The sequence below is a fragment of the Molothrus aeneus genome, chromosome 5 (genome assembly GCF_037042795.1).
Source record: "Molothrus aeneus isolate 106 chromosome 5, BPBGC_Maene_1.0, whole genome shotgun sequence".
Taxonomy (NCBI): Eukaryota; Metazoa; Chordata; class Aves; order Passeriformes; family Icteridae; genus Molothrus; species Molothrus aeneus.
In genome coordinates this window covers 7,703,137-7,775,014 of record NC_089650.1, presented here as the reverse complement: position 1 = coordinate 7,775,014, position 71,878 = coordinate 7,703,137, and the positions used below count along the sequence as shown (strand labels likewise).

The 71,878-nt window shown below is 41.1% G+C and overlaps 2 protein-coding genes and 1 long non-coding RNA gene across 7 annotated transcripts; 1 reads left to right on the top strand and 2 right to left on the bottom strand.

The window, feature by feature from the left end:
* The first annotated feature begins 3,564 nt into the window (after positions 1-3,564).
* CDPF1 (cysteine rich DPF motif domain containing 1) lies at positions 3,565-11,420 on the top strand. The gene is made up of 3 exons (XM_066549770.1): positions 3,565-3,677; positions 5,748-5,859; positions 11,295-11,420. Exons 1-3 carry the CDS (start codon positions 3,565-3,567, stop codon positions 11,418-11,420), a joined length of 351 nt encoding a protein of 116 aa, XP_066405867.1.
* A 2,950-nt stretch (positions 11,421-14,370) lies between these two features.
* PPARA (peroxisome proliferator activated receptor alpha) lies at positions 14,371-47,519 on the bottom strand. Of its 2 annotated transcripts, XM_066549542.1 has the most exons (9): positions 47,192-47,519; positions 44,778-44,900; positions 43,187-43,242; positions 30,739-30,983; positions 28,740-28,900; positions 27,646-27,784; positions 25,040-25,242; positions 21,769-22,216; positions 14,371-21,592 (listed from the first exon to the last, which is right to left on the bottom strand). In XM_066549542.1, the coding sequence occupies exons 4-9, from the start codon at positions 30,944-30,946 to the stop codon at positions 21,345-21,347; spliced, it is 1,407 nt and encodes a 468-aa protein (XP_066405639.1). In that variant the 5' UTR covers positions 30,947-30,983; positions 43,187-43,242; positions 44,778-44,900; positions 47,192-47,519; the 3' UTR covers positions 14,371-21,344. The 2 variants fall into 2 exon arrangements, with proteins under 2 accessions (XP_066405639.1, XP_066405638.1); XM_066549541.1 differs by lacking the exon at positions 43,187-43,242.
* A 906-nt stretch (positions 47,520-48,425) lies between these two features.
* Positions 48,426-70,341, bottom strand: LOC136556371 (uncharacterized). Of its 4 annotated transcripts, none has more exons than XR_010783672.1 (4): positions 70,138-70,341; positions 55,151-55,392; positions 50,853-54,735; positions 48,426-48,508 (listed from the first exon to the last, which is right to left on the bottom strand). It is a non-coding gene; the product is annotated as an uncharacterized lncRNA (long non-coding RNA). The 4 variants fall into 4 exon arrangements; XR_010783670.1 differs by lacking the exon at positions 48,426-48,508 and having other exon boundaries at positions 49,960-51,049; positions 53,893-54,735; XR_010783671.1 differs by lacking the exon at positions 48,426-48,508 and having other exon boundaries at positions 49,960-53,990; positions 54,569-54,735.
* Positions 70,342-71,878: the final 1,537 nt, after the last annotated feature.

Here is a 71,878-nt window from a genome sequence, read left to right as displayed (position 1 = left end):
GAGAGCACTCCTACCTGTAGAAAATCGAGTTGTGGACATTTTAATAGATTATTGTCACCGGCAGTGAATACTGCAGGAAAATCTTGGCATGTAAAAGAAACAAGGGTTTTGTAGAAGAGGATTAAGGGTGTGTCAATGTTGGTTTTATCTGACAGCCTTTCAAATCAAAGTCTGCATCTGTTTATAGGTACTTTGTTTCTTGAATGGTTTCTCTAGTTTATCAGTGACTCAGAAATACAGGAGTCTCCTGTGGAGTATTAAGAAGGGCTTAACGTATGCATTATAAATACTTATGCTAATGAGGTTTGAAGGAAAGAAAATCAGATTACTTATCTGTGCTACTTCTTTGCCACTGACCCTGACAATTTAAGGGTGATTTATGATTTCTGGCATGCCTTCCAGGCCTCTTAGCAGAGTGTTCCAATCAGAATTGCCCTTAAGCCTTTAGGAGTCTCCAGAGAACTGGACTGAGAGCCATTTCCCCATGTCTATATCAGGTATCAGTTGCAGACAGCACAGAGAAACACTCTTTCAGCACTACCTAACCTGTGCCTTTCTTTTACTGCAGTTATTTCCTTACCATGGCACTGAAATCTGTGTGCTTCACCTTTTGCCAGGATATGTGAGCCAACCTCACAGACGTCCTGCAGCACTGTAGGCTTGACCTAGCAAGCTTCTGTGGAGCGTGTTAGTTCAGTGGTTACCCAAGCATGTGGATATCTGTGTTCTTTCCAGAAGAGCTGGGCATGTGTGTCAGGTAAAGATGTGTTAAAATACCTTGTGGCTTCCAGTCAGAGTGGAAAATGCTCAGGCAGAATTCAGTTCTAGACAAGCTGTTGTCAAAGACCTGTTCAGCATGTGTCAGCCAGACAGACTTGTGGTGTGTTACTGGGAAATGGTGCTGCTTCAGAACATTCCAAGGTAAAAAAAACCCATAGTGGTAGCACCTGGTGATGGTTTGGGCTGCTTGTGGCCACAAATTTGTCTGTCATTATTAAGAAGGGATCAGTGCCCCAGACATTCTCCTCAAGAAGTCCTTTATCCTGCTGCTGGTTTGCTAGAGAGAAATGAGTTCTCACTCTGCTTCATGTGTCTGGAGGGCAGACAAACACCTGGCACACTGTGACATCCTGCTAGGATGGCGTGGAGCTGACCAATGTGATAAAGCTTTGGCTCAGCTGGGTTTATGGCATAAAGCCATGGTTATTCAAAGCAAATGAACTTTTTGGAAGCCACTCTTTGTGAGAAAGTGCATCTCAGGACTTGTCTGCTTGGCAATTTAGACTAAAGGTGCGAAGCACATTCATAAACTTGACATTAAATATCTTTCTTCAGGAGGAAATGGCTTTACTTTGTTGTACAGCAAACTTTACTTCTGAATGGAAGCATTCAACTCTGAAATCTGTGCATTCATTGACCTCACACCTTTAGTTAGGAACCTTAACTTTCCCAAGTGCTGATGCATAGACAAGCTCTCAGGACAAATGATGTTCCCAGTGAAATAAAACTTGGTACAGCTGCTACCAGTGACTTGTAAGCTGGGAGTAAGATGGAAAGCATCATAAATTCATCTGTGCCTTGCAGGCAGGATCATATGCTTTTCAACTGGCATAGCCAAAAATGTGTTTGTACATAGATATCATTCCTTCCCAGTGGTAGGCATTGAACAGATTCTGTTCTACATGCCATGGTCTGTGAGAGAGCAGGTGTTTCTATATCTAATGTACTTCAGCTCTGAACCCAGGGCTGTTATTTTAACTTGGGATCAGGACACATTCATTCCAAAGTCTATGACCCTCACTGCCATAAATACTTCTTTTTTGTTGTTGTGGTTCTTGGTGTTTTGCGCTATTTTAAAGAAGAAGTCAGCATTAGTCCTCTCAGTTTGATTCAAGTGACTTTCCATACTCTACTTCTTCAGGGTTAATGATTTCTCCTTTTTAAGGAAGACTGATAACAAAAATACAGGGTTCAAAAAGTAGACTTCTTAGCTGAGTTAGCTCATAGTGTGAAGAATCTGAATTACAATATACAGGGAGAAAGGGGTAGCATGTACATGCCATACAACTAACTGGCAAATCTGAAAGCACTTGAGTTAATTAAATGCTCTCAATCATCCCTGTGAGGTAGGGAAAACACATCATATCCAAGGGTCAAATAATTTGTGAAAAAATATCTTCCTAAGGTGTTCTCAAGGTGAATTTATTTATAAATCCAGTGCCCAGCCCCATCTGTGTTACATCTGAAGAACTCTGTGCTACTGAAATGCCAGGAATGGCTGTGGAAAGGCTGGTGGTAAAGGAATGATGAGGTAAGGCAGATTATTTCCAAAATTAGGTTTCAGGCTTTAACAGGCTAGGGCTTTCTGAATTGGATGACTGTCATGAGGAGGTTCCTCTGAGGATCTCCCTGTTCTTCTGGAACTTTAGATGAAAGTAGTCCCAGCTCTGCTTCACCTTGCCCCTAGTTCACCTTGTCAGCAGATGTCTCTGAGGATTCAGTTTCACTCTGTCGGGCAAGCAGAAATAGCAGCCCACTGTCACCAAAAGAGGGATGTACAGGTCCCTCATCTCAGCCCTGCCTTTCTGCTGGTGCTGCAGTTCTGCCTCTCACCTTGTGCTACTGTTAGCAGCTGTTGGATTCCTCTGCAAGCCTATTTAGTTCATTAAAAGCAATAAGGAAAAAAATATTGGAAGAAGAAAATGAAAAAGTTTGGATTTTTTTTTTTTATTACTGCATTAGTAACTAGTGTAATTTAGTAATACAGAAACCATGGACCGAGGCGTTGGATACCAGAAATATATGGGTCTTCTCCAGGAGGATAAAGGAGAGTCTTCTCCTTCTGCCTATTTTCATCAAAGTTATGGTATCTAAACTTTTTTAAAGGTGACTGCTCCTTTGTCCCATGTGGCTGGAATGGGCCAACACTTTATCAAGTTATAGGATGATTCCATTGGCCTCATTCCCATAGAAAGCCAGATGAGAACAGGGAGTCAGGGGTGAGCTTCCAAAACTCTATTCCAAGGTGAACCAGAAGCAAAGAAAAAGACACAGTCTTTTCTTTGCAAACACCTTCCTGGTACCTGCCTCCTGAGTGAGGTCCCAAACCCTTTCCTGGCCCCCAGTTTGAGGGAGGAGATGGGCATTGCAGAGCTGGGCTGGAATTCTACATAGCAGCAGATAGGGAACAGTGTCCTGGGAAGCACTTAGGGAGTACAGACCTCAGCTGAGCAGAGGGTTTTTGAGATCACAGCCATGTGCTTTGTCACCTGAGTAATTTCCATGATCTTCCAAATTAATAGGTGAATTTTATAGTTAGGCTCCCAGTCTGCAGTTTATAGATCTGTCTAAGGAATTTGAAAATTTAACTGGGACATGGGAACCAACTTGATTTGGGAGAAAATATTTACTAATCAAGGTCTGCAATTGTCAGTTTTCCTTTGGGCTTCAATTTGCAAAGCCAGATGTCTCAGGTCACTTTAATCTTCTTGCAGATATGTTCCCAGCATTGCATTTTGAGGCTAAAAGATTTTTTTGTGTGTGTTTCTTGCAGGTAGCTTACAAATGGATGCTCCTAAAGAAGTTCAGACAGCAGGAGAGTTCAGATGTGAGCTGTGTGAGTTATCAGCCCTGTGCACATATTATGGGCAGATGTCACCAAACTCTCACTCGATTGTGTAAGTGCCCTCTGAGATCACAGACTTCATTGCTGCTATGAGCATTGGAATCCTTGCAGTGTGCACTGCATGAGCCCAGTAACGTGCTCTACTGACCCTGAACTTGGTGCTTAAAGTGATCTCCTTTTTTCCAAGGAGAAGGAATGTTAAAAATTGTCAGTGCTGGTAGGAAAAACAACAATAAGTTTTTGTGCCCTGCTTCAATACCATGCCAAAATCTGTATTTAACCTATTTCCTAGCTCCACTGACAATCTACTGTATCAATATTTTCTTGGTAGAACACTGCTCACTGCCAGCCTGGTATTTCAGGGAATAGCCCTTCCCTCACTGTAGCCTCCCTCAGCTGAGCAACACATACACACAGCATGAATGAAATATCTATGGCAAAACCACTTCTTAGAGCTCTCTGGCATGATGTGGAGTTTTGAACAGCAGTGCTTTTTGTGTGCATTGGACAATCCTTTGTCAGACCATGCAACATCAGGGTGCTCACTATGTATTTATATTTTCAGGAACCAAAGCCTTTTCTCTCTCTGCTAAGTAGGGACAGTTTGACCAGAAATTATGCAGTTACAGCTTTTTCTGCAGACATTAAACTCCCCATAAAATAAAGACTTTGCTTTAAAATGCAAGAGTAGCCTGGAGGAGGCCATCATGGTCAATGAATTCATCAGGCAGACATGTTCAGGAACTCTCTGGAGCTGGAAGTCAGGCATGTACTCAGCATTTCACCCCAATAAGACTGCTCAGTTTCTTAAAGAATGGAAACAGCTGTTAATCACCACCTGCTGGGGCTGTTGTCCTTGGGCAGCTGTCTTTTTATCATTCCAAACCCCACAGTGCTACTGGTTTTCCCTCTTCCACTCAGCAGAGCAATTACTCACCTTTGATCAGGTCCATTCCTGAAGAGTCTGAATGTGAATCTTAATTTAGGTTATCCAATCTCAGAGTTTACACACCAGCTTTATTTGGATTGCTCAGGTGCCAAAGGCAAAAGAATAATGCTGAAGCATCACACTTCTATTGTTGCTGTTAAGAAACATCTTCACACCCCATCTTTCTTGGCTTGCTCACATCCCAAATGCAGTGCTGCAGGAAATGTGCTGGACAGGGGCCCTTGTCAAATCCTGCAAGGGGAGCTTTGCAAACACAATTTTGTCTCTGTATCCCAGGGACTTGTTGACAGGGTGATCTGCCATGGTAAGATGCCTGATCTTTCCTAACAGTGGAAGGCTCTGGCCAAATCATTTTCTGTTTGAGTGGACAGAAAAAGGAGAGAGGAACACAGTGCTGGACACACTCCTGCAAACACTTTTGTGTGTGTGAAGGCAAGGAGAAGGCAGTACTAGTTGACAGAATACCTTTTATCCATATTATTCCCATAATCCAATTTTACTTAAGCCCAGGAGGAAGCCAGGTGCCCTTGCTGTGTGCCCTATGCAGACAAGTGCTCAACTGGCTTCTGTATTATTTTGCCTGGAGCTCCCAGAAAAAACAAAGCTTTAGTTTTCCCCAAGCAGGTTGCCAAATTATTATTAAATGCACTCCCTCAACACCCTGGAGCAAGCAGTACAGTCTGTGCCATAAAGTAAGTACACTGGAGGTGACTGCAAGGCTCTCTGCTGGTAGCTCCTGCTTTCAAGAGCTGAGGACCTCAGCTTTACAGCAGCAACATAACCAAGAGCAGTAAAACCTTTGTATTTCATACTCACATGCACACAGCTTTGGAAGAGAACTTCTAATTAAAAGCTGTGCAATTGAAATGGTGACTTGACAGGGTACAGGAGCTGGCCATGCTAAGGAATGCCTGTTATAAAAAATGGAAGACAGTTAAGGTAGAGCATTGAGAAAAACTTAGCAAGATGGCACTGAGAGACTCACCAGTTGCTCTACTTTTGGAAGAGAGATAGAAAGCACAGTATAGGACTGAAGGCAGCTGCAGAGTTGAAGGTTTTGAAGAGAAAAGGAGCTGGAGAGCTGCTGCATTGCCTCGTGCACAACAGCAAGAGGAGCAAATCAAGTACAAGTGTGAAGTATACACCTAAAAGCCTGAAATTATTCTTTTGCAGGCTTTTGGAAGAAGCCTATGTCATGAAGGATCCTTTCACCCCTGACAAGGACAAGTTCCTCATCATTAGGTCTCATTGCAGTTTGTGTAGCAGAGCAGTGTGTGTTGGTACAGTAAGTAACAAGCAAAACAAGCTGCTTCAATAATTTCTTTTGGTTCCAGTCCTGGTGACCTATCAGAGACATATCAAGCAGCAAAATCCCAAACAATCCATTTTTAAAGCAAACTGCTCCCCCTTGTCCTGCTAATATATGCATGTTAATTGTACATAATTGTATGTTCTTGTGGATTCCACCAGATGAAGCTCTCAGTATTAAATTAAAATGATCAGCATCTGTGAGTGTTCTATTTACAGATAAGCACAGTCCAGCCTCTCAAGCACAAGGAGTGCTCTTTTCTACTTTCTTAGCACCAGGAAATGCAAGGGCAGTATAGATCACACACAATAGTAGATCAGGGGTTTTTTTCCATAAAGAGAATATAAATGTCCATGGATTGTTCGGTGTGCATTCACAGGACAGGGCTGTCATCCTATTTGCAAAAGTTAATATTTAAAGTGAGCAGGGAAGAGAGGTGTTCCATGCCATGCTTGCTCTCTGAGGAAGAATGAATTTAAGTAGCAGCTGGAAGGAAACCTTAAACTATGAAATCTAAATACAGTCCAGAAAGGGGGTGTAAAATTACTTGTCTTAATTCCTTGTTCTCAGTGCAGAACTGGCCCCTTTGTTTGCTGTGAGTCTCAGATTTTGGGAGTTGGGCAGACACAGCCAGAAGGATACTGGCACATTTGGCTCAGTTTAGTTGCTATTCTGACTTGTGGCAGCCAGCACCAAGGATGGGCTGAGAGGAGCATGCAGTAACACCTTTCTCCTGATTGGGTTTATTTCCTTGTTAAAGAAACTTCTTACCCAGGTTTGTCAGGTCCAATTTCAGGAAAAAAGCTTTAATAATTGAATTGTGCAGCAGCAGGAACAGCTCAGGCTGCTTCCTCTGGGAGGGGCCCTGAACAAAGGAACCCCTGGGCTTTTATACCCCTACAGTCTGTGCACCTGTTCCCATGGGGAATTTTGGGTCTGGGGTCTTCCTGCTGTTCACTGGCTCCTGCAGAGTCTCAGGGTGAGCAGTCCTCTCCCAGACTGTGATGCAGGGCCCTGAGCCCTTTGTTAGGGAAGGGATCTGTGCCCATTCCTGGCTTGTTGCTGGGGGCTCCAGGTGTTTCCTGCCATCCATGGCACAGTGTGCAGCTGGCATGGGAGCTTGCACACCCAGCTACCTGCACTGGGAGTATTTCTCAGCATCCTATCTCTGAAGTCTCTTCTGACATTTAAATGACTGAAAGTCACCAAAAGTGATTGCAGCTCAGAGAGTTTGGTTTGGTTTGTTTTCTATTCTGAAGCTACAAGTAGGCTGTGACTAGGTGAAGTGCCAGCACTTTCTGGTTCTGGCTGTGGTGGCTGAGCTCAAGTTTCCAGAGCCAGGTTGCTCAGGGCAGTTGTGTGGAGGCAAAGCTGCCATGAGCAGGATCTTCCCTGCTGTCCCTGCTGTGGCAGGGGCTGACTCCCTCCCACACAGCCCAACGAGGAGCCAAGAGCAGCTACTCAGAGAGTTTGGGCTTAGGGGCTTGATTCCTGCCCTGACATGCCAGGGCATTATCCTTCCTTTTTAACAGCAGATTGGCAACACAGACACATTTGGGACAAACTTGAGCACATTTAACTATTTTCATTCCCAAATCAAGTGTCTTGAATTTAGGAAGGATTCAGCAGATATTTCCAAGTGTGGCATTTGAGCTGTCAGAAATAGAGTGTTTCAGCCTCTCAGGGTCTTTGCACACACTGTGCTTTTCTGAATGAAGGTGGGGATTTTTGTTTGAAAAGATGAGTTTGTTTCAGTTAACCTAAGCCTTGGCAATGAATAGAAGATACTTGCAGTGAGCTAATGGAAGCTTCTAATCTTTTTGAAAGTCCTGCTTATTTTGCCTATTGTGGAAATCTGTCAGTCATTTACTGCTTGTTATCTGAGTTTTCAAGATTCCCCTGATGGTATCACTCAAAGTAAAAACATTGATTGTAAATGATTGAGAATAAATTTCTAACCAAACTGGCCAGGCCAGATAGTGAATCACACATATGACTATGGTTTCAAAATGAATTTAGCAATACTGCTTAGGTAACATTGAAAGAGATCTGCAGAAATGATAATTAGTGCTTTAAACACCCACACCACAAAGTAAGTAAACACATACTATTCCTCTTCATGTAAGGAAAATAAAGTCCAGAGAAGTAAAAACTTATCCAAGGCAATAAAGAGAGACAAAGGTAGAATAATAATATCTCTGTATTGGCTGTGGTTCCTGCTTGTGATGACCCAAGTACATCAATTCACTGCTGAGCTAAATGTTAAAACACAGGAATTGAAGCTGAAGAAAATCATAATTTCTTGGGCCTCTTTGCAAAGAAGCTGGACCAATCAGAAAGGTTTTAGTGGCAGGCTGCTTTTTAAATTGTGGTAACTCAGAATAGAATTAGGCTAATGTGTGGCAAAATTAAGACTTTTCTAACCTTGGATTTGGCAAAGGGATTTTAGCTAGCTTTTGTACCTAAGGGGACTTGAGAGACAGATCAGATTTTAGGGTTTTCATGAGACAACCCATGCTAGCTGAAGTGTATTTTCTTTTATTGTGCCAATAAAAGTCATGACTTAGAGCTGTTCTGTATAGTGTTCATAAACTTAAATATCTCCAAATATCCTCTGAAATTTTTACTCAGTTAATTTACTTCAATCATTTTGTACCCTGTATCACCCTGCTTTTATCAGAGTGCCTTGGTAAGTGCCATTAGTTCTGATGCAACTGGGAATAATTCCAATGATTATCTGTAATGTGTTAAAACATGCCAAAACCACACAAAAAGGAAGATAATAGAAATGCTTTTAAAAGTCTTTGGGCAGGTTGAGTGCCCTTCTTCCTATTACCCTTTCAGAAAAGGGGAGAGGAAATGATAGAATCTGTTCCACATTAGTAACTCTAAATAGTTACTTCTCTTTTATTGCAAAACTTTCTAAAGACATGGAAAAAAGGTGGCTTTTGGAGAAGGGGGAAAGGGAGCAAGTTTCATCCCTTATTGCTCACCTCAGCAGAAGGTGACTGAGCACATGATTGTAGGCATTAAGTGATGAATGTAATACTACAGCTGCTTCCCACTCAGCTTCCAGTCATGTGGGGTCAGTCCTGGGTAGGGACAGGCAGAGCCTTTCCTTTACGTATTGTGGTAGATACCATCCCTATATATATATTACTTTCAGCCATGATTCATGTCAAAACAGAAATAAACTATGGCAGCATGCTCTGGCAGCTGTTTTGCCTGAATTGGACTATTAAATTTGGAATTGAAATGGTCCCCTCCCACCTTGGTCATGGAAGGGAGAAAACACGTTAAAGAATCATCTGATTAAATACAGAACTGTATCAGGATAAGGGTTTAAAAGTAGGGCTCAACTCTAGTTGTTTAATTCTTCTAGTTGTTTAATTAAACTTCTAGTAAGTTTAACTCACAGGGCATTGAAAGAAAAATTAGGCTCAAAATCCCAGGACAGAGAGAGCAGCACTATGGTTACATGCTCAGGGGTGCAGTGGTTCATAGTGATGATTTCCCCAGTTCCTGTTGGCCAAAATCTGCACTAGCAACTCATTTCAGCCACAATAATGCAAGATGAGCACCTGTTTTACCTGTGAGGAGCTGCATCTTGACAGTGGGGATCCCACCTGCAGGAACAGCCTCTCCCCTCCTTTGCCATGGCCCAGTGGCCACCTTTGGGAGCTGGGGGCTGTGTGCCATTTGGCAATGCAAGCAACAATAGCCAGGCCAGCTGAAACTCTGATCTCCCCTTTTAAACTGGCAGCTTAACATATTAAGGATACCAAGAGACAAAAAACAATAGGCTCTGGAGGTTGTGCAACTGAAATCCACTTTCAGGGCTTTTCAGAGACTGAGGCCTCACACTCATTCCTGAGGATGAAAGGGCCTGGCAGTCAATGCAGAAAAGGACAATAGATGAAGACAAGTTGTTCCCCAAGTTTCCAAGTCACATGGAAGCAGGCTGATTGTGATTTTGATATAATTATCATCTGAATCCACTGCTAAAGCCCAGATAGTGACATAAGGAACGAAAACAAGGAGAGGAACACAGGAATAGCCAAGCCTAGCTCCCAGAGAAAGGCCAGCTGCAAATGACCATGGCAAGGGGAAAATTTTACTATTTAGGTAAGACCCAGGGAATCCATTTGTCCAGTTCTATCTAAACTGATGTCTTTATTCATTCTTAAATCCCCAAGAATAATCCATCAGCAACACCAATTCCAGCTTACCCATGAAATCCTATTTGGAATTTGGTGATCAGCACATCATGAGAACCAGGGATGTCAAGTCTTGCTGCAGAGCAAAGGAATAATACATTAATTAGTTTCTCTTTCAGTTGTTGAAACTCTAATATTGCAAATACATTAAAATGTTCCATCAGTTTTGCTTCTTTCTATTCAATTACTAATATCTGGTTACAGCTCCTGGGGAAAAAAAAAATATTGGGTCTCTATGAGCTGTGAACAGAACAGGGACAGCAAAAATACTTTCTTTGTGCACAACAGCTTTTATACATTGCCATCAAGAGTTCAGAGGAGCCATTAGCTCAAGCTTTAGTACCAGGCGTGGTTCTAGGTTTTAACCAGCGGGCACATTTATTGAGGTTAAGGGATGAAATCTCACTTGAATTGTCTCAGATGAATGGAGTTCATTTAACTCCTCCGGTTATTGGACACCTCTGTGATATTGATACAACAGTGATACTTTTTAGTAGTCTCCTAGGACAATACAAGTGCATGGATTAATGGAAGAATAGTTTTTTGGGGAGTTATGGAAAAGATGGTCTGTTGTGAGAGCCTCCAGTACCTGGTGCTTGTGTGGGCCTTTAGGCCATTTTTGTGGAGATTGGTGAGGAAGAGTGTGGTGAGACTCCAAGTCTCACACGCCATTGCAGGAATTTGGAAGATCCTCTCAGGAGGTAGAAATCTTCATCAAGCAAGACTTAGAGGAAAACTCTGCTGTTTCAGTAAAACCCATGGAATCTCTTACACCTTTATTCACTCTCCAGGTATAATCCATCAGCAACACCAGCTGCAGCTTAGCCATGAAATCCTACTTGGAATTCAGTGTGCAGGCCAGGAAACCCGTGCATGGTGCTGGAAGGAGAAGGCAGCTGAAGGAGGGGTGTTGCTATTCCCTGTAGCAGGGAGCTGGTGAAGGTCACTTTAATAGGAGCAGTGGGACAGTAGATTTGGGGGTTTTATTTTTCACCCATCTGGCTCTAACCAGATGTTAGAATTATTGAGTAAGAAAAAGTTAAATTGCTGGAATATTTCAGCCTAGAAGAAGAATAATTAATTTTAGAAGAATTCTAAATATAAATGCAGTTTAATGAGACTGGAATGTAAGCATTTCCATTTTGTGTAGTAATGCTAGCTATTTTCTTTACAGAACTGTTATTTTCTTCACAGAACTGTAGTCTGTTCTACTCCAAAAGTTTCTGCCTCCCCTGTGTGAAGGAAAACCTAAAGGCCTTTCCTTTGGAAATACAAGAAGACATGGATAAAAGGAAGCCCCGGCAGAAATCCTGCAAATAAACAGATACTAAGCATAAATCTTGAAGGTCCAAGAGCGACAGTTCTTTGGCTGGGGCTTCTCCTCTCTGCTTGGAGACTATCATGTTGCTCCTTTTAAAGAAGTGACCTTCATCAGCTCACTACTACCGGAGAGAGCAGCACATTTCCTTGCCCTTGGCCCGGGTTCAGACATCCCCGTGCAGCGCCCGCCACGCCAGGGAGCAGCTCCGAGGAGCCAGAGAGGAGGCAGATGAGCCTCCTGTCACCATGAGGAATGCTTGCAGTAAGAAACCAAACAGCACAGACACAGGAACCGTGTCCAGGTTTCCACATTTGCTATTTTAGTGCCTGGTGTTGTTCTTGACGCTCCCTACGGTGTTACGAAATTCCGAAACAGATTGATCTGGCTTAATTCAGCATATACCCAAGCAAGTCTGTGTACACCAATTGTTAATCTGGCAGTGCTGTCCTGTAAGATTACATAAGGCAGGGAATGCAAAGCTTTATGTCTAAAATAAAAGTGCTGTGAGGAAATAAGTATAAATAGAATACCTACATTTCTCAATATGGTAATCTTAATGCTATCACAGCATTGAGACTTGAGACTTTGAAGGTTGGTGCTTCTGCAATCAATAAAAGTATTTAGCATTCCCTTGCACATGCAGTCACTTTTCACTTAACCTTCCAGTCCATGTCAACACAGCAACTGGAGAAGACCCTGAATACATTTGGCTTATGCTTTACAATAAAGGTGACTTCTTTTTCACTTTCAAAGCAGTTAATCTGGAAATAGAAAAGTTCCATTAATGCACTCAATTCTTTCCTGAACCGGAAAAATAAACTGCAGCTGTAATAGGGATGTCAGAAATACAGTTTTAAGTAAAAAAACTTAAGTAAAAAAGGTAAAAAGTTCAATGGAAACAGCAGTTTGTTTAGCTCAAAAATTAGCTTCTTCAGTTCTCTCTTTTGACTGTCTTAAGATTTAGGTGGCTTTTATGTAAAACACAAGTCACATGCCTTAAGGGTATGTCTAGAATGCTCCCTAATCACAAAATCACCGTTTTTGACTTGAGTTACTGCTGGTCATTGCTTCAGAACTTGTTAGTGCTTTGGTGAACATCTCTTTTTCCCAACACTTCCATCCATATAATCCATCAAAAATCCTTCATTTTAGTAGAATGAACCTGTGTTTGTTAAAAGAAATCAACATAATTTCAATGAGTTGTTTAGGACATTGAAGTATCCTAAAATCTTTCTTTTTTCTGAACTTACTATATTGGTGCCCTCTGATCAGGACTGAAATTTCTTGCAGTGACTGAAGGAGCAATAATGGACCTATTAGTAGCCTTTTCAAGCCCTAAGTGCTTTAATAAATAAAATATATGCATGTCTCTAAATGCAGAAAAAAAGATCCACGTTATGATGCAACATTTCAGATTCCTTTTCACAGTTACAAAAGATTACACTTTCAGGGAAAGTGATACTAAACTTATGTAAGATGGGTGGCATTATATTTCAGTATCACTTTAGGAACACTGTTTAAAAGCTGTGGTGTGTCTGTATATGTTCTGTATAAACACCAGAGGCATGTCCTGTGCTAAACCCACAACTGAATTTCCCACCTTGGAATTGTAGTCTTATATTCAAGCTGCCAAAGCAACATGGTTATGTGAGACCACAGGATATGTTTACACCAGCAAACATACCTTGAAATATGTTTTTTTCCTGGATTTCCCATTGTTCATGACAGATTGTACTCTTAAAAGCAGGTTTTAAAAGCCTGCCTAGTGCAGTTCCAATATCAGTGAGATTGGGATCTCATCTCTGACATGTTTTCCCTCCTGCTCTGCTCTCTCTGTGCCCTTTTAAGACACAAGCAGTTATCTCATTTATTCATAACCATTACATTTGCCTTTACAGTATGACTGAGGAGTCATTTAAAGCCCTCAGAAATTTCCATGCCTTAAAGTACTTGTTATGTTGAACTGAAGGGGGAAAATACTCAGTGTTAAAAGAGAGCAGAACCTCAGAGCAAAATTACATAATATTTAATTTGGCTCAGTACAGCTCAGTTATTTATTGTGCAGCAGGAAAAACCAAGTCAGGAATGCCTCTACTTCACAGTTACCTGGCAGTGAAGAGCTGGTAGGTGCAGAAAAGCCAGCAGGTACCACAGAGGGACAGCAGATGTGTTCTGGCATCTCTGGTTTATGCTTTGGGGAAAGGAGACTGCCATACATGCCACTTGATATTTCCTGGAATGACAATGGATTATTATCTGTGCCCAGCTGTTAGAACTCAGTTATTCCACATTCTTGTATTCCCACTGAACATGAGCATTATGGTCTCAGTATCATCATATTTTGGTATATATGTGATTTCACAGCCTGAATGATACCTTGCCCAACCTTTCCTGCTCTTCATGGATGCACAACCTTTACAGGTTGTTTTCATTGGGGTCTTCAAGTACTTTCTGCTGCTCAACATCAGGTCTTCCATGCTCCTGAGCACAGATGATGAAGAAACCAGAGTCTTTTTCCCCTGTTGTAATTTTCACTTCAGCACTCTCTGTTACTAGCTTAAAATATCCCCAGATTCTGGAAGGAAAACAGCTACCTGTGACATACTTCTCTGATTTGATTGAAGATGTGCTCATTGAATTAGTCAGTGCTGCATTTCACACAGAAGTGCACTCGTTGAATTCCATGGATGTCTCAAACCAGCCATACAACCCATGAGAATATGAAAGGTCACAGCTGGATGATGGGTGAACACCAAACATAGGTAATGTATATAAATAAATGTATATGCAATGTCTCTGGGTATGTTACACAACCACTCCTGCTTCAAAAGGCATCTAACAGTACGCAGGGACGCATCACTTGAAGATGCTTCAAATAGGCTGCCTTTTGAATGTCACATTGCAGTGAGTTCCTTTCCTGGAGATAAAAGATCATCACATGTCATTAAATTCACTTTTAAAAATATTTTATTTTTTTAAAACGATTAAGGCAAAACTGTGTTTCAAATTAAGTTGGTTTACATTCAGTCTGAAAGGATTAAAGCACATAGGTTCCTACAGTCTCTATACAAACACTGTGAATTCAACCTCTTGTTTTTAAAGAAGGCAGAAAAAATCAGAATGTAAAAAAAGAAAAAAAATGTTTAGTTCAAGTTTTTTCATCCTAGATCAGTAGGCTGGTAACATTTGAGAATGCATCATCGTGTGTAGCTAGATGTGACTTCAACATTCACAAGTGCAAGATATGCTGTCCTTCCTAAAAATCCCTGCGAGACCAGGGCATCCATTCATCCTTGGAAGTGTCATTTGCATTGTTCTAACAGAGAGAAACTTGGGAACTGGGCTTGAATTAGTGGTTTTTACTGGGAAACAAGCATTCCATGAGAATTAGGTTTGACTACTCCTTGCAGGAAATGTGCTCCTTCTACATTCTGTATTCACTGAAGTCAAATGTACCCAAAACAGCTGACTGGAAACAATAAGCTATTTTGCTTTCTCTTTAATATTGATATCTTGATTTAATGAAACACTTGTTGGCTCTATTGATTAGGCTTTGGCAACATTAACAACACTGCTTTTTTTGTGTCCTACCAGATAACAGAACATTTAAGAGGTGAGGAAGGGCTCCAGCATCCCGGGGCACTTAAGCTGTGGTGCTGCATTCCTAAAGAAAATTCTGAGCAACTGTTTGTAAGAGCTGTGGAACAGCAGGAGCTGCTCAGGAGGCAGGTCCCCCGAGAAGCTGCTAAGCCAGATTTTGTCAAACCACTCAGAGGAGGTTCTGGAGCACACTGATAGCACTGAAACGTTGGTTAGGTTTGTTACTACTAAAGAAGTAACAGAACCATGCAGGTTTCTGCTCTGCCCAAGGGCCAGGGCACTGTGATTCCATAGAGAGAGCTGCTGCGTGTGTGGGGATGAGCCACGTGAGCCCGGCATGGCCGGGGTGAGCAGGGGTGGCTGTGAGTCACCTGCAGGAGGTGGTGACCTGCTCCCAGCTCTGCAGCACGTCCCACACAGGCTGCCTGGTGACACTGCACTCCCACACACCCGGAGTACAACACAGGACTGCTGTGCCACCAGGATTGCAGTGGCTCAGGACTTCCCCATCCTGCCAATCTTTTTTCTTTCAAGCGGAAAGAATGCCACGAAACTCCTGGCGTTGAGCATAAGGCTGGTGTCTTTACCACAACAGGGATCACCTGCATACCCAAGGTGAGAAAATACACCAAAATATTACTACTACTTCAAGTACCTCATGCTTGATCTTGCAGTCCTTATTTAAGGTCCAGCCTGTAATGAGATCAGTCTCTTGTGCCCGCTGCCTATCCCCTGGCAGAGGCAGCTCATCTGGAATTGAGGTCCTTGTAACAGGAATTCAGTTTCGAAACATCCGCAGCAATGGAATCTGACAAGACTGATGCAACAAAGGAGCTCAAGAAAAAAACACACCCCAGCTTCAGAAGCAGAAAAATATTTAAAAAACCTGTGAGCACAATAGAAAAAAGAAAGGAGGAAACAGCCTTCCTTAGGGTGGGCTCAGTTACACAGTGGGTTTGTGTCATATGAGGTGACAGGGTAAAGGAAGTGGCTGCAGGTCAGCACAGGGAAGTCCAGCAGAGCTTTTGCAAACATGACACAAACACCTTAGGAGACAACATACCTGTGTGGTGACACTGATGGAGTGAAAATGCCAAGTTGCAGCAATTTGAGGAAATAAAGTGTTACATGTTACAAATAAAAAGCAAGTAAATACAAATGATAGCTAGAACATTTGTAATAGATTGTGCTTGTGGTACCTACTGTGTCTGGTGGTTCACACAGCAAAATAAAAGGCTGATACCTTTGAAAGGTACCTTTTTTCCTATATCAGATTTCCTTAGAAGGATGCTGTAGGCACAGACTGTCACACCTGCATGCACCAGACACAGAATCCCTACAAGCAGACTGAATTCTATTTCAAATCCCTCCTGCAGAGAAGCCAAAATTGCCATTTCAACGTTTTGTTTTGTGCTGCCAAATCATGTTTGAAATACATCTATAAAAGCAGCAGGTTGCCCTCAGGGCAGATGGCAGGGAATAATCCTGAGTACATATTGTTATTCCCAGTGAGCCACAAGTCAGCTCCACAGAAAACACCAGCACTGGTGCACAAACCAAATGTAGCTTCTTTTTAGCTCTTTTCAAAGGAAAATGAGCTACCATGCTGCAAAACAAAGATGAACTCAGTTCTACACACTATTTTCCTATTGGTGAACTTGAGTTAAAAACTCGATTTTGGGATTGCAGCTATTCCTCAACTAGACTTGCTTTTATTAAAATTGAATAAAAGAAAGTCTGTGTTCTATGTGAAAATATATTTTAAAGTTTTGTTATAATGGTCAACACCAAACACTGATAACTTTGAAGAATTTGTGATAGTTCTTCACAAATGACACAGCAATAAAGACCAGACAGAATAAATAGCAAATTGTCTTTGACATCATCCTCTTCATCCCTAGCCCATAAAAGGAAATACTTCCTCACTGTACAAAGGGTTCACAAGATAAAGTATGTAACAAATATTTAAATTAAATAATTTACACATTTTTCTTTAAGCACCTCTGCAATTAATTTAGTGAAAGTTTATACCTTGCATTTATATTCTTGTATTTTATAAATTGAAACATGAAGAAATGGTATTACATTAAATTAAAAAAATCCCACGACAAATAACAATATCAATAATCTTAGCTCAAACCCACATATTATTTAAATCTCCAGTAAAAGAAGGATAATAAAGCTGATTAAACCTAAATACAAAAAATTATAGGCAACTGATTATCAGGAAAGCACTTGGGACATAAGCAAGCCCAGATACCACGCTCCACCTTACGTTCCAACACTTCCTAAAGGACGAGGGGTTTCTGAGAGGGACCATTATTTGCAGACCTTATGCTTAAGCAGTACCATGACAGCTGCAAATGCATTTGTCAAATGCAGTTGCAGATTTTCAGTGAAGTCACAGGGAGCTTTTTAGGAGAGACTGAAACTGTTCCTCTGCAGCCACAGCAGGATATCCCCCAGCTGCTCTGCCTCAGATGGGGCCCAACTTTGTCCAGGCTTTCCGTCAGGAATGAGGAAATTCAAACTCAATCGTATGTGACCCAGCTCTCATGATGAATAAATCTCCCCAGGTTTCAGCAGTTTGAATAAACAAACAAATGTTTAGATGCTTATTATAAGCTCTTTGATGTGCAGCCTTGTGCCAGCTCTCTCATGAGAACAGGCTTAGTGCAACTGCTGGTATTTCCGAGATCTGCACGGGGCAGGAATAATGCAAAACTCTGCTGGCTGGCAGCACTTCAGCTCTGCAGCAGCTGCTGGAACCAGAGCACAAAGGCACATGGAAATGGCAGCTAACACAAAATGTGGTTTCTTTAAATGCAATGGAAGATGTTGTTTCTGTAAATGGAAACTTTCCTATCAGGTGTCAGTTTGTGTTTAAAGCAAAAGTGGGATCGGAAATTTTGAAAGGTACAAAGTAACTATTTTTTTTTAAACAGCGTATTTAAAGGGAATATTTAAGGAGGAGAAAAGAATGAACCTCAGATTTCCCTAATACTTGGCACAAAACCTTCCTTTTGTTCCCCCCTTCCCCTTTGACAAAATGTACCTAGGGCACCAGAATAAATAAATAAATATTTTCCCCCCAAACAATGCTCAAAAATGAGTAATCTGTAGGTTTGCTGAAAACTTAAGTCATACCATTATTTCCCAGGATATTTCTCTATCCATCTGCTGTCTCTCACCTTGAGCTGTTTGTGGGGTCTGGTTGCTAACCAGAGTTCTTCCATGCTATGACAGTAAAATGAGTTATGTTGGCAAGAATCAGATCCCAACTGTACCTGATGAGCCAGTAAATCTTTAATACCATTTTAATCCTAAAATCTGATCACTTTGCTTCCCTCCATAGATGGGGTATTTTAAAGTATTAGTTTATCTGCACATAGGGGAGATGCTAAAGTAATTGATCAGAAATAGATCTGAGACTAGTTTGGATTCCAAATTAAAAAAAAAAAAAATGGACATAAACTGAATAACTTTAAAATCTCCTTGGCCAAAACCTGCTGTAGTCATCTCCTGAAGGAGCAAATGTAATTCCTTAAAAGCATAATGTAGAAATGAGAAATTCTTTTGCCCATTAATTCTTGGGAAGGGAATTGTGTGCCCCATGCCACTCTTTGAGGTGACTGTGGGAATGTCCACAGGACAGCAGTGTGGGCAGTGGAATCCATCCAGACATCCAGAATTTTAGGCTGTGTTAACATCTTGTTCATATTTCTGTAATTCAGAGATGTGTTCTCTTTTTTTTTTCTTTTTTTTTTTTCATTAAGGGTCTGCAACTTAATTTAAAACAGAAATCAAACCTTTAATGTTCAAGGAAATAGTCAAAAATTTCTCACTGGCTTTCAAATAACAAAAAAAATTATTCACTTTTCTCATACTAATAACAGGACTCTTACAAGTAGGTGCTAAAACAGCTAAATATTATGTCTTTCACTGAGTTACTCTATTTGCCCTTCTTTATAGCTTTGCTGAGAATTTAAGTATTTATTATTAATTTTCCATGTTTTAAAGTGTTACTAAAGCATTTTAGCCACTTTTGATAACAAGAGCTGCAAAAATAGTTATGCGCACTGACTGTGTCTGATTTTTTCTGAGAACCTACAGTACACTTAGAATATGGGATACAACTTTGAAATTTGCCCTTAGCAAAAAATCTGACTTTGGGGGAAAAATATTTCAAGTTATCCTTTTTTTTAGAGGACAAACTAACAGTTGGCTCCTACAGTTTCTGAACAGCATCCCAGAATGGCTGATATTTTGACAACTTCTTGCATCAGCAATATCTCAGATCAATTATTTCCATGGCCCAAACCCACAGCTCCCCAGTGAAACAGGGTTGGCTGGAAGAATAAAGCAGCAGCATTCCTAAAATCCTCTGTTTCTGAGGGCACACTGTGTGCTGCTCTGGGACACAAAAGGCAGCCCATTTCTCATCTGAGGGTTCCTGGCAAGACCAACATTCCTCTCTGAGTGTTTGAGTGTTCTTCCTGCTGGCAACAGGGAAGGGGAGGAAGTTTTGTGCACATGCATTTACTATTTCTATCCTGCCCTAGATGCTCACCAAATTTGAGGCCTGTGCTTCAATATATCACACTAAATGTATCTGTAATTATCTATAACTTCTGCCACAATCATTGCCCAGATAAACCCCAAGTTGCCTTTAAACCTGTAATTTTTCCAGTGTCCAGCTGTGCCTGTGGGCCTGGTCAGAAACAAGCATTGCCACTGAAATAGGAATGACAAGGTGATGTTCTCACTTCATCACTCAATCCTTGCAGTGAAGATTCTGGTGCCTACAATAAAACAAGTACAAAGTGTCCTCCTGTGCCACTGAAAGGTTAACTGTAGTGAAAATGCCGGGATTGCTTCTGAGACCTCGTTGTTGTGAAACAGAAAGTAAAATTATGTGGTAATAATGCGAGGTTACTGTATCAAAGAAACGAAAGAGAAATAGCAGAGTGCCTTGCATGCAGCTGGCACTTCTGGGCAGCTCTCTGAGAAAAGAGCCCGTGAAGTGGCAAAGTCAGGAAGCCATTTCATTGTGGCTTCTTTTGCAGCAGGAGTACAGCAAAAAAACAGCTTTCTCCTAGGAACACAATAAACTTACTCTCAGCTGTGCTGCCTTCCATCCTATGACACTGTCTAACACCTACAAACACTGCTCTTGGTATTACTGTCACCTTATCCACAAGGACAAAATCTGGTGAAAACAAGTACCAAATACTTCTATCCATGAGGCCAAAGAAGGAATAGAAATATATCCAAGTGGGTAAAAAATGAAGCAGTGCATTCCTCAGAGAAGCAAACAGGTCCAAACAATTATATTGCCAAGACACTTAGAGGAAGCCGGTGCCCTTCCTATCCAATTATTCCTTTGGAGTCATCTATCACTGCAGTAGAGTGCAGTATCAGTGCTGGAAAGTTTAAATTCTTTTTTTTTCCTAGGGTAGGATCAGATTTTTCAGTCTCTCCAAAACTCTTGCTAATTCAAAATAGTATTTTTATGTCAAAACTGCATCCTGAGCTATTACAAGTTCTACCAAAATACAGGGTATACAATATCTTTTTATATTTTCACATCTCCTTAACAGACTTTTGAAACAAAAAGGTCCCATCAGTTTATCTTCAAGACACACCTGTTGGAGCATCTCTGCTGTCTTTTAGATAACTCTTTGGATTTTGTTTAATTTCATAAGAGAACTGTCTTTTAAACCTGCTAATCCTAAGTATGCCAACATAACACTAGATAAAGATGTACATAATTTCATGGAATTAAAGCAACAATGGATGAAAAATCTTTCCAAATTTTTAGAAGTGTATGGACAGTAATATCCAGCCATTTGCTACACCTAGACTGAATGCTTTAAGAAAAAGTGTTAGCTGGTTCTCAGTAGTTACCATTAGGCAAAAGTGCATTGTCTTTCTGATTGTGCAGATACCTGGAAGGAAGGTGCTGAATTTGTTATATTAATACTAAAATGACTAAGCCAAGAGGAAATACAATTTTGTTCATTCCTGTTACTTAACATTCTGATTTATTATACAAATATGTATTCCTTACCAATCTTCAAATTTCCAAATAAAAGAACCATTGTAAGACACTTCATTGAGCACTCTGACCAGTATTTTTCTGCAGCACTTTTTCAAACGAAGACAAAAGATCCCAAACCAAAAGAAGTGTAACACTCCAGTTCCCCAGTTTTAGATTTTTCCTGCTCTGGGCTGAGTGAACAGCCCATAACTGTACAAGTAGTTTTGCTCCCATCTGTATTTCTCTGTCTTTAAATATTGTGGAAAAAAAATACTAAAAGTCCTTAATACATATCCCTGTAGATTTCCTGTAGTAAAGGGTGTAAATGTGCATCAGATTCAGTCTTCTTGATTATCTGAACAAGCTGAGCATGCTCTGTGACCAGCTGTCGGAGGTCAGCCATTTTTTGGAGAAGTTTTGGGAAGAGGAAGGTGTCATCAGGATGGTTGTTTTGCAAGTGAAGTTTCAGTACATGCACAATGCTCTCCTGCATTTTTTCAATGTGTCCTACATTTACAAGACCAGGACGATCTGTTCTCAAAACAAGCAAAAGAATACATGTCATAATTTTATAATGATTCCTCAAAGTGTAGTTAGTGGTAGAACTGAATCTTCCAGAGGATAGAAGCTTTTCCATTAAAATTTTTAATTCACGAGAGGGAAGTATTAAAATTTACTACCTTAGAGAACAAATGGGTCATGCTTACCTCCACAGCAAATAATGGCAGCAACAAAAAGGGATATATCGCTATCATCCAAATCCAGTGCATTGAATTTCATTGCAAAATCAAATTTTGGCTCCATTATATCACAGAATGGCTTTCTCAGGCTTTTCAGGAACTCCCGGGTTATAAATCCATTCCCATAAGCCACCAGCATCCCGTCCTTGTTCATCACAGAGGCCAACATGGCAAATATGGCTTCATATACCCCATACTTCAACAGTGTCACCTGATCGTTCAGGTCCAGGTTGGAGAAGCCAGGGATGGATTTGGCAAATTCTGTGAGTTCTGTGACAGTCTCCACAGACGTGCACTGGCAGCAGTGGAAGATTCGAACCTCTGCTTCCTTGTTCTGAATCCCATTGGCCACCAGTTTTGCCACCAGGGTCTTCTCTGCCATGCATAAGGTATCCATATCATGTATAACAAATGGCTACAGAGAAAAAACCCACTGGTTCAGTCACTAAATAATGGTTATTAATCGTTCTCTTCCTAAAAAATAAGAATTTTGCTCAACTTTAACTTCCATGCTAATCAGTCCGCAACTATCAATAAACCCTGAGTTATTTTGTACTTCCCATCAAGACAGTGTATGACAAACTGCAATACCTAACAAGTCTGCTCTGCAAACAGCAATGCAAATAGTCAAATGTAAAGATGTATGGCATATCTTTAATTTAGTTTTATCTAATAGTTACAGCGAAGCTCAAGCACTCCTGTGCTTGGGATGCACAAATCCATCTCAGAGCCAGTCTCAGAGGGTTCACAAAAGACTTGGATTACCTTCCCCAGAAGTCCAGCTTATTCTGCCTACACTCCTAATTGATTCCTAAACTAACTACATTTGATGCATATCATGTTGCTTTCCTGAAGTACCCTAAGGGGAATACAGACAGTAATTTCAATACAGGGCAGCATATTTGCATAAGAACGTGAACCCTGCACTTCTCTTGTGTTTTATTATCAGTTTCTCATAGACAATGTCCCAATTGTCCCAACTTTCTAGCTGCAGTTGGTGCTGAGTCATCTCTAAACAGAGAATCCCACTAGAATGCCAAGCACAAAATCCCATAATCCCATTTGTTTTGAAAGGTACATCCTTTACAAACAGATGACCCACTCTGAAAACATCATTATGAAAAGCAGCATTCAGACTTTCTTATGAACAATCAGAACTCAAAAATATTTTGATACGCAGGGCAACAACCAAAATGAAGTACAATCCACTAAAAAAAAAAAAAACAACAAACCCCAGTGCTTCCCAACCTAGCAAACTCACAGCAACTGACCTTGAACAGAAACTCAGTTCCATACACACCAAGCACCTTCCTTGTACTGCTTTGCTCAGCTCAGATTAAACAGCACGGGGAACACATGAGTTCTGTCAGGAACTCATAGAATTCACTTGTTTCCTTCAGAAGACTGTCCAACAGGTCAGGTTCCTATGGTTTTCCATTTTAAAATGTTTACGGCTACTGCACATTCCATCTCACTCCAGCACAGTTACACAGAGCAGAACTTTCAATCGGAAGGTGGATATGAGTGGAAAGTGGCAAAGCAGGAAACACAACACATCTCTAAACCTTTAAAAGATGTACACTATCTTATATACTTAAAAAAAAAATTAACATCACTTCAGGATGTTGAAAAGAGGCATGGCTAAGGACTTGGGAGATAAATTAAAAAATGACAGCCTGTCATCATGAAAAATGCTCATTCATTCTGAAATTAATTGTAGTGGTGCCAAAAATTAGGATTCACTGAAATTAGCTGTTAATACACAGTTCTGAAACAGGTGGGCTGCTAATTACAGTCAAATAACCCCTTCTTTTAAAATTTGCTTTTCTGCTGAAAAGTCAAAAGAAAATGAAAATGTTTCTTTTCTTAAGAGATGGCGAAATAGCCTAAAACCCCTTTGCTCTTCCCTGCATATGGAAAAAATTGATAGCAGCCTGTTTGAAACATCCTAGGGCTGATTCTTCATTGATTTTTCTGTGCATATTCACCCAGGCACACATGTGGTGGTCGCTGTTGGCTGGTCAGTCCCTTGGCTGTGGGACACATTCAAATACAGGAACTGGGATTAGGTGCTCTAGGATCCATCCCTGCACGTGTGACACAAACTGTGGCTTATGGTTCTGACACAGGGTAACAAGCACAAAATTGATTTTCTGCAGAAGCCCATTCACTGAGAAGCTAAAGGTGGTATTTACTGTGGGCTCGTGTCAGCCTGTACCCCTAAAATGTTTAAGCCTGTGCCTCATTTTACACACCTCTCAGTGCAATGAAAAAGACTGGGATAATTCATGTGTCTCTCTTCTAAAGCTGTAGGCTAGACTAGACTAGACTATTATATGTGAAATTCCATAATGCAGAAGACAGCTTGCTTACCATTTTGATAGCACTCATCCCCACATTTACATGGTTTTCATTATGGCATATGTAAAGTTTCTTACCTGCAAATTTTTACTGAAACTGAAGTTGCTGATAAAATAAGATACTTATCTTCTACATAAAAGTAACAAAAATCACAGTGGAGCTTAAATAAATATGCATAAAGTGAAACAAGCGAGTCCTTACATCAATTATACTCTCCCATGTGCTACTAAAAAAAAGCAGTTGATCAAATTAGGTATACCTTGGCTAAATTACCCTGAAAGAAAAATAACTTCTACAGCAAATGTGTCTTCACAACCTTGCTTGCTTCTGCTTTTCAAAGGAATCATACAGAAAAGACCAGGAAGACAGGGTGAGGAAATGGCCAGCACATTTTTGTAAACAAAAAATTACAAACTCAAGTTTTCTTTCCCCTCCTGCTATAAATATTATTCTGATTAAAGGAAAAGTCATGCAGAGCACCTGTACACCCTGCAAGCTAATAGTACTTATCCTGGCATTTGTGACAGAAAAACATATTTTTTTTCCACTGTCATAATAGGAAAATAATTTTGAACCGTTCTCCCCATATCAAGATGTATTCACATTTAGATATCACTTCATTTTTTTATTAAGAACAATAATTTAGGGTTATGAGTTTCCATTTACAAGGTATTTACCTGATTTTCCTAAAGCTTCTTACTATTCTGATAGTGGTTAAAAGCAACCATATTTACTGCAGATATTTGCTTTGAATAGTTCATGTTTGTATTACCATAATATTTATTTTCTAAAAGATTTGCTAAGGCATCTACCAAATTACTACAATCACCTTACATACCTGTCAGTTTTATTTTAAAGTAACAGAAAAAATACTTACTGGATTGTTATTTGTTTTCCCTGCAAGGATGATTCTGGCTTTAACCTTGTTCATATTGAAGTTTTTCAGGTAGGCATCATGAATTCTTCTGGCAAGAGATTTGAGATCTGCCATTTCTGAATCTTCTACATAATTTTCACCTGTCAGAATTTCTGCTTTGAGCTTGGCCTTCTCAGACCTCGGCATTCGTCCAAAACGTATTGCTGATGGGAAGACAGAATTGTAAAACAAACACAAATTGTACAAGAACTTAAGCCTTTTACCATTGCTGATCAGAGCAGTAAGATTTTTTTGTCTAGAAAAACTGAGGTAGAGGTGAAGACATCGCCCCCTTCCCAACACAGTCAGTGACTAATATGCTAAACTGAAGGAAATCAGGTGTTTCGGAACACAAAGTGCTATCTGCAGTGGGCTAGAACACATTCCTTTTCCCTTCTGCATTACCTAAATATACTTGTATTTTGTTTTCTCCTTACTGAGTTCTACAGCTCCCAATGTGAAACTCAAAGTCCACCTTGGGAGCTTTTAAAACACTAAGTAAACTCGTGACAAGAGCTTGGCAGAAGGCACATACATGAGCTGGAGAGCTGCAATGGAGCCTGAAATCCCACTGCTGGCTCAGAACCTGCAGGGGCATCCAGTTCTTCATTCAACACATCTGTACTGCCAGTGGGAACCCCAAAGACCTGCATTTACAGATCAAAGGCAAAAAAATCTCCTCTACCCTCAGCACTCCATACTGCTTTCTCAACAGACTAATCCTTCAGAACTGGAGAGGAGAACAGTCTGAATACCCAATCTAGTCATTGGGATATTCTTCTGAGAGGCAGAAGATGCAAGTCTGAAACACCTCTGGGTATGAGGTCTCCTGTTTTTTGGGCAAGTGTTCTTGCTATTCATGGGCACGTCCACATCCTTCTTCAGTTTCAGTTTCAAGCTGAGCCAGCCCCATTTTACCCTTGGGAGGTATGCAAGGGTTTGAGATGGCTCATACAGGGAGTTGCTTGTACTGCATTTCAGCATCCAACCAGTGAGGACAGGACCTCACTGCCTACACTGAGCAATTCAAGGCATGAGCACCATCAGCCCTTCAACGTGCCCAGGGGGTCTTCTCATGACATAAGGAGGTGACTCTAGGCATGATCTGAAATTCAGCTGTGGACTTCAGGGGAAGTCCAACAAGGAAAGCCTGTTTGGAACCTGGCTTAGGTGCTTCCTTCCCCTTAAGGGTGGGTGGTCTCACCAACCAGTTGAAAAAATGGAAGAATAACTGCTCTAAACTAAAACTTACAGTTTAAGATCACGGGTGTAAATTTAGTTGTAGTGCTTTTCCTGAGAAGTGTTGCCAGCAGGTCAGCAGTCACCCCTTTCCCCTGCTGCTTCCCACATGTTTGCTGCAATAAAACTGTGGCTATTCCCTTCAACTGGAGCACAGGGAGCCACAGTGTTTTTAGTAGAATGAAACAGCTTCACATGGATGTCAGCTCCTGCCAACCAGCACGGCTCCCTGCTCAGCTCCCAATCTGAGTTGTCACTCTGCTGTCCAGCACACTTTTTGAGGATGGTTATCCCCAGTCTTGCAGAGACTACCAACCCTCTCCCAATGCACCTCAATCTCAGTCAAGGCTCACTGCAAGAGAGCCAGGCTTCTGCAGAACTCTCACAATGCCTCCAGCTGGGACTCTAGACTACAATGTCACAAGCAGCTTCCCTAGTCATGTTCCCATCCCACCTGCATAGTTTCCTTAGGAAATTTGTCTCCTAACCCACAGCTTTTCACTTACCCAGCATTTTTACCTACTTTCACATTGCACCTGCCCCCAGGTTCAGCCTGGACAATATCAGAGCCAAGCAAGGAAAATTACTGTCATCTGGCCAGGTGAGATGTGCTTTCTCATGGCTTGGCCTCTCCCTCTTCACTGGTGCTGCTCAGCAAGCTATGTCCTGCACAGAGAGCTGCCTCGTGGGCTGAAATTGGTCTGCAAGCCACAAGCTTGCCACTCTTATCTTAAATCACTAGCACAAACAGCAACATAACTTTTAAACTGGATATCTAAATGCTCTGAATTTCAAACCATTCTGTTTAACAAACAACCTACCAGATTCCTGTTGCACAGTCAGCATAGACCTTTGCCCTCCCTCCCCACTTTCTGATCATCTGCTCAAGAGCTGTTGCACTGTAACCTGAAAAATAGTGAAGGCTGCTTTCCTACAGATTTCTATCCTACATCACTCCCCCTCACAATGAAAGCAGTTGTTCTCCTCCTACTCTTCTACAAAACCCTCGGACAGAATCCTTCCAGTATTGAAATTTGTTTCAATGGGAGTACTGGTGCCAAAGTTCTGGGATGAAGAAAGCAAATAAATGAACATTCATATGGACAAAGTGAGACGTAGCACAACTGTGTAAAGCTCATAACAGCACATTTGGCAGCTCTGTATCAACCACATGAACCCACCAGGGAAACTGGCACCCCCCACAGCGACCTATCCTGTAAAAAATCTGAGGTTCAATTCATGTGTGTGAGTAAAAATGCTATCCAAGTGCCTGCCTCCAGCAGCAGACTCTGGGTAGGAACAAACAAATTAAGGGCACTCTTACCTACCATTATGTGACATTCCAACTGAAAGGCACTTTTGAAAACGACAGTATTGGCACTTATTACGGTTTTTTTTCTGAATTTTGCAGTTGCGATCACATTTATCATAGATGAGTTTTAAACGAATTGTTCTTCTAAAAAAGCCCTATAAAAAGTTTGAAAAAACCAATATTTAATGTTAATGAATGGTGACTACTAAGCTTCAATCATACAGGTACATTATTTTTCTTTTACCATTTATTGTAGAACAGCCTCTACCTCCACTGCTCTTTCCAGGATGTCTCCAGTCTGCAAAGCAAGGTTGCTCACACACTGCCCAACCACAGGGAGAGCAAATCCAGAGCCATCTCAACATTTTGTGTCACATCACAGAGCAACATGTCATTTAGGCTGTGGGACACACCTGGCTAGGAACTGGCTCCCCATCTCTAATAGATATTCTGCATTATTCCGTAAGATTTACATTCAAATGATCATACTGACATGATGCATGAAAGAAAGCTGTACACATAGACTGTTCTTTCTCTCCTCCTACCTTCTAATATAGAAAAAAGATGGAAATCTAAAACATTAAAGGAAAAAGAAAAGAATCTTACAGTTCATGGGTTATATCATCTCAAGAGTTGTGCATTAATGATAAGAGTAATTTGTGCTAGAGACATGCCCTGGCCCCAAAACTACAAGAGGTACAAAACTAAGGGATTCAGGCAGCATGTGGGGGAGGTGAGAAACTCGGGATTTGTTGCTGTTATAGCAGGAATGTGGCATACTCCTCCTAGCCAGATTCCCAACACAAATAAAATGCTAGTGGAGCAAGAAGACTTTGATTTTTTTGGTCACAGTTTAGTGTTTTGTTTCAGTATTTCACCAACTACACGCAGAAAAGCAGTATTAAAGTTATCACTGTGAATTGCTCCTGCTTGATGAAGGTCTGAGTTCTGGTATCTGGATGACTTAATTCAGAAAAAAGACCACAGATAGGAATTGTAATGGCTAGAGCTATAGTAATGAAACATTCATATACCATATGTTTATCTTCATATTACCCCATAAATAAAGTAACATGATTTAGGTTCTTAAGAAGAAAATGATGACTGTACCTTACAACCTTCACAAGCATGTACTCCATAATGGTAGCCTGAGGCTTTATCCCCACAAATTCTACATTCAATGTTTAGTACTCCACTGGGTGATTCATCTATGCTACCTGGAGCTGTGGCAAAATTAATGGATGAAGGACTGGATGCTGGTGAAAGGGTATCTAAAAAAAAAAAAGGAACACTTCATAAATACTATATTAGCAAGATTGATACAGTTTCTATACTAACAACCACACAAAAAAGGAGCTTATTCTAAAAAATAATCTTGTGTTAATAGTCATTAAGTGGACTAATGTTTGATCATAATTCTTTGAAACATAATTCATATTTCCAGTGCAAACACACACAAAATACAGGGTGTACCTTGCTAATTTTGATGTCACATGGGATGTCAAGAAGGAAAAGGCCTTACTGAAGTGACTCTGGCAACAAGAACTATTTGCATGATAATGGACCCAGTAAATACACACCACACCACTGCTCTTGGCAGAAAGGTTGTGAACAGCTCATCTTGGCTTTGCATCTTCCATCTCCTGTGCTGCAGGGATGAGCAGGGCATCTCTTGTTGCAGTACCACAGGAGACACATTCTTACCATACACTTGAGATACACGTAAGAACCCCTGACCTTTGAAAAGCTGCTCATTGTTTTAAATAACAATCTCACCTGAGGGCTGAAAAGCAGATGGATGAGTCCTGCACATTGGTAGAAAGGCTGAACAGATGTTAAAATGAAGGTAACACAAATGCCTGCTTCTAAAATAGCCTGGCTCAGATATTTTGTGTTTTTCTTCTAATGGGCAAAGCATTTCTGAATTGTACAATGAAATAAACTCGCCAGATGTTTCACCAGTAGATGAACACATTACAAAACTAACATGCATGTTCCAGCCTTAATTATTTCAATTAATATTTCCACCTTGTTTGAGGAAAATATTTTCTGAGGCCAGAATTTCTTTTATCTTCCATCTTGCAACTTGCACCACAAGACTTTGGCAAATTAATGGGTGTGTTATTTTAACAGACAGATTAAGAAACACTCATGAATGTAGGTCAGCAAGTATTATGTTGGAAAAAAAACCTTGGCACGGAGCTCAGAGTCTCCATTGCCAGTGCTGCCAAGCCCACAGGCATCAGAGTCATCAAGAACAGCCTAAACCCCAGGATTTTTTAAAAGTGCAATTTCATTTTACTTGCCTTATGGAATTTGAGCCTTGCAAGCTTACATTTTGCATGTTCTCTGACCACAAAACCAGTACATTTTGCAGTGAGCACTGAATACTCCATGAGAAGGTGACAGTAGAAGCTGATCTAAATTATTGTAGGCCTTGTACATACCTACACAAATAATTGTAAAGCCCTCGTGCCTCTGAAGGACCACATTATAAACAAACACACACATACATAAAGTACATCATAACTTTTCCTGTACAAGGCATCTCCCAAAAGGGAACAAAATCATAGTTCTAGAAACATTCCTTCAGTCCATAGTGCCAGAAGGCAGTTTTCCCCATTTCCTTCAAACCCACACTGTTCATTTCAACTGCCTCAGTTCTACTATTCCAAGGTGAAATAGGGATCACAAGCTGGGAATTGATCTAAAGTAAGAACTCCCCAAAACAAAGCATAATGCAAACCAACCAAAAGGTTAACACTAAACTACTTCAAATGGCTCTCCTGCTAAAAGACTTTCAAACACCCAGATTCAACAGGAAAACCTTACTGAGAACTCCACAGTGTCCCACAGCACTGCAGTGATTCCCATTCTGATCTCCCAAAGCCTCTGACTAAAGGCTAAGTAACTTCATATTGCAGGCATTCTTCAGTGATATTTGTCTAAGATATTAACTTTAGCCTTAAGTATTTTAAGACCATGCCATAATCAGCTTATATATTTCTACTGTCACTTCATCATAAACAATAATTACAGCATTAAAGTAGTTATTAATTTCTACCATTCTATTTATAAAAGAAAGTTTTATGTTAAACCAAACTCTTACCTGTTATAACAGATCCATCAGATCCTGGACCATTTCCCAGTGACTGGAATTCTGTTAAACTTAAAGCTCCAGAACTATCATCACCTAGAGACTGGGACAGGTCTTGAATGTTCTCCATATCTTGTAGGAACTCTCCAGATAAAGGGCTGTCTATATCCTCCTCCTCCAAGGGAGTAAGGGGATAGAGCTGGTTTTCAGTGTCCACCATTTTGATCAAGTAGAGCAGTCACTTAAACTTCTTTATACTGGTGAAAGAATAATTAAAAAAAAAAAATCAGATATTAAAAAAAAAAAAATTGAACCAGTTGCAGCACACTGAATACAGGATTTCTGATCCAAAAGTGAAATATTATACAACATTCTATTGCTCTGGAAGCTTTATGCAACATGAATCATCAAGAGCACAGGGTGGGGAAAATTCCCCAAAAGACTTCAAGATGGATGAAAGTTATGACAAGGTCAATGGTAGATGGTTGTTTCCTCTCCATTGTTGAGAAAAGTGTTTCTACAGAAGGCATTATGCACTTCCCACCAAAACTTGTAACAAACAGCAATATTCTACTCACTCTTCTTGAGCAGGAGAAATAAGGGCAATGCTGTCACTATTACTAAGTTGCCATCTCATTCTACAAATACCATTAGTACAGATCTATTTGCCCAATTCTTTGAAACAGGCTAATTCTAACCAGAAAAGGAAAATAATTTCTATGTCACATAGTGCAGCAAACAGGAATATGTAGGAGAGTAAGTATGTGAATTAATCCATGATTTCCATTTACAGACAACAGGGATGTTACTGTACTGACTGTGCTGGTGGGTGAGAGCTGGACACAGAGCAGGCACAAGCCCAGAAACACCTGGGACTAACTGTGCTGTTTGCTCTTAGTTATCTACTCACATCCCTGACATAACCAGAACATACTCAGACCCAGAAAAGAGAAATCCCTTGTATGTAATTTGTGAAAATAAAATTAAATTCCTATCTGTGTGATATATTTTTTTGGTGATGGGGGAAAAGTATAGAGAAACCTCCAGAAACCTAAAAGAGACTACCAAATTTGTATCCCTAGGGAGCCATTAGCAAAAAGAAGAGAGGAATGGCAGAGCATATGATTGGCACTGCTCCTCCAGTGTGCTCTCCATGAAGCTCTCCTGGGCTAAACCAGTTGTTCACAGCACAGAAGGGTTGTATTCCTCTGCAGACACTCAGCCCCAGGATAGCTGGGGAGGTTCCAGTGGGCTTCTTGCATTCAGTGTTCCCTGCTGAATCACATACACATCTCTCCAAGTACCACTTTTCATCCAGCACACATATTTTTAAAAGATTAAGTGAAAACTGAAGTCTACCCTCAACCAAAATAGGCATTACCTGTCAGGAAAGCAAAGGAAAGGCTTGAGAGCTGACCTCTGAACATGGCAACAGCTGCCTGGTATCCCCCAAACCACACCATACCTTTCCAGGTTTACAATCAATGTGTAAAATTCAGCAGCCTTTTTAGTTAAATTTCTGTAAAAACAACTTAATAGCTAGTGAAACATAAATGGACTGCTTCTTGTTTTAACTATTAAATTACATACCCTTTTGTACTTTCAAACACTACAATTAAATTACAGCTGCTTAATCATTAGTGCTCTTGTCAATGATTAACTGGTACTTAAGCAAGCATGGCAACATAACATAACAATTTCTGAAGACTCAAAATATACTAATATTCACAATACTGACAAATAATTTTTTTATAAGCACAGAAATACGCCTAGTATTTATGCAGTAAACTGCCTTCTGGCTTCTCTTGTGTTCAGTGCATGTTTGCACATGCATATGCTTTCACTGGCAGGTTTCACATGATATGCATTGATCCTTGCTTGAATGAAAAAAAGCTCCTAAAAGAAAAAGGGTAATGAGTATGAAGCTCATTTAACATTCACAGAAAGAATTTTGCTTTACAAAAAGCCCTGTACATGTTACAACAGTAGATGTAGTAGATGCAGCATGATGATTCCACTCAAAGATCTGTGTCTTCTAAGTATTGATAAAAATTCTCTGCCACAAAGACATTGGCAGAGGATTTTCTCAGTTTCCCATAGAATACTTCAGTCTCCCTTATCCCTTTCTTATCCCCAAGTACCAACACATACAAACTGAAAACAAGAGAATGGAACATAGAAGAATAAGGTTTTATGTAATTATGGTTTTAAGGTCAAACAGGTTTTACTCTCTCACATCCTGTTATCTCTGAAATACGTCTATTTTCACAAGAAGTCTTTTCCCACCATCTCACTGTGAATACCCACTGAGTAACTTACCTATCAACTTGAAATCAGTCCCAAAGTAATCAGTCAGATTATTAAAGCAAAACACCTCAACATGCAGCTATCAGTTACTTGCTTCATTTTTGGCAAGGGATGGAGGGATACTAAACCTCCAGCCCTTCCACATTTAATACTTGCCACACCAGGGATAATCTCTGTAAGGAAACAGGTCTCTGAGATGCAAAGGTCTCTGGGAAGCAGTAACAAAGTCTGATCTTTCTGCATAAACAAATTGATCGTGTAAAGGGCTTGCTTGCAAATACCAGGGTTAAAGTTGAAACAGCCATTACCTCTAGGTCATTTTGAGAATGCTGGGGTTGAAAACAGCACATGTAAACTCGTGATTGCAATAGATATTTTTAGAAAACTTCACTGGATAGGAAGAGCCTTGAATATTTAAGCTGTAGAATATTTCCAATATCCTGATTCAAAACAAAAAAGAATGGAAAACAGGATTTGGTACCTACAGTGTGACACTCAGACTTCCACCTGGCAAAGGATGCATATTTTCTAATTTATCATGTGACAATTGATTCAATTTTCATAGTTTGTAACTTTATATACTCATACTATTTTTTATTTTAAAAAGTATTAATAACAGAAGTCAGTGAACATTTTCTATGCATGTGATGAAAAATTTTTGAAAGATACCCCTTCATCAAGACTGCCAGTTGCACACCCCTTCTCCAAAAAAACTCACCCAAAAAATATGTCATCTTTCTTCCCTTTACTCAGTTGTACTCCAAGATACCATATGGAACTTGCCATAGGTATCCTTGCCTTTAAAAGAAATCAAAATTTACATAATTTACCCTAATTTTGAAAATTGACAGCAAAGCTGTAAAGTCAGGATCTTAAAAGTCACATAAGGAAAAATTCTATGCAACCTTGATTTGAATTCTCTCCCCAGCCCCATGGCAGGTGAATGAGCAAGTGTGGCTTGGTTGCCTCCTGGGGTTAAGCCCAGACAAAATGAAAAAAACAACATGGAAATGGTTTTTTTTTGGTTTATATTGCTCAGCCAAACTCAAGGAGAACTTACTGAGCTAGGAAGCTGTGTTTCTTTGGACCCAGGATTTTCTGTCCCAGTGGATTTTAAATTACATTGGCTAGTGTGTGTTACAGATCAGTGTCTCTGAACAGGACCACTCAAACCCCCCTTTCAGTGTGACTGATCTTCCCTCTTTAAACAATTCAGCTGCTTTTTAGGCCTTCAAGACTATATATCCCCTATTTCCCCCAATGCTTTTTCACTTATGTAACACATTTATTATACAGTAATAGTTTAAAAATTTGTTTTGCCAAGATTACTGTTTAAGAAGTAACTAATAACAGGGCAGCAACAAAATTATTCAGGAGATAATGAAACTATTTCTTTCAAATACCATACCCTCTCACTTTCATACAACAGATGCTGTCACTAATGGAGAAAAAACTACAAAGAGGAAATTAATTTTCAGCAAACAGAAATAAGAGAGGTAATTCATCTCACCTAACGTCAAACAGCTCACTTAACATGTTTAGGTTGAGTGGAGCTCAATGGAATTTCCAGAGCCATGACTGATCTTTGAGGCCATGATTACACACTAAAAACGTGGTACTTTTCAATCCAACCACTTCCCTGATCCAGTTCACTGCAAAGCCTCACAAATATTAGTGCTGGCTCAATGGAGAGTGAGAAATAAGCAGCTGGGAAGAGGGATACACGTGCTGCATGGCCAAAATATAACTGCATGTGCAGCCTGAATCTCCTCTGCAGAGTCCAGTGACTGTGTGGACAGGCTGGGTCTGCAGAGCAGGCACTTCCACTGCCTGAGGCGAAGAAGCCAAGGCCTTTTTGGTCTCCTGTGGGAGGTGAAAACTGCTCTACAGATCAGACAGCACCTCTATTAGATTAAGGGGTACTACCATCTTTTGGCAGGGCTATGGAGCTGTCATGCAGGCTGCTATGTGCACATCCCATAGGTACTCACCTTCCAGCAGTAAAATTGCCACTGCAATCCAGTAATGCCTGAAGATCCAGGCACTTACCCTGAGGTGACACAACATGCTCCAAAAAATAAGTAACAAAAATGAAATTAAAGTTCCAATGCTCGAAACTCAAGCTGAGAGTAGAATCTAGCTCAAATAAAGACTTCAGCTGCTTGTAAAAATAAAGCAACATCCTAGCATCAAATGGCTTTCTAAAGGAGAATTTTGAATTCAACAAGCCCCTCAAGATCCTGGTAACTAGGATCAGTGTTCAGAACAATTTATATTTACACTGACTTCATATTAGACAAGAGAGCAGATTTCACCATATTTCATGCACACCATTAGACAGTCAGCCTGTATCAGAGAGCTCAGCTGCAGACCACAGCTCCCGGGTAGGGGCGCAGTGGGAACTGAAGCCTGTGTTTAAAGGAGCCCCTGCAATCCCTTTGGCAGCAGGAGCCACATTTGGTTTCATCAGCAACCGGACAGGAAGGTTTTGCAACCTTTGCCTCCAGGCTCCAAAGACAAGATTTACAGGTCTATCACCTCAAGTTTACACCTATCAGCAATCATGCTTGCTTTCTTCCACACAAATGGATGTATCAAACATGGCATTAATCAAACTTGCATCAAGGCCCTTCTGATAAAAGGAAAATCCCATATTGTAAAGAGGGGAGATTGAGGTGTTGTTTGAACTGCCTTCAAGCTCAAATAGGTTCAAGTCTGCATAGAATGCCAGCATGACTGAGATTTTTGGTTGTTTGGTTTGGTTTTTTCTCCTCTAAATGTGAGTTTTCATATCCAAAAAGTAAATGCTTTGGAGGTTTCTGTAACTGGGAATAGGAAGACTTGATTTTTCCGTCTAGTGAATGCTGAACTGAAACTAAAGTCAGAAACAGCTGTATGTCAAAGTAAAGCTTTCAAATCTCTTTTAAATCTGTGTCTGCTGAATCCTTTAAAAAGCTGTCTACTCAGGACTTCAGTATAAGTCAGGAGTAATATAAATGAACAAACTATATAATACCATACTCAGGGTAATTGAAAAACCTGTAAAACCTGTAATGTTTTCCTTCAATTTACTGTTTGAAGTAAATTAATAAATAAGTGGTTTTGGAGGGCTTTTTGTTGCTTTGGGGTTTTTGTTTGTTTGTGGGGCTTTGGGGATTTTATTTTTGTTGGTTGCTTTGTGTATTATGAGTTCCTAGGTTTTTGCATTTTTTAACTACATTATAATTCAGTCTGAAATTTAGACACTACCAAGCCCAAGCAAGCACTGCCAAAGATTGAAGTGAAAAACTTGGTGTTAAAAAAGTCTCTTGTCTTGCTTCAACTTTTATAGTCTAGATACATAGAAGGCTTAAAATCCTCTCAATTTGTAATGGTGTCTGTTTCCAGTTTTTATAATCAAACTGACTATCATTCTAATCTATAGAATCAAGATACTACTGTTAATATGGTTTTAAAAAATCAGCCTGTAAAGCAGTATGAGGGAAGATTATTTGGTTTATTACTTTAGGTGTTAATGCACTTAAATATTCATATTGCAGTTCATAATATCCAGTATTTTTGAGGCATAACCACTGAAGAAAGTATATTTTATTAACAAGAGATTCAAAAGGACAATAAGAATTTATTTTCTGCAAGAAACTAAGCCACGGCATCATCTTAGTAACCTCTATGTTATAGAGTAGTCTGTGTTCTCTGCCATGTGCTGCCTCTCAGGTTCACTACAGCTCCACCAATACTGCTCACAGCTGACCAGAACTTCTAATGGAAACCCCACTCCAGTGGAGTTTTTGCCCTTGCAACACACTCCCCTTTTCCTTTCCTCTCCCAAATGAATCCCCAGCTTTTGCTCTTCATCCAATCCATTTCAATGTCAGCTTCTCTTCAAGTCGCTGCTATATTCCAGTCAAATTATTCCATGCTTGAGGAAGATTCAAAAGATCACATGTGCTAATCACAACAGTTTGTGCTTCAAAGTTCCACAGACTCTACAGCCTCTGTGACAACACCTGGCAGGCCATGGAGCTGACAGAACACACTGCCACACATGCTGGGTGTGTGTGCTGAACACCGACATGTGGAGACCACAACTGCTGAGAAACGGAGATCTGGTGCATCATCTAGGGGGCCGCTCCTGCTGCATGTACATCAAAAGCTGGGCTTTGATTTATGGTTGATATTTGAACCAAGGAGAGGTCACATTCAGACAAACACGACATACATTTAGTTGCTATTCGATCCAAGAGCCAAGGTCACGTTCACACAAATGTGTCATCTGAGTGTTTGCTTTATTTTTATTACCCCGTTGATGAACCTAAAGTTATTTTACTTTCCTCATGTGTCCCAAAAACTCCTTACCCTTTTATTTGGTGTGTCCCAAAAACTCCTTGCCCATTGACTTGGAAGCTGCCTGGTTTTTCCAAGTTTTGCAATCCTGTATAAACGTCTGATGAGCTAATTACATAAGCCAAGCTTTTGAATTGATTAACAGTTAGGGACACCTTAATTTCAGAGATCAGAGCTCAGATTGAGGCTAAATCTGGTTGCATGGTATGGCTGGAATTAAGAGAATTTAAAAAAAGGAACAAACCAAAAATCCCACAAGAACTTCATTTTTTGAACTGCAGGCATAGATTAGATGTCCTAAGCCATAGTCAGGTGTGTTTTTTTTTTTTTCCCTAAAATTAATACATAACAATAAGTTTGAGTGGTGAAGTCAAAGCAGATTACAACATGTACATCATTTACAAACAGCCCACGCATTTGCCCCAACATGCTGCTCACTGGGAACCAGATCCTTAAGACTAAATTGGAATGTTGCAATTGTTTCCTTACACATGTGATTACTGCATCTCAGATTATGAAAAGCGTGCGCTCGACAATTTTCTAACTATACCCTGATATTCCACAGAGACCTCGTTTGTTGAAGGACACAGACATCAGAGGGTAAATAGAAATTGCATTTTAGAGTGGTGCCTAAATTATTATCTCCAATATAATCAATTCCTGAAGTAAATAAAATGTAAGCCCCTTGCTAAGTCTCTTACATAATACATTTTCACTACATATGGTAAAAATAAACTTCATAAGGTAACAAATTAAAGACATCTGTGCAACTGAAATTGTCAATTAAAATTATAATCTAATACACACAGATGCAGTGCAAGGCAAAATTTTTGGCATATTGATGGTGCTGCTACATAAACCTCTCACTCAGAAGATTTACTTGCTCACATGCTTGATAAAAACACCCAAAACCAAATCAACCCACAAAAACATAACATACATGGCTGGTTTTTTTCAAGGAAAACATCATAACTTTTACAAGCATAACTGTCTAGCAACTCTTCCTTACAAATGTGAAAATTCAGACACTATATTTATGAAAAGGAAAAGCCAATTGCCACTAATTTAAAAGTCAAACAGTTGGATGCACTTTCTGAAACTGATGGTATTTCAACAATATTTAGGGTTCATGTGTAAGTACAGATAACTTCAGATGTGTTCTTACAAAACAGGATATAGGAATCCCTTTTGGTTTTTATCTGCAGACCTTTATGAGTGATAGCAAGTGGAATATATTCTTGATAATAACATATTCTTTAGTATGTTATCATAATAGTTATATCATATATATATTGTAACATAACATATAGCAGTAACATACTCTTTAGATATTAGAATCCTTGCTGTGTTATAAATAAAAATACTTGTCTTTAGCTGAAATGTCATAAAAGAAGGATAAGAAATAATTACATAATCTTTTGTTCTCTGAGCATATTTAACCTTCCTGTATTATTTCAACCTTGCTTATTCTTCAAGAGAAAAGCAAAGGATTGTTCCTATGACATAAATACTTCAACTGCATACAACCTCATTCAAGGCCATGCATTATAGATGACAGATGCCAATTAATTTTGAGTTTATCGACGGGCAATGAAATTTTTGCAGCTGCATATGGTTTTGTGAGTTTAAATAGCACGATAAAAGTTTGGGAGCACGGAGGCAGTGCCCAGATTTGAGAACTACCATTCACACAGGTATTTACTGTTGCCCCCTGCCCACCTGGCACCCCCAAAGCATCACAAACACACTGAGGCTGCTTCAGCCTGAGCTCGCTTGTCCTCCTGTGCTGGCTGGAAACTGGCAGGCCAAACAGAGCAGACAATTGCTGAATTCATATTGCATCACTTCCTCAGCAGGGTCAATAATGTATTTTCCTTTCCTCTTCCCAGCCACCAACTTCCGTGAAAATGACAGAACTTTCATGCCTTTGCAGCCATTACTGCTCTCTCTAATTTGAGAAGGTTTGCAGGCTCAGAATTATTGGGCTGGGGGCACAGGACAGCAGACATACTGCATAACCTGACAGGTAACTAGACCAGAAGAGCAGGAAAACAATCCTGAAAATTGCTCTCAGTTTTGGAGGAAAACTCTCTTCTAAAACTGATCTGGACATTTGCCTGCACCACCCCCTAATTCTTGCAGACATCTTAACGGCAACATTTTTCCTGAATAAAGAGCTATTGTTTTGGAACAAAACCATCAATCTAAAAGGAGAGGAAAAAAGAAAAATATAAATTGAAATTACTTAATGCAAAAATTTGAAAGGTGTGTTTAGCATACTGATTTAAGATTGTGAAAAGTTACATTTGAGTCTTACTTGCCATTTAATGATTAGGCCTTGCAACCTCCCATTTTTAGTGGGACTAGATTTTGACAGGATTTTGACTTATATACAACTTCTCCATCTGACAAACTCCCAAATTTTGCCACACTGATCTCATTACACATGACCTGCTCAGAAAAATAGAAATAAAAAAGCCCACAACTTTGCATCTGTACCTTTTCCTACAAAAGCTCTTCTACTTAAGCCAGTATTCCTTTAAAAGAAACATGAAGTCTCTTAGTTTTCTCTTTTCATTTATAGCTTAAACTTCTAGCTTGGGCTCCTTATTGTTTTGGCTCAGGACAAAAGACCAGTTGCTTTGGTACGTGATACTGCAATTTTTGCTTCCAAGATAACAATAACAACAACAAATATGTTTCTTCCTCAAGAACACCTCCTTTCAGTCACCAGCTCACTCCCTACCCCAAATCCCAGGTCACAGTCCTTTTCAATATTCTTTCAGCTGTCTATCCCTCTCCTCTATCACCCATATCAACCCATCCCCAAATCACCTCCTTCACCCCCTTGGTGCTCCAGTCTCCTGTCTCAGCTCCTCCAGCATCTGCACAGCTGCACCCGCCTCACCATCTGCAGCTCCTCGCATGATTCATCACCAAACATAACAGACCAGGATTATTCACTGTTTGAAAAGCTACAGTGGAATTTACATCTGTTTCTGGAAGACATTCAAGAAGCCTGAATTCGCCTTCTTAGCAGAGAACACCACCACTGTGTATTTTCAGTGGTTTTATTTCACTGATAAACTTTATTCCCTCGTGCAGACATAATAACATGACTTATTTGATAAATTAAATTCAGCTTAGCAGAGAGATTTATATCCTTTAAAAAATAATGACCCTCAGATAAAATATTACAGATTTAGGCCTCTTCTGCTTGCAAGTGTCATTCTGAAAATTGAGTCATTCCAATGGGCCAACTTTTATACTCTTCTACCTCCACATAAAATCCAATGTCTTCTGTAACTAGCACCTGCAGTTATGTAGATGACTTGTTCTTTATTGTGCTAAAATTTTACTCATTCATTAGAAATACTTTTACTCTTGTTGCTCAGCTATTACATTTAAGTAAATAAACAAATGAAACCTGCTAAAAATAAACTAACTTCAATTTAATGTCATGCCACAACTCAGAGTGGAATGCAAAACAAAATTCTTTCACTTTTTCTTGCTGGGGTTTTTTGTTGGTTTTGGTTTGGTTTTGGGTTTGCTTTTTTTTTTTTTGCTAAGAAAAAGGCCTTCAATTTTATTCTGACAATTCAGACATCCCTACCTTTAAAAGTTTTTCTTAGTGATAAATGTATCACACAAAACCAAAGTTTACACTGAGTTAGTGTTACTGACAGGAGCCTTGGCAACAGGCATGAATGCAATTAATCTACATTTTTTGGCAAATGGACATCAAGTACTTGTACTTGCAAGCTCCTGACGTGTCAGGTAGAGGATATACTTGGGACACATGACTTCACAGCTCTAAATCAGGTCACTCACTACAGTATACAGATCACAAGCCTCACACTCCTGGGTGATCAAAAAGTGGCAAACTATACCCAATTATTTTCATGCCATGTTTTCCCTGCTCATCCTCTATGACATGAAGGGTATCTGGTGCCCAGTTTAACAGCAATACCAGCACTGCTGTGCATCTGCCACCCCACTCCTTCTAACCAAGCAAGCATCTGAACTGCAGAAAGCTGGAGGAAAAATATGAGCCCAGTGAAACAACCAGGAAAAAGAAAACCTCTTTAAAAAAGCCATGTATGTATTTCATATTCCAGTTTTACTTCACTTGGTAAGGCATTTCAGCTGCCTTGAATCAGACATTGAAAGAGCAGTTGTGGGGGACATGGCACACACTCCCTCTCCAAAGCAGAGTTACTGGCTGCAAAATAAGGTTACCTTAAGGGTACCTAGCCAAGTCAGCTCAAGTAACACACATCAAAAGGATGTCCCTCCAGTAGCTCCCTGGCACTGCCGGCCCGGCACCTTCCGTGTCCCTCTGTCCTTCCAGCCACGCTGCTCCCCGCTGCCGGATCCCGCTGGCACCGTGAATGACCCGGGCCAGAGCTGGGCCGGAGCCTGCCCGACACCGCTGCGGCCCGGAGCAGCCTGACAGGTTCCCAGGAGAGCGCCCGGCCCGGGGCACTGCACGCTGCTCTGCCTCCCTGCCGTCCCTACGCTCCGGGCCAGCTCCCGGGAACACTCCCTGGCCAGTTTTATTTCTGAATCGGTAACACAGGAAAACCACGGACAGCTACAGAGAGCTGAACAGACCCACCGAGGGGCAGCAAATCGGATGGAGAGAGGAGTATGGATGGGAGAGGGAAAGGAGGAGCCTAGATCAGATCCAGCCATGCTGTGTAGCCACTCTTCCTGCTGTAGCCTGTCTTTGCAGGGCAGTCAGGAACCACTGACAGAGGACATCCCACTCTTATTTGCATTTATGTGTTCATTTATATACACCACCCACCCCTTGCCATGTAGAAGAGAAATAAAATGAATGATAGATGCAAACAGAACAATTCTATGTTCTTAGAGGATAACCACTATTACATTTCCATGGGATTTATTACAGGATTTATAATCTTGAGAAAATGCAGCTCCTTGTAAATTTGGTTAGAATGACAGGAGCTCAGTATGCTGAAAATCAGGTGACCAGAATGTATATTTATCCTGAAAATTTGACAGCTGTTTGAAAATATTGGCCTGTTTATGAAGTTTCATCTGTACATCTCCAGCACAGAAGAACAGGTACAGCTGCTGCTTTGCTCAGAGGCAGTAACCCTGTGCTGCTTGTCTCTTACTTATCTACGTACTAAAGCTTGTCTCTTATTTACATAGGTACCAAAGCTGCTACCTGATTTGATCACACTTGGCCTGCTTAACTGCACACAGCATGTCCTTTATCATGAGGTGGGCATGAATGTATTAACTTCACTTGTTTTATATATACATATATATATATATATACATATTAATAGCTATTTTGTAATCTTCCACTGAAAACTGCCGACGAGCCAACAGTCCCATGGGCTGCAATTAATTGTATTTTAACATCAGAGTGTAGGAATTAATTGACAGCTGCACTGGAGGATTCCTCTGCTCTGTTGGACAGAATGCCACCAGGCACTATTAAACAAGAGCCTCCAAAGCAGCCTCCTGACACAGCACCCACCTTCTCCCTTCTCCTCCCCTGCAGTTCCAATTGGTTCCACATTATATTCTTCAGCCTTACTACTCCAGGGAACATTTTCCATACGTGTTGAATAAAGATGCCAGAGAGTTTGGTTTGGTTTGGTTTGGTTTGGTTTTGTTTAATTGGAACCTGCCCCATGACTGCAGTGTCAGGTACTTTGTACAACTCTTCCTGAAGAGCAGTAACACTGACAGCAGGTTAGCAAACATCATCAGTAATTCAAGTCTTCACTTTCAAGTAAGGTTTTGCAAATAAGACATGAGCTCTTCTTACCTTCTGAACATTCATGTTCAGTGGTTTGTTCTGTGATTTGTTATATCAATCATTTCCTGTAAATAATTTTTAAAACAAAACAGGCATGTAGCACTTATTTGTGTAACAGAACAAAACAAGGAATGGCAATACAAGCCTATATTCAGGTAATAGGACTTAGCATAAGAGTGCTGGATGCGTGGATATACACAACAAAACAGTAAGACCTGCCTCCAGGTATTAATCACAGGCTGTAAATAGTTTCAAATGATCCACTTTTATGATTTTTTTTTGTTGTTGTTAAATGTAGATAATATTAAGTCATTGCAGAATTATTTTTCCATTTAAAATACATCAAACTCTAAAGCATTCGCCACGATAAATTCTCTCAGCTCCAGGATGTTATACACTCAAAAATGAGCAAGGATTTGCTCAACCAGCACTCCAAATAGCAGCTGTGGTTTCCTTCCACATACTTCTCAACAAAATGAAAACAAACTAATGAGATACAAAAATATGAAATATGAAAATATGGGACTAACTTGCTTTCACATGTATTTCATCTGCCTGGAAACATGCCAAAGAGCTGTACTACCTCAGTACAACTTCAGCTCATTGCTCTGAGCTCCTCAAGGCAGACACATTTTGGAACAAGTTTCTTTTACTACTTGGAAAGATTTAATGAATAATTTCTCAGTTTACACATCTTTTAAAAACCATGACAGTGTATCAGCACTTTTAGAAAGGGATAGGTAACTTGCCAAATGCTTGCCAATCTCTCCTACTCTTAGTGTTTCCACAGGCATGAGACAACTTGAACTTAAACCAATAAATTTAGATGAATACAGCACCACAGAACAAACCATGCCCTTTTGGTAGTTTACATCTTTCCAAAGTATAAAAAATTTTAACACCATACACACATTTTAAGACTTAGCAAAGTCTTAAACACAAACCAGTCACGAAACAACTCAAGCCTCAGTCAGGATTAGAGTGCCAGGGAGTTGTGGTTTCTAATTTATAGTAATCTGTGCACGAGAAGTCCTTCACTGGACACAGAAATTACACTTCTTAGATATTTAAAGACACATGCAATGCACTTATAAATAAATATTGTTTCATAAGCAGAAACTATGAGAAGTGGTATGAGGAAGTGGAGTCAGATTTGGCAACATCTCAATGCCACATGCAATCTGGTCACACAACAGTCTCATATTACTTGAGTATCTTTACAACATGTCAAATATCACACTCTTGGAGAGATTTTAGTTTTGAGCATTGTGATGATTAAGAGCCTAACCTTACCAGGCTTTCTACTTCAGTGAAAAATTCAGCCTTCTAGTTCATAAAATGTCATTCAATATTTAATTTAACAGACCTGGTCCTTTGAAATGCTGAGCACTCTACTTCTAAAATATTAAGAATTCAGAATTCTACTGACTAGCACCTAAGACAGCAGCAGATATCAGACTTTGGTCTCCTGATTGTGCTACTATTTTCTGTTTATCAATCATTTATTGCCACTATATGCTCAGATTTCCTTCCTTGTCATTTGACCATACATTAATCACTCTTTACAGAGATTCTATGCCCAGTCCATGTATGTACTCACCCTTTCAAGCAGCATCTTGCAAGGCTGAAACAGAAGTTGTTTTCCAGAATCATTCCCCCTTCCATTTCATGTGCAGTTTGGTGATAACAAGCAGTTCTTCATCAATAAAAAGCTGTTGACATTCTTAAAAAAAAAAAAAAAAGTCAATAAAATTTCCCAGGGCTTACAATACTGATTTTACATAGCTATGATGTAATATAACTTAAAAAAAATATTTCTTTATGCTTGTTCTGAAAAAAAAAACTTTCCTTTCACTTGGGCTAAGAGAATGTTTTAAATGATTGAGGTTTTTTAATATGTCCCTAGTTTTACAGCTGGACCACACTGACATCTAGCTAACTGGGGAATATAATTGGTATATCCCAACATAATTCAGATCTTTTTTCTTTCATACAAAAAGAATTCAAAACCACTCAACTGAGAACACTATAGTGACAGCCTTGTGCTATTTTAATTATCTGTTATAGAGTAAAATACTTTTACTCCTAAAGAGCACTTTCTCACAAAGTCTTTCTGTGGACACATTTAGAGTAGTTATAGTTCCCAAGGTGCACACACAGCCCCATGAGATGTCTTTGCAATTAATCTTTATTTTGAGAATTTACTTCTCAAAGGTAGAGATTTTGGTTTTATACACTTTATAAGGCCTATATATTAAAAAAAAAAAAAGCTAAAAAATATCAAACAAATTAGAGATGCAGTGAGATTTTGGAAAAGTGGATTAAAAAAAAAAAGTTAAAATTCCAAAATTATGTAAGAAAATATGCTTGTACATGTAATAAATATGAATTCAACTTCATTTATTTTCCAAGATAAGTATGGAATTCTCTGTTTTTCCCCCTTGCAAAAATATTACATGTGCAATAGAAGCAGAAGCCAGAACCCAAATCTCATCAGGAGAGCTATAGAAAAGTAAGACAAGAATAGAGCTGTTTGCAATTTTGAAGTTCAAGCTGCTTCTGAAAAAATAATAAGAAAAGTTATGTTTCCTAGCCCACTTTGGGACAACAGTGAGCATTATAATCCATTTTTTAGACCAAGAGTAGTATCTTAGGCCACATATCCTACTCTCCTGTAGGACATTATTGTCCCTTATATTTTTATAACACCCTGCACATGAAATATTAAAAGCATAACAACACAAAATCACAACTGAAGTGTAACCCTCTCTCCATGGTTTAAAATTCATTATACCCTTTATGAAGACTACAGTATTAACAGAAAATGAGGACAGTAAAGAACTACTGAAAAGCAAGTGACAAACCCACAAGGTATTTCCAATAGGTAGCCAAAACTCCCTATGCACCTCACTGTAGAGGATGACAGTCAATATAAGGCACCAACAGCTTGATAAGAATGTTTTTTGGACCATGCTAAGAGTTTCTTCCAAACATGGGAAAAGAGAGCAAGCATGCAGTCTGGGGAGTTCCACAAACCTTTGATAAGGTCTGCATACCCTCATCCTTCCCATAAACTATATTGTATTACTTGAAATTCCCAAAGTTGCCGCTCAAAGTCACTGGGAGCTGATGGCTGCTCGGTAGCTCATGCCAGCCAACAAAAGTTATGGTGCTGGTTTGGGTTCAGCAGACGTGTGACCACATCACATGAACCACAAGTGCCTCAGTTCCAGCACGAGACCAGGTAGCAGCCTCAGTGCTAAGTCAGTGATTCAGGATTTACAAAGGAAATCGTTTTTACAGCTGATCCGTTTCGCTGCCTGCAAATTTTAATAGGTGAGCAGTGCCAGATGCCAATGAGAAAAGTCTGTGCATGTTCTGCAATACAAGGAGTTTGACCACGATTTTCCTTCACAACAAAACTTATGCAACACCTTTATTAGTGCAGTACTACTAAGACACCCAATGCCAAAAGTGCCAAACATTATCATTCCAGATAATCCCGTGTGACGAATCCTATGCTCATACCACTTCCATCAGAGAGCTTAGGAACAGCTTCCCGTGTCATTGAGTGAGACTGGGCCAATCTTAATATGAATACAAGGCAACACCTTTTCGCACTCCTTTCCTTTGTTACTCCTGGAATGCTTTTTGAAAAGCAAGTATCCAGCCCCACGGGGACAACCAAGAAGGCGGCAAACCGCAGAAGCAAGCCCCGGAGGCGTTCCCAGTGACCTGCTGCTCCTCGCTCGCCCTCAGGACAGAGGACCCTCCTCTGCCCAGCCGGCCGGGAACAGCACAGCCCGCCTGACTGAGCCAAGCCAGCAGCGGGCACTTTCTGCCTCGTGTCCGAGTTCATTCCAGGTTAAGGGCAATCCAGATGTTCCATTTGGGACACTTGACAGTTGCCAACCAGCCCCTCGTGTGACAGCCCCTCGCATTACCCCTTTCTCCGTTCCCACCTCCAGCCCCCCGAAATCCCGCTCCCCCGGCGCTTCCCGGGTGTCTCTTTACCTGCGCCGGGCCGGCTCTGCCCGTCCCGCAGCCTCTCGGCCCCGTTTCCCGCAGCCGGGCCAGGGCGCCGCTCCGAGCGCAGCGGGAGCCGCTACAGCATCTCCCCGGGCCGGCTACCTCCTGCTGCTGTCCGCCGCCGCTCCGCCGAGGGCTTCACACCGCGGGGCCGGAGAGATAAGTAATAGCGAATAGCAAGGGAGGGGAGGAGAGGAAAGGACAGGTCATTAGCAAAGCCGCCGCCGCGTTAGCGAGCCGGGGGCGTCACCCAACCCCGGGCGGGCGCTCCCGCCTCCTGCCGGCGCCCCGGCCGGGACACGGGCACCGCGCGGGCAGAGGCCGCCCCTAAGGCAGTACCGTGCATCGCTGCCACGGGCCGCGCAGGGCGGGGCCGGGCCGAGCCGTGTCGCCGGCTGCCGGCGGGGAAGGAGCGGGAGCGGGGAAGGAGCGGGGAGGGAACGGGAACGGGAGCGGGGCGGGAGCGGCCGGTGACAGGTCCCGGAAGTGAGGTCGGCACACACCTCCCGCCGCGGCCGCGCGCCATTGGCGGGGCGGGGGCGGCCCCGCTCCCCTCACACCCCTCGCTGCCCTCACACCCCCCACACTCCTCATTTCCTTCGCACTCTTCATTGCCTTCACTCCGTTCGCTGCCCTCACACCCCTCATTGCCCTCACACCCCTCGCTGCCCTCACACCCCCCACACTCCTCATTTCCTTCGCACTCTTCACTGCCTTCACTTCGTTCGCTGCCCTCACGCCCCTCACTGCCCTCACTCCGTTCGCTGCCCTCACACCCCTCGCTGCCCTCACTCCCTTCATATCCCTCCCACCCCTCACTTCCTACATCGCTCTCACATCCCTCTACTGCCCTTAAACTCCTCAGTGCCCTCACATCTCTCGCTCCCCTCACAACCTCCCGGCTCCCGTTCCCTCCGTGCCGCCGCATGTTTACCGGGACACGGGGCTGAGGGGGTCGAGCCTGAGCCCCCGGGCCGTTCGGTGAGGGGCGCATAAAGCCCCGCCGGCCGGAGGGGCGGCCCGGCTGCCACGGGCGCGGTACGCGCCGCCTGCCTGAGGGCCGGCGAGGGGGGGCCGTGCCTGTGCCCATCCATCTGTGCTCTACGAAACACTTCTCAAAATCGTATAAAGGCGTGTTTGCCTTCACGCTTGCATTCCATGTGGGGAAGAAAAAAACCCAACCAAAACCAAAATTTAATCAGGAATCTCACTTAATTAGCGAGCTGAGTAGTCAATGGCACAGTATCAGGATGATAAAACAAGACTCACTTCAGATATTTCCAATAGGAAGTTAAATGAGGCCTAGAAATGGAAGAGAGCGTTGTTTTGAGGGTTTGGTTCATTACCGCAGTGAGCACTACACTTTATTCCATAATTTTCTCATAAATTTAGCACATGGTTTAGCACATGGCCCTGGACACCAGAGCACTCGGTGCAGAAACAACAGTAACAGCAGAGGCTGAAAAGCCCCCAAAGGCATGGGTCAGGACCAGCCAGCAAAAGGCAATATTGACCATGCAAAACAGAAGCTAAATAAAATCCTTATATTGATTTAAAGCATTTCAGACTGTTTCAAACTGGTTCTGATCACAGTTCAACTTTTCAACCACTAGAGCTGCTCCACGGTCTGTCCCAAGCTGGGCCAACACCCAATGCCACAAGAATCAGTTGATTTAGCAGGTTAATTCCCAGGTTTAACAATTGCATATTTCACCACAGGTGAGGTGACATGATGCAAGTGCTGCACGACAATTTTCGAGAGTAAGGTGTTGGAATGGATGCAGGCTTTTGCCTGGGGAATATGCACGTTTTGAGGGACTTGCCACAGCTGCCAGTGAGAGGCATGCCAGGCTGACTCAGCTTTTTATCAACACCTCATCTTGCCCTGACTCATGCACAGGCGCTGTCCCAAAGGCAGTAAAACACAAAATATTTATTGGAATCCAAAATGAGTTGTGGGTTGTTTCCTGTTTATGAGCTGTGGGCTCCTCAGCCCACACCAAACACGTAGCAAGCTCCGTCTGCAGCAGGGAGGGCTGTGCTACTCCAGGCATGGAAGAGAGCTCTCTTAACCCCTGTTCTGGAAGTGATTCTTCTGACATGTAGTTACTGATTGGTTTGTGTAAATTTTTATCACAGTTCAAATCTTAACCAGATACTAAATATAAAAATCCATTGGTTATTTAAATGTGGAAGCTTTTAGAAATCAGAAGTCAGATTATTTACTAGGTTTTTATCTGAAATAACCTTCAATTAGTGTTCTATTCCATTAATATGCAATAACCTTATTACAATTGCCTAACAGCTTGACAGTTGTGGAAGAAGCAGCCAGCTTTGTGCAGTTGTTGATTTTCCATCTTTCCAGTAGCCAGCTGGCTTTGTCAGAGGCCTGCACAGCCATGCACAGCATTTCTATCACAAAACATTTTCATTTGCAAAAGAGAAATGCCTTTTCATTTATGTAAAGGCCACATGTAGAGTCTCTCATAACAATTCTGTGGGAGCAGATGGGCAGCTCCAAGTCAGCACAGACTCATTCACAAGTCTGGGAGGACAGACCATACCAGGGAAAATTGGCAGCGCCTTTGCCACCTCCTCCAGCTACGGTAGAATGCAGGAAGTGGGCTGACCCTGTGCTCAAATATTTGCTGTGGTTTCTCTTGCTGATTTGATGGTAGAGATTTTGACAGACAATGGGCCCTGTTTTTGCTGGGTCATCGTGAAATACTTCCACTACAAAGTTGATAGAGCCATAGAGCCTTCCCATTTGAGTATTTATTTGAAGTGGGAACTGCAGAGGCCCAGTATCGTAGCCAGCACTTTATCAGCAGAAATAGCATACATAGGGTTCTGTTTCTCTGTGAGTGCCTACTGAAGCCTTACAGAACTAACATGTACTAATGGAAAATTAATTACATTAATCTTTGAATCGTGCTTATTAAAAGAATATAAGAGGGTGGACAATCACAAAGCAACAAGTTTTATAAGCAGAGGTCACTAGCAGAAGTCTAGAAAACTGTCAGAGTGTAATTTGATTCTTTTTCTGTATAACTTTGCACATGCTGGATCCTGCCCCTTTATGCCTGGTCAAAATACATCAAAGCCAATAGTCCCATGTGATATGAACAGGAAAGGTTTAAATCTGATTTATTTCATATACACAGTATGCAAATCATTGCTAAAAGCACAATTCTCTCTCATTAAATCAAACCCCTTAAAAAACCCCAAAAAACAGCCAAGAAAACTGGTGGAGCAGAGGAGACAGTGAGATGTATCCATCCTGAGCTTTCCTTATGAAGCTCTCTCTCAGCATAGCTGTCTGGGTACAGAAATACCTGTGCTGCTTTATTTTGCTGTTGGTTTTAGCTCAGGCTGGATTTGAGGGCTGGTTGTTTTTAGATGTATGTCTCTCTCCTGGATTAGAACAAAGCTCTAAGGCTAGAGGTGATAAATGAAAACATTTAGCTAAGTCACATGAGACTCATCTGCCTCATTTTACTATGACAGGTTTTGGATGGAAGCAGGATGCAACTTACAGGTTTGCACAAGCCTACTCTTCCACAAAACTATTTAGACATTCAATTAAAAAAAAATCTAAGGCGAGATTATATTTCCCAAGAAAATAAGCAATGAAGCTGTTACTTACATTTAATTTCTGTTAGAGATGTTTGCCATGCCATCCCATCTATATAAGGTATAGCCTTGGTCATTCAGATAATTTCTTTTCATGTCTGAAGGTTACTTTGCTCATTACTCTTCACTTACTAAAACAATTCATAACTTGTCAGAGCATCAAGATCAAACATTGCAGGTGTCCATTCATCTCTTCCTGTGTCAAAAAGACTTCAGAACAGTTGCACGTAAGATCATGGTACTTTAAACTTATTAACCTTTCTTAAGCCAAAATGTTTAGAATTCCTCTCATTACTCTTTATGCTGGCGCTGTCATTGTTGCTATGGGTTTTCAATACATGATTGCCAGCCAGGTTGAGAACTGGTGAATTAATTTTTTTTTAGTGTTTATCCCCTCATCATTATTACAGCCAGTGTGTTTCATTTCTTTGTTTTAATAAAAAAAAATCTTTAAAGAAAACTACTAGCAGAGCAAGCACCTTTCTTACAGGAAAGCAGGATGTCCCAAATCTTTTTTTCTGAGGGGGAGCCCATGTTGGATGGGGAGGAAGTAGAGAGAAAAATTACTGCTTGAAAACACCTGATGGCAATAAGCAATTACTCTTAAAACTCAGCTGTGGCTATTCTTTCCCAAATTTGCCCTACCTTCTCATCTGGATAATTTCTTTCTCCAGTGTAATATTCTTTTTCTATACATTTCTTTTTGTACTGGACACTGCATTACCAGATTCAGCAGGATTTAGCAGATTTATTTGTGCATTTTGTTTTTGGTCTCCAAGAACTGCTAAAAATCAGTTAAGCTTAATATAATAAATGTATACATTTTTAGAAAACAAATTACTGCTTGGTATCTTGAACTGGGGAGAAGTTTTGTTATTCTCTTTCTGGGGTGGATCGCTCCTTCCTTTCTTTGATCCATGTGGTACTTGCCATAGTGTGACTGAGGGAAAAAGTCTCCTCCTTTTTTGGCAAATTTTTCCCTATTATCCTTGGAAATAAATGCACTCTTAATTTAATTGTTTAAAGCATTTAAATTTATTTATCCCTGTATTTCCAGTCCTTTGAACTGAATACTATTTGAATGTTTTCAGTTTCAAAGAAAGAATTTTTTTCTGATCCAGGTTTCCCACTTGTTCCTACTTTGGTTTTGTTGGCTCAGTGAAGCCTTTTTTGCCCCCTTTCCCCAGTCTCAGTTTCCCAGTTGGTGTTTTATCCATGTCACTGAGATTCTCTTCTTGGGTGATGTACATAAAATCTGTCCCTGTTGTCCCCCCCATAACTGTGATTCAGACCTTACTCACAAGTGGCTATTGCAACACATCTTTTGGCCCTCGTTCTCCCCTGTCTCCAGCTAAAGCCAACTTTCACTGTCCTCTCTCAACTCTCTTTTCTATTTACGTCAACTCTGTACCCCCTTTGATGTCTGCTTCCAATTCCCAACTCTTCTTTCCTGTAACCTCCGGTGCACTCTCTACTGTCCTTTACCAATGCTGCAGGAAACCTGCTCCTTCCCTGCACAGCCTGTACATGAGCATGACACAGCACAACAAAGAAGCAAGACAGAATGTTCGGTGGATTGTGTTTCCTAATACAATTATTAGCAATTTCTACTTGGTTTTCTTTTTAATGTGCCCTCCTATGCACCTCTGCAGTGTGTATTCCCTTCCATGCCTCAATTGGCTTATGCTATCACTGGTCAATTTTCCCAGCATCAGTGCTTATCTATCCTTGTCTAGCTTTAGTTGTAGCCTTAATGTAAGATGCAGAAGTTTCTGGGCCTTCACTCGTGTTTTATGTGGATTTCAAGAAGGAATTGCTGTGAAAATACCCGCTTGCCCTAAATAATTTTGCTTTGTAAATAATTCAGGCCAAGTGCAGAAATGAAAACTGAAGTTGCAGCTTCTGTTTGCCTCCATACCCTGGACACCTCATGCACCAGAGGTGTAAGCACACCATTAGCGAGGAGATGCAGTGGTTGTACAGGTTGTACTGCTGCCAGAGTGCCCAAGTGGTTGTGCACACATTGTACGACTTCCAGAGCAGCTGAGGAGATGCAGTGCCAATCGTGCATGTGTGCTTGTTTTGGTGCAAAGTCCGGCGGCTCCTGAAGGGGAGCTCAAAGCTAAGCCGATTTGGGTTTGTTTGGTTTCAGCTGAGGCAATTAAAGGAAAAGTACAGGCTGCTGCCATTTCCGGAGTTGGTAGCATGTGGCACACTGTAGGATATTTCCTGGGTGATAGTGGTGCTGTGTGTCCACATCAGTGCATTTCCCAGAGCTCATCTAATCACAGATTTGCAGTTCTCCGGGGTCCTTAAAGCAAGCATTTTCTTTCCCTTGTACTGCTTGTACTTATCTCCCCCGGAGAAAGGGCAAGTATTTCTACTGTCAAGTAAAAATGTTGAGTTTGGGTGCTCTGGGTGTGTAAATGTGAGACTTAGTCAAAGCAATTAGCTGAGTAACCATTGAGCTTAAATTGTTTTCCTACCCTGTGATTTCCAGGCTGTGATTAACACCGTGCTGTGATACACACCCAGCCTTTTCCAGCACTCACAACTGATACACCGGGCCTCAGCCACAGCTGCCTTGGGATGAACAATCACACAGCTCATTTCGGGACTCTCTGCTCAATCACTGCACATCTAATAGTCACACTTCAAAACAAAAGCACATATAATGGGGCTGCTGCTTTGTAGCTACCAGTTTTTCTTTTAAACTTTGACTGTGCACATTCTTGTTCAAGTACTTCTCACTGCTCTTCACACTGACCAGCTTTGTTGTGTGAATAGGAGCTGCTCATAACTAAGTCCTGGACAAGTTTTTTTAAAGCAAGACTGTACTTCTGAAATTTTTTTTAAGTGTTTGATAAAATAATTTGTAAACAAAATGTTAAAAAACATAGAAGAGGGAGGTCAGACGAGACTTGAAAACACATTCTTATAAGATTAAGAAGCTCATTACTGGCTAGAAATTGAGGCTTACCCTAGGCCAGCAAAAGAAAGGTCACAGTTTTCTGATCCTGTGGCCTCAGAAACATCCCAACATTCAGTACTACCTTATTTGTCCTCATGCCATGCTGCATCACTCCTCAATGTTCCCAATTCCAGCTTTTTGCAGGGCTGTGCTGTGAACCAGATCAGGGAACCTATTCCACTGAAAAATAGTAGAAAATAACACCAGAAAATAAGAATAATTTCTTTATCTAATTCATGGCATGTGCCTCACATCCAGGAGGAGCACTGGCTGAATTTCTGTCCCCTACACTACCCTGGAAATCAGCCTGGCATCAAACCCTGGTCCAGCCTCACCAAGGACATGGAAAAGGTGACTGTGGCAGGAACCTGAGGGATAAGGAAATGGAGGGAAGAGCTTCTTTCAGTGACTACAGGGAGCCCTGGAAAGGAGGTGATTTTCAGCTGGATCATGAGGAGCCAAGCCAGAGGATATCTGCTGGAGTGTGGGCAAGTCTGGCTTGTTTGGACATAAGGAATGTAAACAGCAGCAGGAGCCTTCGTGGGGAAGGACGTCATTGCAGCAACACGAGAGCATCAACTGCTAACACTGTATTTATCCAAACCGTAAAGAACAATTTTAAATAAGAAGAGGTTTCAAAGCTGTGTTTAGCTGGAAGATCTGTGTGGGAGAGGGGTGGATACCTTTGGACTTTGTTAATAATTAAGTGGAGGAGTGTGTTAAAGCCTATGGAATGGACAGCATGGCAGTAAAAATACCGTGACTCATTGAAGCTGGAGGTTAGCAAACAGTCCCAAGTAAACAAAATTGCACATGACAGATCCTTGTGTAGCAAGACCCATCTCTCTTTAGTGAAACCAAGACTGAAATGCTCCATTTGCTTCTGAAAACCTCATGACCTTGTGGAAACAATTTGGTGCTGAACCTGCAAGAAATAGAAATAGTGTTCGGAACTAGATGAAAATCCAGCATGTTTTCTAAGCTATATATCTGCAATATTCAGCATATTTTCCAAACTTTTTTTTTCTCATAATAATCCCTGAGAGAATGTCTTTCCAGTTAAAAAACCCAAAAAATGTGAAGAAACTGTCTGTCTCGTATCAGTTCATTCACTCCAAATGCAGCAAGAGCCAAAAGGAAAATTTGGGTATATGGTTTAAAAGAGGCAAGAACTTGTCTAAGGAGCAGCCTGTGAAGTCTGCTTTTCTGCGTACTCCTGTTATCAGATATTTAGTTTTTAACTGAATTATTTTACAGGTCTTCCCCCATTTAAAAAAAATTAAAATTGTTACTATCTTTTGCATGTCTTAATATAATTCTCTCCCTTTCTTCCTTTTTACCTGCTGTTTATGTCTTGAGGTACATTTGGCTCCGCAAACTGGCAGACAAAATCCGTAAGGTTTGAATGTAGAGCAGTAAATACACCAAATCTGGTCTCCTGCCAGCTGCCTGCCTCTCAGGGTGCACTGGTTATCTGGCTTTACCCTTTCTACAGCCACAGCTGGAGACCCCAGACATTCCCAAGCCACTGGAAAATGCTGACAACAGGACAGGCAGATCACTGATGCCATTCTGGGAGCCTCTGAGAACAAGAACATCATACAAGAGTGGTTAATTAGAGCTGTATCATAGAGTTTTGCACCCACTTTGAGTTGCTATCTGACAGCAGTTGCCCTGATTACCTAATTCATCTGTGTGCAACTCTGCAAATATTTGTTAGAGAACACAAAATATTTGCTGTTTATCCTGGGCTTCAGCATTACAAATGTTTGTTTAATGTCCAGGCTGGGATTTTCAAATATTTCTGATATCTCAGTATTCCTCCAATTTATTTCTATTTAATCTGGAAAGAAAAAAGATCTTGTCAATATACCTGCCCTGTGCATCTCATTCACGTTTGCATTCCGGGAGTTTGCCTTTTGGAGCTGTGCAGCAGGTGGAGTGCCCTGTCACTGTCCCACGCGTCACCAGGTTTGTCAGGGCACAGGGCCACGCGCAGAAAGCCTCAGAGGCCCCGCAGAGCGCGAGGGACGCGTGGCACCGCGAGCGGGGAAGGCAGGGCCCTGTTCTGTTAGCTCAGGGTAAGTGAGGTTACACCAGCCAGGCTGGCAGTGTGCTGACATCACCTGATTACTTGGCTGTGCAATTACAGGAGCTGTGCCTCCACTCAGATTTTACAGTTAGATTAGCTATTACCTATGACTGTGCTCCAGCACGAGCTGTAAGTAAAAACAAACACAAGTCTCTCTTTTTTTTTTGACCCAGTAAAACTCTAATTACAACACAAAGTGAAAAACTGAACTTTTTTTCTTATCAAGGGCAATGCCATAGGCTAGTGTTCAGACTGGAAACTGAATCAGGAAAAAAGCCTCAAAGCCAGGTGTCAGACAACTGCATTTCATGGTGTTGCGGCAGCAGAGGAGCCTTCTGGGGTAATATCAATGGAAAACCACATTCCCTTCTCTTACCCCTTATTTCAGGCACAGGCTCCACAATTTACCCTCTTTGGGCTTTAGTATTTGTGGCATTTTTCAACCTCCCCAAAAGACTGGCTAGTTGTCTGTAGGTCAGGGACTTGCATTGCCTCAGCTGGGAGCCATGGAACACCAGAGCAGGCACAAGGGTGAGGAGAGGATACTGGGAGAGGGCAGAAAGAAGATCTTCCCCTTGCAGCTGTAAGGTGTTACATCAGTTCACTTGTTTGTTTAACCATACCTTGGAAGAAGGTGGTAAAGGCCATATCCTCTTTCTCCAGATATTAAAAAACAGATCACAGAGTGGTTGAAATCCCTGGTGGGTTGTTCGGTTTCCCATTGCACCAGTATTAGTTTTATTCCTCTTATCTTTCCCCCATCTTCAAACCCCTTGATTGGATCAATGTCCCTCTTCACAAGCACGCACTGTCCTTGCCTGCTCTCTTTGTATCCTTCAAGAGAGGATACAAAGGATAGTCCTTCAAGCCCTATTTCTTTTGCAAACTTTGTTTTTCCAATTGGCCAACTCTTCATTGACAACTTCTAATGCAATTATACTAAATTCCTGTTTACCTGACTATTCAGTTCTTTGGGGCTAAATCTTACCATTTCTCTCAGTTCTGTAAAGTGCTGTTTGCCTGTATGTAGCTAAAGATCCTAAGACATTTTAGCAACTTTGATTTGCTCTTAGAGGAAAGACTCAAGTCAGTCATTACCCCACTATCAATCCCATGAACTATATGCAGAAAAATATCATTTATTACCCAAATGAAGGTAAACCAGACATTCAAAAATCAGAGTGGAATGCTGGTATCAAAATGTACTTAATCCTGACCCAGTGAATCTCTGATTAAAAATAAAATACAATAATGATTTTTTTCTCCTAGATTCTGTAAATCCTAAGAGAGTCCAAATGGAACAACCAACCATTTTTTTGTTGTTTTTTCTGTCTCTAGCTCTTATGTTGATTTTTCACTCCAGAAATAAAAACTTTACAGCTGGTATGTATATTACACTAATGATGCTTTAATTCAGAAATACAACTAACAGATGTTAAATTAATCTAGTCATATTTGAGTTACCTTTGAGACCTGGCTACAGTGTTTGCTTCTGGAAGGTATGCACATTTTATTTGTACCCATGGTTCATGAAAGTCAGGCTGTCTTTGGATAAATGATGATTCCATGTTTTTCTCTGCTATCCACTCATGTCCATAAATTTGAAAGATGTGTATTGTGCTATCGGAGAATGTACTTTGAAGCCAGTTTTAGATTTGGTTGCTAATCTGGCAGCCCTGCTTTTCTCTTCTGTAAACAGTGATAAATACTTTCCAGTAGGCCTGAATCCAGCAAGGCTCTTCACTAAATAGCCTCTAGGTAGTTACTTCGGAGTGAAGGGACAAACCCTACATTAAAAGAAAAGGTTGATAATACAGATGTATGAAAATACCTAATGCTTCCTGCAATATGTGCAGTTTTCTGAATTTGCAGAGCTGATCTGCCTTCATCTGCTCCAGCAGAACAGCAGGTTGTACCCAGTGCAGTCTGTACCTGACACAAGGTTTCTGATAAGCTCCTGGATATCAAAAAGATTATTGAACGAATATGTTTGATACAGTAGGCTACTGTTTGATATTGTTTTTCCATTCCTAATCACAAGCCATGATAGCACTACTAGAAATTAGGCTATTCAATTCTAAAGCTTCGCTGCTCCAAGAGAATAAAATTGTACTTTAAAAAATATTCATGTGCCTCAGGAAAAAAGCCCACCTTTATTCCCTGGATTAATCACTTGGAGCAATGTGCTAAGTATACTGAGCTGTTCTTTTTGTGGAACACAAGGATCAAGCCTTTGTTCTTGGCAGCCACATCCTTCATGCCATGCATACTGGAACCCACCGCTGTTATTTTTCGTTCCTCACGGAGAGCAGAGAGCTCTGCAGCAAAAAAAGGGGCAGCTCCTCCCAGAGGAGCTTGTGCTACAGCAGCAGCAAACTGCCAGGGAGAGCCTGAGGACACATGGGTCACAATAAAGGTCACAATGAAAGCCTGATGTGGCAGCTCAGCTCTGTAAATGCCACGCTGGACTTGGCACCTTCATCAATTTTTATGGGTGGTATTCAGATTGAGGCTCAGGAGTGGGAAGCTGCTATTAAAAAAAGGAAAATAGTGGACTGATGAGATGTACCAAATGCAGAGACATTGAGGAGGAAAGAAACAGAGGCCTTGAAATTGTACTTTTTTGACTGTGAAGAACTCTGAGAGGTGAAGAACTCTGAGAGGAGCCAGGAGGCAGGATGGCTACTGATGTTTCCACCTTTTTGTCTCTATCAGTACCCTGCAACCTGTCTACCCCACACCTTGTGAGCACATTTTTACCTATTTTTGGGGGGTGCTGTGAGAGAATAATGTGGTTACTTTTGCCTTGCCAGATTCACTGGTGTAGGAGACACAGCCAGAAAGTTATTTTATAAAACCCTAACAAACAGCAAAATTGCATTCTTGCTTTCCTCTTGTATCACTACAAAAAGTCTAAGTGGTCAACACAGCAAGACTGCAGCTGATAGGAGGTCAGTTCTCCTGCACTCCACATATACCAGTCACTTTATCCCTTTGTCAGGAGTAGATGGATGCACATATTCTTTGTATATATTCACCTTTGACTGATGTGTCTCCAAACACCTGGGCCTGAACTTACAGAGAGATGGAGGCAGCAGCAGAGAACACCTTGCTGATTGCTAACTCTTCCAGCATTAAATGGATTTTAAAAGCACTGCTTTTCAGAAAAGAAAGGACTCATAACCACCTGCAGTGGCTTAGCTTTACAAAGGGCAGTCACTCAGTGTTCACAAAGTTATTCTTTCTATTTGTCAGCAGGCACAGAAACCTCGCAGGACTGCACCCAGAACTGTGCAGGCCCTGAAGAATCATCAGATTTGGCAAGATTTCAGCTCTGCAGAAAACAGCTGCAACTGTGAGTGCAGATCTTTTGCCCTCAAATTAGTGAAAATTTGATATAACAGGTGATCTTTTAGACTGATCTTTTAACACTCAAGGTATATACATGACTTCTCTGCAAAATGAGAATGAATGCCTACTTACTGAATTTATTTTCACATTTGCTTGATAGAACCATTCCTCATTTAAAAACAATTCTCCTTGCAGTTGTCTTATGGCATTACAACAAGACAAATAGGTGATTTCCCATAATTTTTTTTTTTTTAATCCTTATAAAACTTTGTATCTACAAATAACAAAGAATACCCCCCTGGAAATTACTTAAGCCTAAAAATTATATATTTGCTGTTTAAATTTCTCTCTGGTTGAAAAGAAAAGCTGTGGTCCCTCTTCCGAGCAGACAAAGCACAAGGGACAGCAGGATCTGAGCAATGTAATCATCAAAGCCACGAAACAAACCCTAAATGCAGTTTTAGCAAACCATACAGTAGCAGTTTCAAGTACTCTGGGAGTAGTTTCATATTACCAGCAGTTGGTTTAAAATAGTAACACAGCCATTGTGCCATCCTCTAAAATAATGTTTCTATCACAACAAAAATATTTGCATGCAGTAACTGGACATTGAGTAACTGTGGACTTCTGTACCGGTGATTGCACTGTGTAAAAACAAGGTGGAGAGAAGAGAAAACACCTGAGACAAAACTGCTTGTTCCCTTTCCATAATGCTGCTTACAACAGGAGCCACTCACTCTTTGAACAAAGATAAAAAGACTTCTTCTACCAAAAAACCCCAAAGCCTACCCTTCCAAACCTAAATAAACATAGTTCTGTCTTATTCCTAATGTGTATGACTGGTACTTCAAGATTTTTACTCTTAAATTATTTCATTTTTCCAGTTGTTGATAAAGTTAAATCTCTCAAAAAATTTGGAATTGATGTGCTTTGAGTTTTTCAATGATGAAATTTTATACCACCTGTCACCCTGTCACAGTTCTAAGACATTGCACAGAAGGTCCCCTGCAATTTGCCATGGAGGGACAGATTAAATAACAAATTCAAATTATTTATTTCAAACAAACCTGGAAAATGTTTTGAAAACATAGTGATGCCAATGAATCTGGGACTGCGCTCTGGGACAGATTCAATGATTGTTGTTACCATCAGAGAAATCTCCAAAAGAGAATTTGCTGCACTCTGAAAGAGGCAGTGAAGGAAAGAACAGGCTTTGAAGATCATCTCAGGGTGGTTTACACAAGATGTTCTGTATGTCAGGTGAAATACATTTTAAAGTGAGGTTGGATACTCTCCAGGTTTTTTCTGTGGAGATGTCTCAAGAGAAAAGCTTACAAAACCAAAAGTTTCAAGTGCTGGAATGGCAGTGATGCTTGGGGCTGATCAGGGCTGCATCCACATAGCTTAGAGCTCTTTCTTTGCTACTGAATGGTTTCTGACAGAAGACTGAACCCAACTCTTTTATTTAACAAAGGAAGGATAGCTGATAATTTTTTATCTCTCCTACAGAAAGCAAAATCCCTGCTCTTGCTTGGATCTGTGGAACAGGGGCATGTCATGGGAACACCTTTGTGTAAGAGAAGGATAAGGGGGAAGTTTCCTTCCTCATGCTGGGCTGGGTTTGGGCCTTTCAGAAGCACCATGAATGAGCTGGAGTTTCTGGAGCTGTGTTTTCAGGAGACTTCAACTGCTGCTTGCTAAATACCCTTGCACATGCTTTTGGCCTGTGGATCTATCCCCATAAATTCATTTAATGCATCTCCCTGTGGAGATGTCGAGTTGGGAGGCAATAGCTTAAGTGGGGTTCTCTGATATCACTACTCTGTACTGGCTGAGTTAGTTTAAATAGCATCTCATTTTAAGCAATTAAATGACTGTTTTTTCTTAGGCTCTCGTTTCTTAGGCTCTTGCTCAGAAACTCATCATGATCCTCCATAAAATACATAAGTATTGATGAAATGAGCCTACATTTGGATCTGGAATCATTGCTCTACTTGTGTTAATTTCTATGACTATTCACTGAATTCACTGGGAAAGACCAAACCCAATAAAATTTTACATTTGTATTTTTGCACAAGGCAGCAATATTGACTGTGCAGTTACTAAAGAGCTTGAGAGCAAGTTGGAAAAATTAATAGAACTATTCCTAGCCATACACACATTGCATGTGTGCCAGGAAACAAGCAAAACCTGATTACCTGATTTCCCAAGCATTTTGTGTGATGGGAACTTCAGCTGGCAACATCCTCTCCCCCAGTTCCTTTAGCCCCATGTCCTTTGTTTTCAGCCCTAGACTGAAAACAGCACCCAGCCCTAGACATCCCCCAGCATCCTTCTTTTTGGGGCAAAGTAGCTGATTTGCCCCCCAGCTCATGCTGCCTGTCCAGCTGGCACTCATTTTTGCAGACCAAAAAATTGGTCAGGCAAACACTAATTGTGTGAGAAGAATAATCATTACTGGTAAAAATCACAGCAGAACCTGCCCTATACCATTCCAAACCTATGTGCACTGTACCTAATCATTATTTTCATCACCATTACTGATACTGTCTCCCATTGGTTTTGGTGCAGCACCTGAATCAATAATTTCTGTCTTTGCCTGTTTAGGAAATCCCATCTTTGTACTGCAGATTTCTCACATGAAGTCGTAACTAGATTTTAAATGTTGTGATTTGTGAAGAACACATAACCGGGGTGTAAATTCACAGTTCCTCCTTGCTCTGATTTCTAATCTGACTTCAGGCAGGCTGGTTTCTAACCAAGCAGCACGAGAGGTGATTGATGGCAGTGAGGAGAGCGATAAACACCTGACCTCTAGTGGCAGCTCTCCGGGCTCGGTGGGAAGGGAGAGAGCTGGAAATATGAGGGAAAAATGGATTATGGAGTAAACTGGAGCTATGAAGTAGAGCCTGAACTTCCATTAGTTTCTTTGTCAGTTTTTGTTTAATTATCTTTTCTACTGAAATCTCAGTTCAGAACCCAAGGTATTTCTCTTTATGAAACTTTTCTTCATATTTATCACTATATTTAAGAAGTGTGTGCACAGTCTTCCAAAAGAATTACAGCAATATCCTAACAAGTTTTATAGCTTCACATAGAAAGCTTTTGGCAAGTTTGTCACTTTGGTTGTTTTCTCCCCATGCACACACAATTATTCAAGAAGCCCCTTTGAGTCCTCATTGGACTTCATTCCTGCTCCTCACTGACACAGAACATTTCCCCCGTGAAAATACATACTTCACTATCAGCACTCTGGACATCAAAGCTCTTCTTCCCATTGGGCTAAAAATACAGCAGCTATTCCATAAACAAAGGTCATAACCTTGCTAATCAAGTGGTTAACCCAAATATTAAATCCCCTCATGGAGAAAAAACAGTCTCGTTTTTAACCCCTGTAGGATTAAATTTCAAAGTGCTGGCTTACACAAAATTTCTCCTAAGCAAAAAACCATTGTCTGGAAGCTGTGGTTAAACCTACTTTTCATTGCAGCTGTGTGAGGCCTTCAGACCACCAATGCAGTCTGTTAATGTGACAGTGGCAAAGCTGCAGCAGGACTGGAGCAATGGCATCATTATTTTCCAGCTGGAGTTAGAGTAACTCACTCTTATTTCCTGAAGCCATGGTGAAAATTAATCTACATATGACTCAAAGAATTCTGTACATTAGAAAGAAGTTGATATGGCCATATGAAGAGATGATTTCAGAAAAAAAAAAAAAGAAAAAATAAAAGCAAGCTGTGCAAATACTTCGGCCCATTTAAATGATCACATTAATTGGGGCATGGTGGGATAAATTTGGGGTTTCCTTATGGCCAACAAGTGCTGACTTGAGAAGGGCATAGAAACAGTGCTATGATGTTTAATTTTAGTGTTTATCATAAAAACCCATAAAATTATCATAGTTATTGCAAAAATCTTATTATGTTTGAGCCATTTATATGTTTTCTATTTAACAAAAAAAATTTGCTATATCTTTCATCTCTGAGAATCTGATTTTTCTGCCTTCTGTTGAGACTAGTTCAAAATCTCCTTTCTTATCTTCAAGGTGCTCTGGCACAAGCCCAAGATACCCAATGGTTTGTCCTGCACAAGATGTCAATGTGAATTAACAAAAAAAGATGTGAATTTAAAGTGAGTATAACTCAAGCATATATAATTTCTCTATGGACACTCATTTAGGAGTCAGCTGGCCATAATTACCTTAACTTAATTCACGCTCAAAATGAATTAAACTGAAGTGAATGAATGGTTTATCAACATGGGAGAGACACTGTACAATGAGCTCGGTGTAAATTCACAATTCATCAGCTGCTGTGCTCTGACTTCCCTTGTGGAAATGCAATGTGCCCTCAAGGTGCCTTTGTATGAGGTAACTTAATTTTTTAGGGGGAAAAAAAGACTATATATGGAAGTGTGGGCTGATTGATGGCAGGTGCAGAAGTGATTGGATTTCAATGGTACTAGGCTAGAGAAAAGGTCAGCATACATCATCTGTGCAGTTGAAGTTTCTCTGCCATTTTGGGACCACAATGGCACCTCCTATGCTATGGGGTCTGTTTTGAACTGCAGAAAGCCAAACAACATTTTTGATGTTTCTGTAGCAGGGGAACAGCCAATTAGTGCCAAGTACCTGGTGAACCATCTACTCATATTTTTATTCACTATTCAGAAAATCACCATGGAGGAGCGCAGATAAGCCCTAGCCATTTCTGAATGAAGAACAGCCAAAAGCAGCTACATACTAAAATTTACACTGTTACCCAGCTTGGTTTAACTTTACTGAGTATCTTGGTATTAATTTCCCCCTAAAAGACTTCCCACCTTTCTTTATTCATTAGATTTAACAGCATTTTCTGTTAGCATAAGCAAAGCAGTAAGAAATATGGAGAAATATCCTTACTTGCAGTACTCCTTTAAATGTAACCAGCATGGTCAGGCAGTCTGTGACATTATTATCCAGTTAGGAAAACATCCCTGGCCCCATTCATTCAGCCGTTCCTGCTCATTTTTCCAGGCACAGAACATTTGTGCCGTAGCAGGCCTTGTCAGATTTGGAGCCCTTCCAGTACCTGATGAGCATATTAACAGTGCTCCCATTCATGGCCCAGAGCCTGCCAGTTCCATCTAATTTTAGGGAAGTTGCTATTTATAGTTGGATGGCTGTGCTGGCTCTGGTGAGAGCCTCGCCGCTGCTGGGCGCAGGGGGGAGTTTTATTTTTTTGTGCTGTTTTAGTTGGCACACACAAAGTTCATGGTTGTAATTTACCCCAGTCCAAAATACTCTGCCATCCTCCCCAGGGAGCAGTGATGCCCTGCCTGAGGATTTACACCAGGAACACTGTGGCACTGTTGGCTGCCTGGTTCTCACCCAGCCACGGGCTGGCTGTGTCCAGGCACAGGTGACCCAGAAGTCAGACAATAACCTTTGCTAAATTACTACATGCAGAAAGGTTTCAAGGTCCAAAGGATGGGGGAGAGGGGGAGAATGTGGGCACAAATCTCTCTGTGCTGTAACTCATGTAGTACAGGTGAATTCCTTTTGCCTTGTTCCAAAAAGTACATTAATAGCAGTAGTAACAATACCCGCCTCTGCAGCACAGGATTTTGTCTGAATTAATTCTTTAACTTTGCAGGTAGTGTTAAATGCCAAGGAAAGTCAAGGGAAGAGATCCTCCAATGTAGACTTGCTGGTCAAATTTACTAAAATAGGCTGTTACAACTTAGGCATTTCATTAACATACCAAGAACTAACACTACACTGTGTATATATGTACAGGTGTGTGTGTGTATGGAAAACTGAGAGAGCTAAGAGGAAATCAGCACTACAGTTCATTTTCTCTTGCAGAAAAACAGCCACATAAAATGTGAGAACTCCAAAACTATTTCATTTAGAAATACAGCGTTCACATCATATATATACTCTGGTGCCATAAAGTTATATAATGACCCTTGGGAACACATAAGTTGACCTCTTCCTGTTCAAAAGATACTTCATGATGCGTTTTAGTAATTGCTAATTTGATCCCAGTTTTATTGGTGTGACAGGATGGTGGCTGAAAAACTAAATTCACTTTTTGTAAATTGAAATTGGGGTTCAGCTCATGTTAGTTTTTCAAAACGAATCATGTCTTTGGTAGAGGAAGACTTGAGTCACAGAGTTTCAGTCAGACTGTAGTGTTTTGGCTTTAAAACACCCAAAGGTGACAGTGCCTACTCTTGTTTGTCTCTGGTATGGGTAACATCCATTTCCTAGGTTTGTAGGAGGTGCTTGCAGGGGCTGTTTACTCTCTTTCTGATGTTGTATCTTGCTGACATAGAATACACGTTCTGCTCATCCCTCATTCTTGCTGCTATAGACAGGAAGACTTAGAAGCTGGAACAGATATGGCTGTGAGAGTAAAAAAATAATCCTTGTACTCATCAATCTTAATTGCATTCTGGTTCCTAGTTAATTTGTGTATCATAACAAGAAAGGAACATTGAAACAGCAGAGATTCTGGTTCAGCTGAAATTCATATTCAGCCTGGCTGGGATTCTGCTGAGGCAGAGCTGAACTGGAACGGAACCAGAAAAGCAGCCGAAGAAATAAATAATGGCATAATTCTGTGGCTAATGTGGTTCACAGGACAAAAAGTATTATTTTCCCTATTAATTTGCAGCTGACTGCAGCATGTGATAAAGCCCATGCCCCATAGTCCAGAGGCCATGGGCTGGCAAAGGATTGTCATTTCCCTGGCATTCGGAGCCAGAAATGTGTTTTAGCTGCACAATAATGTCAGTAAGTGTTCTTCTCCCACCTTCCCGTCCAGCTGAAAACAGATGTTCCAGGAAAATGAGGGGTTCAGATGTTCCTGCAGATCCAAACTGCAGTTCTGCCCAGTGAGAATCACAGGTAAAGCTGTAACACAGCTCTGAAAAGGCCCTGGATGAACAAATATTTATACTGGTTGGAGCATGAGTTTAAGTCAATGAGGATGAGCCTTGTGTGTTACTGGCAAGGTAACACTGAGCAATCCTTGCAGCTGCAGGAGTATCTGGGGCTTTTTTAGGGGTGTACAAAGAGGTGGTGTGAGTCCAGAGGGGTCTGAGCTTCCTGCCACCAGCAGCCCCAAAGCCTGCAGGGAGGGTAGAGCACACACACATGTGCCACTGAAAGACACAGCAATGATGGCATCTCACCCACATCTCAAAACACTACGTGGGACCAGGGGAGTGCCCACACCACAGGTTTTCCTTTGTGCACTCAGGCCAAGTGGGCATCCCCTCAAAGACAAATTTCCAGATGCTTTGATTCAGCCACTTCTGAGAACCTCCTCCATGCACAGCTTTTCACAAAAACACCCACCACAATTTGAGACTCCTTCTTCCTGCACAGGCTGTCAAATTTCCCTCCTTGCACTAAATCAGCTTTTCTGGGTTGCCTGTCTTCTGTGGCTTTATGTTGTCAGTTAAGCAAATTAATTATACTGTCCTATTGTTTGTATTTTACATATCTTTGCAGCCTTCCCAGAAAAAGCTGACCTGTTTCTGCACTTCAACAAATTGTACTTTCTTCCATGTGTTCTGACCCATGGGGATATTGTGCTGTTTTTCATTGTTATATGCAGGCCCAATGTAATTTCTCTCCATAAATGCCTCCAGTGAAACCTAAAACATCATCACCTGTTGCTCTGCACTGTATAAGGGAGAGTAAAAAAAACTGTACATGGTGACCAAGCCCAGAAGCTTCTCCTGCCACCACCTGGTGAGCTGGGGCTGGATTTACAAGCACAGAAACTCAATGTCTCCATCCTTTTTCCTGGGTTTTGTCTGGCACTGGTACTCCTACTCATCCCAGCCATTTTGGAACATTGATGGGTTAAATTACAGTGACTTTGTGGAATGATTTTAACTTAATCAGCCAGTATAAAACTAGTGGCATTTCATATACCTGTGGTACTTGAAGAGTTAGTGAATTTTCCTTTATGGAGAACATCTGGCTGGTAGCAAGGCAGGGATTATAACTTCAGGGAAGGCTTTTGCTTATATGCTGAAATAAGACATTTTCCTCTACAGCTAGTATTTGCCTTTTTTAGCTATTTTGAGGTAAAGCAATTGCTTCCATCTTTCCTATCCCCACTTCAACTCTTTTTTGTTTGAGGTGTATAGTTTATTATTCCCAAAGCAAGAGCAGCAAGATGATTCTTCAGTCTCAACTGATGCTGTGCTTCTAGAAAACTTAGACTTTTATAGTAATGGCCTTCCACTCTTTCTTATGGGGTCTATAAACACTGACATTAAATTTGAAATACTGGATGGATCGTGTCAAGGAATCCTGACAGCTTTTAATTTCCTTTTGCAAGTTCCTTGCTGCTGCAGTTTCTCTCTGTTGGTATGAGCCAAAGCAGTCGAGTTTTTTGGTACTTCCTTGCTGCTTAGGACATTTCTGATCAGTGGCAGCCAGCTGGCCAGTGCCTTTACCTGTCCATCTCATATTTCTGAACATTACATCTGGGCTTCCTAATTCACCCAGACATTGTAGCTGCCCCAGAGATTTTATCTCCTCAAGTCTCTATAACCTGTAATTACTTCTTGGGAAGCCAAATGATATTAATTTTTATAGTTTTAGACAGCATACAGCTCTTAATTAAGACTATTTTGGTCCTTTTGATTTTTGTGTGACTGTAAGAGTTCAGTTTCTTTAGCTACAGCTGTTAATCAGCTTTTAAAATCTTGCCTATTATTTCCACTGGGGAGACTGACAAAGATACCACCTGTACTTTCCTTTTTTAGACAAAGAGAACATCAGTTCTGTAACATTTTTCCCTAACCAGACCTGTTATACATTTTTACCATGAGTATCTCACTGTGCCTTTTAAGATTTCATGCTGTGTAATTATTTTAACCCTTAAAGGGTTAAAAATAAATCTGAAAGGACAAAACTAAACCAAGCAGCTAAAACTGCTCACATCAAAGCCAATACAATACAACAAGCCTCCACTGGGGACTGAAGGAAGAAGTTCTGTAACTCAGATTTTGGGGGAAAAGAAGCACAAAGTCGAAACAGAACTATTTAGAAGTGCTGAAAGGGAAAGTAACTTCTATCAAAGAGCATCTTTATAGTAAGTCAGTAACACTTGCTGCAAAAGAACTGAAACTTTGTATAAAGACACTATTGTACGTAGAATACTTGTTAAATGAGTAGGAAGGGAGGAAGGAAGATGTTAAGGCAGAATCATACTGGAGGTTTCTAAGTCACAGCTAACATTTCAATGCTGCTCTTTATAATTTATACTGCTTCCTCAGGGACTTTATTAAACAGAATTTCCTCATATTTTAGATGCCTCAGTTTCTACCTTTTGCCAGGGAGCTTCACGTGCATCTCCCAGATTCTCAGACAAGTCTGGCAGCTGAAGCTCTACCCCAGATTCCCCATGTCTGGACACTGAAGTGTTTGTTTTGTAGCTGGGATGCATCTGTAGATATAACACTTCCACATCCATCCATCCATCCATCCATCCATCCATCCATCCATCCATCCATCCATCCATCCATCCATCCATCCATCCATCCATCCATCCATCCAGCCATCCAGCCATCCATCCCCACTGCAGTTCCTGATCATTCTCCAGCTTCTCTTCAGATCCAGATCAAGTTTATTTCCACTTGATGGGTTATATTAATCTAGTATTTAATTTTTCATTCTTGCAATCTTTAATAGACACACTGACAGTCCTGGCAGTGATGAAACATGATTTTCTGAGCAGCTTCCCCTTGTTTCTGCCAAGCCCTCCCTGCCAGTTCCCCTGTACCTCCAGCTCCTGTGGATGTTGACACCTGCAATTCAGTAACTGTTTCTGAAACCTCTTTCCCCCTGACTGTTTTCCATGACTGCCTCTTTCACACGAGGAACTGAAAAGCTTTGACAGCTGCTGAATGTTGAATTGCAGGAGATCCTTCTGCTTGGTTTGCAGAATCTCATACTCTCAAGAGTTCAGATACTGCAAAGTGAGACAACTTTCACTTTGGAGACCAATTCAAGTGGAGTTATTTTAAGCCAATGTATACTCTGTTAACTAGAACATGTACCCCCGAGCAGGAGGAATTTGTATTTTTAAAAAATCAAATCAGATTGATCAGGCTCAGCTTCAGACTCTCTAGCATGAGATTTTTATCTCCTGACTGACTAGCCAACTTCTTCCACTAGAGGTTCACTTTGCTCCCAGGTCAACTAAGTATTTTTCCAACATGATCATGTTGCACATATGCAATCTCAGTTGAATTTCCACCACCTGTTGAATCATTCCCTGTGTCCTTCCTTCCTTCTGCTTCTAATTTTCTATTCTCAGGATTCCCTTCTCCTTTAAGAGAGAATGGACAAGTATCATCATAAAGGTTTCATTCTTAGCTGGGCTGGTAGCACCTTTAGCCCTCTAAAAATCTGCTTTAGAATCAGCCTGGACACAGTTCAGCATTCAAAGCATTAATAACAAACACCAACTCATTAGTGCACATCCAAGCCTCACTCTGCCTCCAGGATCTCCTGTACATTAGGCAATGCAAACTTAAAATAGATAAAAAAATACTTTAGTACGCCAACTCTATCATTCAACCAGAAGGAATGTAAGAAGAGATAGGCAGAATTTTCTCCTCATAATGTCCATTACATTTTGTCTTTTACAGAATTTTACTATGCTTTGAATATTGGGATTTCACTTAAACATGGGCAGTAGTGTCAGTGTTTCCCAGAGATATTGGTTTTGATGTCATGATAAACAGCACACGTGAGGATATAAGCACAAGAAATTCAGTAATCAGTTCAAAAATAGAGAGCTGGGGAACATGAGGATCCCAAGGTCAGTGGGAGGCCACACATCTCCCCTTCTGGCAAATGACATCACTCACCTTTTGTGGGATGCCCCTTTGGAGGAGACCTGGAATCTCAGGAGAACACCCATAACTGAGAGCTTCTCAGGCAAAGCCCAGGCTCTGAGGAACTGCACATGGGAAAGAAATGGCAACAGCAATGGGTGACTGACAAAGCAACAAACCTCTTGCAAATTATTTCCAGCAACTAGTTTGTTTTAACCTTATTCTGTGTTGAAAACTAAAGGGGAGCTGCTTACTTTATAAATGTGAGTCACCTGTGAAATTGGTTAAGAGGAGGCACTTTTGTGGTAGCTGTCAGTGCTGATGTTTGCCTTACATCTCACAAGAGTCCAGGCTTCTAAAAAAAAAAAAAAAAAAAAAAAGGTGCTTCAGATGTGGACTCCTGGCCTGTGAAATTCCCAAAGAACACCTGGGGACCAGCCTGGTTCAAGTCTTGTTGCTGTAGAAAGGGCTTACAGTGTGAGCAGCAACAAGCAGCTGGAGAACTGGAGAGGATGTTACTCTGGAAGCTTAGAAGAGCAGGTGAACTATTAGGCAAACTGTTGTGTGCCTTCCAAAACGAAACAGGCCACCAGCACCCTCCCTGAATAAACCCAACAGAACCCCCACACCATGGGAACCTTGCTACAGGCCTAGGCCAGAAGAGAGATAAATTCCTTTCCTCACATGGAGAAATAATGATAATAGATCTGAATGAAAGGGTGCACACCAGACCTTTTTTTACTAATGGAGAGAGTGATACTGTAGCTGGAGGGGATTACAGCCCTCACCCCAGAGAGAAGAGGCTCCTGTTCTTTGCTTCTGGTTCAAGACCAGGCTCTCAGTAGCAGTCAGTGGCTCAGGAGTCAGTTGTTGGCTGGATTTATAGCCTCCCTCCCCCTTGCCAGCTGTTTCACTTTGCAGTTTGAGGCAGTGTTTAAGGCAGGCCATGGCCCTGCAGGTGACTCCCTGCAGCTCTACCCTTGTGCTCGAGACAATGTGAGACTGCTGCAGGTCTCACATTGTCCATCTGCAGGCTAAGGGCAAGGCTTTTTTTATGTGCTAGTTTAGAAATAATTGATGAATATCTGTAAATAAAGCTATAAAGTGGAGCTGCTTACAGCATTATTTTCCTTGTCCCACAGTCCTGGCATGGGCACAGCTTTTGCTCCATGTCTCCATGAAGGGCTCTCCCAAATGATTCTCCTCCAGCACTGAAAACAGAGGACATTTGCAGGACACCACTGACCCAGCAAACCCTCAGCTGCTGCCACAGCAAGAAATGTCAGGAGACAGAAAACCTGCCTGCATGAACCTGGGGTTCCTGCCTACCCTGATGCTGTGTGTCTTTCTGGCACTCTATGCCTAAAACTCATTTAATTCACCAGCGGCATTTTGGGATTTCCTACATTTCCTAAATCATAACGAAAGACATCCGCTGATGGCAAAGTCTCTGGGCTCAGAGGATTATGTGGGGTAGGGCTGCCTGAGACAGCCCAAATCCACTTGAGACTGAAAAGGTGTGAGCAGTAAATAAAAGGAAATCCTGGATCACCATGTAGTGTTCACTTTGACCTCCGTTGGTCCCTTCTATATTTTGTTAAGATCATATTTCTTTACGTGCTGCCTGGCTTAAAAGCCGTCATAAATCTGTGCTGTGCAGCAAGAATAACAGGGAAGGCACCATGTAATCCAAGGTGCCCTAATTCCATCCCAGGCACTCACAGGGAGCCATAAATCACTTTGGAGAGGCCTCAGATGGGAGTACTGGGGGGAA

Coding starts and splice junctions, on each gene's coding strand:
- CDPF1 (XM_066549770.1), top strand. CDS start 3,565: ATGGATGCTCCTAAAGAAGTTCAGACAGCAGGAGAGTTCAGATGTGAG. Junction 3,678..5,747: donor CCAAACTCTCACTCGATTGT/GTAAGTGCCCTC, acceptor ATTCTTTTGCAG/GCTTTTGGAAGAAGCCTATG. Junction 5,860..11,294: donor GAGCAGTGTGTGTTGGTACA/GTAAGTAACAAG, acceptor TTTTCTTCACAG/AACTGTAGTCTGTTCTACTC.
- PPARA (XM_066549542.1), bottom strand. CDS start 30,946: ATGGTGGACACTGAAAACCAGCTCTATCCCCTTACTCCCTTGGAGGAG. Junction 22,217..25,039: donor GGAAAACAAATAACAATCCA/GTAAGTATTTTT, acceptor TTTTCTCTGTAG/CCATTTGTTATACATGATAT. Junction 21,593..21,768: donor TGCCATTATTTGCTGTGGAG/GTAAGCATGACC, acceptor TTTTGAGAACAG/ATCGTCCTGGTCTTGTAAAT.